At 43.9% G+C, this 72,089-nt stretch overlaps 1 protein-coding gene across 1 annotated transcript; it reads right to left on the bottom strand.

The window, feature by feature from the left end:
* Positions 1-15,813: 15,813 nt before the first annotated feature.
* On the bottom strand, positions 15,814-52,809 carry SLC7A7 (solute carrier family 7 member 7). The gene is given in 11 exon segments (XM_088469960.1): positions 15,814-17,680; positions 17,764-17,947; positions 18,244-18,341; positions 18,344-18,389; positions 26,081-26,177; positions 26,737-26,840; positions 28,151-28,274; positions 28,738-28,882; positions 32,857-32,982; positions 35,380-35,923; positions 52,713-52,809. Coding segments are annotated over 10 exon segments (1,524 nt in total). The 5' UTR covers positions 35,885-35,923; positions 52,713-52,809; the 3' UTR covers positions 15,814-17,585.
* Between the last annotated feature and the right edge of the window lie 19,280 nt (positions 52,810-72,089).

A 72,089-nucleotide genomic window follows, 5' to 3' on the forward strand; every position in this document is an offset into this window, starting at 1 on the left:
GGAAACCATCCTCTGCAAGAATATACCATCATGTGTGGCATACGTTCTTCCAGTGGTGTCGACCGAGAGGTTATGCCCCTCAGGAGTTCCATCTGTCTAGAGTGTTAGATTTCCTACAGGCGGGACTAGACCATGGGCTTCGCCTTGCTTCTCTGAAGGTGCAGGTGTCTGCCCTGTCAGTCTGGTTCCATCGTAGGATTGCTGCGATCCCTGATGTGCGCACCTTTATGCAAGGTGTTCTTCGCATTCAGCCACCTTTTGTTCCACCGGTGGCGCCTTGGGATTTAGCTGTGGTCCTGAGGGCTCTACAGGGACCGCCGTTTGAACCACTGGGCTTAGTGGACCTTAAATGGCTGACAGTTAAAACAATATTCCTTCTGGCCATTGCTTCGGCCAGACGTGTTTCTGTCTTAGGGGCTCTCTCCTGTAGACCCCCTTTCCTGATTTTTCATAGGAAGAGGGCGGTGCTGCGCACTCATCCTGGATTCCTTCCCAAAGTTGTTTCGAGTTTCCATATCAACGAGGAAATCATTGTGCCGGCTTTTAACTCACCTGATTTTTCAGCGGGTGAGGCCACTTTGGACGTTGTGCGGGCCTTAAGGATTTATGTTGACCGCACTTCTTCGTTTAGGAAGTCGGACCCTTGTTTGTCCTCTATGGCTTCCGTAAAAAGGGTTGGCCTGCTTCAAAGCAAACTTTGGCAGGTTGGATTCGTATGACAATTTCAGAAGCTTATCTTCATGAAGGCCTTCCGGTTCCATCCTCTGTGAGGGCTCATTCCACTAGGTCTGTGGGTCCTTTGTGGGCAGCTCGACGTGGTGCCTCTGCAGTCCAGATCTGCAAGGCTGCCAAGTGGTCCTCTGTACATAGCTTTGACACCTTTGCCTCTCAGGATGCTTCCTTCGGGCGGCGGATTCTCCTTTCAGCACAGCAGTGTCCCCACCCTTAAAGGATACTGCTTTGGGACATCCCCAAGGTATCCTGTGGATATCCTATGGACCCTGATGTAGAAAATATGTGATATGGTAAGAACTTACCTTTGTTATCTCTATTTCTATGAAGTCCATAGGGTTCCACAGGACTCCCGCCCTGTCGCACCTGTGCTGCAGATGGGCTTTACACTGGTCACCGTTTTTTTCCGTCTCCCTCTGGTGAGAATGTGATTCTTGTGTGTGTCCAGATCTTTTTTCTCTCTCTTCCTTCTCCTCCTCCAGCCTATGGCTTGGTACGTAACTGAGATGCCTTGGCTCGGGGGAGGGGTATAGGAGGGGGACCCTAGTGCATCCTGGGAGGCTGAAAACTTAACTCTATGGTGCCCGATGCCTGACGTCATCACCTATACCCCAAGGTATCCTGTGGAACCCTATGGACTTCGTAGAAATAGAGATAACAAAGGTAAGTTCTTACCATATCTCATATTATAAGCAGGGCTGTCTTAACAGCAGTATGGACCCTGGGTAAAGCAATGCACTGGGGCCCCTACTCACCCAAAAAATTTACAATAAATGGTCAATAAAATTAAACCTAGTACTTTCAAAAAAATCAGTTTAAATATTTAAAAAAAATTGTTAAATATGACACAGCCACCATATAGTACACAAGGGAGCCTGCTAGCTGCCCGCATTGGTGCCATCTATTCTTTCTAGCCTGGCATTTGTTGCACTTTTTTTTTTTTTTTAGTGGGAGTGGAGAACAGCCATTCCCAAATCCAAACCTTAATGAAGGACGCAATGCCCATTGCCCAGTCAGACCCTGTCGCGGAAAACAAGGCCAGGGCCATTCCCAAATCCAAACTTAATGAAGGACGCAATGCCCATTGACCAGTCAGACCCTGTCACGTAAAACAGGGCCAGGCTCTTACCTGCTGGGTCACCAGGTCGTCATGCAGTGGCTCGCCTGGCAGAGTAGAGGAGTCTCTTGTCCTGTCTCCTGAGGAGGCTGAGAGAGACCGGGACGACGATGGACCGGATGGATCCTCCAGTGACAAGTCCGGCACCAGACACTGCGCGGCGGGTGGCAGCGGCACACTAGAAAAAGCCAGCAGCAGGCCTGGGTGGAGCTGCTGCGGCTCGTGTATCAAAGCAGACAGCAGTCTCTGTCTGACTGGCGCAGGCGGATATAGCGGACAGAACAACTTAGTAACGGCAGTGGGTTAGTATTTGTCAATTGCGGGGGGGGGACTGGCGGATCTGAACACAGTGGTGCTTTAAAAAGAAAAGAAAAAACTGGCCACGGCTGCAGGGGGACTGGCAGGCCCCTTGATGCTTGGGGCCCTTGGGCAACTGCCCAACAAGCCCAGTGGAAGAGACAGTCCTGATTATAAGGATGTTAGAAGAACTATGTAACTACAAAGGTATTGCGTGAGTACATATTTGGTGTAAAATATGGGCAGATTCTTATTGTGTTTCCTTGGCATTGTATAAACTGTTTGTTCTGTAGAATGCTGACAAGAGGATGGCCACAAGGTGTTGACGAAACACCTCGTGGCCAACAAAATTGTACATTTCTCCTCCCACTAGGGGAGACTGGAGATTTCAGACAGTGGGGGTATAGACTGTGCTAAGTGGGAGCTGGCACTTTAAAAAATTTTAGTGTGACTAGCTCCTCCCCCTCTATACCCCCTACAAGCCCAGTCTTAGTTTGTGCCCATGAGGAGCTGGTGTGTTATTCACATTCTCCTCAGAGTTTTAATGGAGTGTTGCTGCGCTGAAGAAAATAAATTCTACATGATAGGAACAGACAGGCAGCAGTTGCACTGCCTGTCTGCACTGATGGAGCTGCTGGTTGGACCCACTCGCAACAGCATGCAGTTCGCCTGGGGTCCCCGACTACAGAGACAACAGTCTCCATATAGGAGGTCCCACATGCCGCTGCTTGCGGCGCACATAGCGGAGTCCATTAGTCAGCAACACACCAGCAGCAAAGCAGCCACGTGAGTATTACCTGTCTCCCCGTCTAGCAGGGTAGCCAGGTTACCATAAGAGCGGCATTTACAGCAGCAGGCTGCTCCGATTAGCGGGGCAGCCAAAACAAATCACTAGAAACTGTTAGTAAAGCAGACATAAGCAAGCATAGAACTCAATTTAGTAGGCGCCATAGCGGGGGGCGGAGCCTAGCTCCGGAGTCCTGCTCTTTCCTCATAGCAGCCATCAGCGATTCCCCTGAGAGTACTGGCGGCCATTAACACAGAGGGACAGTCTGCTACATAAGAGCCGGTGTCCGGAGAGAGGCTTTACTTTCTGCAACGCTGCTACATGAAACTGATAGCCTAACCTGGTACTGTAAGTAGATAGTGGGGTTTAGGCTGGTCAAGAGAGCATTTAAGGCAATACAACTTAGAGGTTGCTTACTTCTATGCCTAGCGTTCGTTTTCTAACACTGCTGGCTCTCTCCTGCCTCCTCCTGTATGTCAGTTTCTTCTTTTGACCTTGTTTCACTACACTTTACTGTTGTTTGTGTGGGGCCTATATGTATCATGACTGAAAGGGGCACTAAGGTGTCCCAAAAGTTAATTACCTGCAAAAAGTCTGAATTTACAAGGGCAGTCATCTAACTCCCTAATGTGTGACAATCCTGAATAACAATGTCAGGGACGTCAGATCCACCATCTTGAACGGCGCAGGTTACCATGTGTTCCAGTACCCCCGGGTTCAGTCCCTGGCATCTCCATGTTAGCATGGATGGTGTAATGGTTAGCATTACTGCATCATAGCACGTTGGCTAGATACACCAAAGCTAATTGTGTGAAGTTTGTGTATTCTTGCCAAGCTTTAAGCACAGTACCTGGAGTAAATGTAATTTTATGTCCCATCTTTCTGCTGAGCTGGAGGCTTCTCGGAAAGAAAGAGGGGTCTCCAGGTCAGTGGTTCTAAAAAATGCATCATGGGCAGGGTCCTTAGCTGAATCCAAGGATGGGATCTCAAGAGTGTGGATTTCACATACACAACTGGATCCTCTACACAGGTCTCAAAGAGACAGTCCTCCAATTGGAGGGGAATATGCCATGCTCCAAAATTCGCCTAGGGAAATCCAATCCGTCAGATATTGTATTTATACGAAAGTGTTTCTTTCTAAAGAAACAAAGATAAGCTTTTGCAGATTCTCTTCTGATGTCAGCTTGGGAACAGATGTCCCAGCAGTTATTATCTTTTTATCCTTTGCCTACAGATAGTAAAAAATCTGGTGAGGAGCTCGAGTGACTCACCTGATAAGGCGAGTTCACCTGTGACAAGTCTGGGACAGCATTTGTTAGTTTACTCCCCCTACAGTAGACTCTCTAGGAAGACTATGCTACTGGTCTCTGGGGCCACGCCTTTGAAAGAGAATTCTCTCAGGCCCATTTATATGCAGGTCTCTGCATCCTGTGATTGTATATTCTGTTAGCAATATAGATGAAGCTGCAGAAATTGACTGACGGGATGAGAGAGTGACGTTGGCATGTTTTCAGATCTGGCGTTTTCGACACGTCGGGCACTGTGGCTTCAATTATGACAGAATGCAAGAATGCTCTGTAGGCTCTTTCATTCATGGGAAGTGTATTTAATGGGAACTAGATAAATTGTTTTTCTCAAGCTACTGGGGGTAAATAAATTTTTCTTCTGTCTGCGGCTCCTCCCTCTAGATCTTACTCAGGACCTTCATTTCGGTCCTTTCGTGCTTGGGGACGTTCACATGGTCTCTTGCGAGGAGGACCATCAACTTCCCGTGGTTCTAGAGGACATGACAAAGCCGCAATAACATCTGCTTAACCAGAGATTAAGTCCACTACCAAGTTTCGTGCATGACGGGCTTCCCTCTCACCTGGGGGACCCCAGAATGGGAGCGCGTCTTTGGGACTTCAGAGAAGTATGGATACAAGCTTATTTTTCAGCTTCAACCTCCACCTAGGTTTTTTACCAAGTTTACCAGTTTCCAACGACAGGAGTTGTCATTTTACATGAAGCAATAGAGGGCCCCAGGGTGTCACAGGCTTCTATCCACGAGAGTGGTGGTCCACGTTCCCAGAAATCAGACCGTAAAGGGTTTTTACTACAGTCTCTTCATGGTTCCGAAGCCGAACTTGATGGATCTCATTCCGTCCCTAAGGATTTTCAAGTTCAGGATGGAATTCCTTCTGTAGGTGTTTGCGGGCCTAGAGGAAGGCGAATTCATGATATCTCTAGATATCAAGGACACCTACCTTCACATCCCTCTCTGGCCGCCTCATCAAGCGTTTCTGAGATTCGCAGTTTGAAATTCACATCTCCATTTTCAGGCCTTTCCCTTCGGCTTATCCTCAGCCTCCAGGGTATTCACAGTCACGGCTGTGATGAGGAGTCTCCTTTGGTAACAAGGGATCACTATTATCCTTTACCTGGATGATCTCCTCTGAAGACACATTCCAGGGACAAATTATTACACATCACAGTGACTCACAGCACTCTCATTCGTCAAGGATGGATCCTGATCTTTCCCTAGTCCCATCTGTAACCAACGCAGAGGCTATAGTTTCTGGGAATGATCATGGACATTATGTCAGCAGGTGTTCCTCCCTCAGGAAGAGGCAACTTGTACTCAGGAGATAGTGAGAATGGTCCTTCGACATCAGTCAGGTATTGGTGCATGTTTGCATTCGACTTCTGGGGAAGATAGTTGCGGCAATTCCTTACGGAAGGACATTTCAGCTAGTCCTCTTCTCAAATGGACAGGATTCCATCTTTTCCTTCACCAAGTAAGGTTAGGTCCCATAACTCGGATATCCTTTTTCTCTGGTGGTTGTACTCGTTAAACCTAGATGGAGGGAGAGATTCAGAGTGTGCAATTGGAATCTTCTCACCACAGATGCGTGTCTGAGAGGCTGGGGGCTGTTATTCAGGAACGCTATTTCCAAAGCCGCTGGACAGCACAGGAAGCGAGTCTGCCGATGAACATTTTGGAATTAAAGACACAACAGATCACCTGTGGTGGGGCCGAGCAGTCAGGGTCCAGTCGGAACAACACTACAACATACATAAACAAACCACAGGTCAGCCGGCTATGAAAGAAGTAAGCTGGATTCTATTCTGGGCAGAAAAGTTCATGATCGGCAGGATGTGCATCCAGGAGCATGGGTACTACATCCTCAGGTTGTTCACCAGCTTGTCCAATGGTGAGGTCTTTCACAGGTCGACCTCATGGCATCCAGACAAAATCATCCACTGCCTCACTACTGCTCTCGGACGAGAGACCTGGAGGCAGTGGCACATTGTCAGCGCCGTAGCAGTTCCAATCTGTCTATCTGTTCCCTCCGTTCCATCTTCTCCCTCGATTCTACACCTCAAAAGGGAGAAGGCCAAGGTTTTATTGGTGGCTCCGGATTGGCCTCGCAGAGCATGGTATTCAATCATTCAACTTCTACGAATCGATGATCCGTGGCTCCTACGTCTAAGAAAAGATCTCATTACATCTTTAGTCTATTCAGACTTAAAACGGCTAGGTTTGGCAGCATGGCTGTTCAAAGAGCCGTCTTACAACGTAAAGGGATCCCACCCAGGGTAATCCCTACTATGCTCAGAACCCAGTAAGAAGTTACTTTGAAACATTGCCACCGTATTTGGAAGGTTTATGTTTCAGGGGGGGAACGTAGAGAGTCTCCTCCTACTGAATTTAACCCAGCTGGTTTGGGTTCTCTAATAGTTCAGTTTTCAACTCTGATGATTTTCTTCCAAAATAAGATGGTATTCATACCTGAGGTGCAGACTTTTCTGCAGGTTATGATACGGTTACGTCCACCCTGTGTCACGGCTCCAGGGGATTTGGATCTCATCTTTTCCCGCTTATAGTCTTCTCTGTTCGAACCTTTAGAGTCCATAGAGTTAAGATCCTTTTCGTAGATGGTAACACCACTTCTCGCACTGGCCTCAGCCAGGAGGGTGTCGGATCTGGGAGCTCTATCCTGTCATCCTCCATATTTGGTATTTCATGAGGATAGAGCGGACCTCCGTACAGGAATGGATTTTCTTCCTCGGCTGGTTTCAGCTTTCCACATCAACAACCTAGTGTGATATTGTTTTCTTACACAGGATCCACTTTCATCAAGACCCTTGGAGGTTGTTAGGGCTCTTTGTATCTATGTGGAGAGGACTGCAGCCATAAGAAGAACAAACACTCTATTTGTTTGGTAGGATGCTGGTCGTCCTGGTTGGCCAGCTTTCAGGCAGTCGCTTTCCCGCTGTATTCGTCTGACCATCAGACAGGCATATATGGCCTCATTTAGTGAGCATTAGCCTTATCTTACATTGCATTCCACTTGCTCAGTGGGTTCTTCGTGGGCGGATGCTTGTGGGCAGGGTTTTCCATGGAGTGACGTTGCAGGGCGGCTATTTGGTCTGGCCAGCATACATTTATTCATTTTTTTATAGATTACCATTGTGGCGTCTGCAGCACAGTATGGCTGGTCTGTTTTGCAGGGTTCTCAGCACTCTCCCTCTCGTGATGGGAGCTCTGGGATGTCCCCACTGTCTGAAGCCTCCAGTGTCCCCTAGTGGATGAAGGAGAAAACAGGATTTTGGTACTTGCCGATAAGTCCCTTTCTCCGATTCCATAGGGGACACTGGACGCCCACCCTGCGCTGTTCCTTCCTGCCAGGGTTGTGGTCATTTTATGTTATGACTGTTAGAGAACTGTTTGATGTCTCTTCTCTTGTTGTGTTACTGTTATTTCAACCTTCTAAAATGTTCTGTGTACTTGCTTCACCTCCTCCTCTTCCGATTGTCTTTCTTAGTTCCCCTCGGGCACAGTTTCCTAAGACTGGGCTTGTAGGGAGGTATAGTCACACTAAAAAAATTTAAAGTGCCAGCTCCCACTTAGCACCGTCTATACCCCTACTGTCTGAAGCCTCCAGTGTCCCCTATGGAATCAGAGGAAGGGATTTATCGGTAAGTACCAAAATCCTGTTTTTCCCTCCACCCCATAGAGTTGCACAGTAAAATATGCGATTTTAGTCTTCTGTAATTCTTGGGTATGTGCATAGTCTCACATCCTTGGTAATTCTGGGGTCCATGCTGCATGCCCAACATTTGTATTCATTTGTACACTTGAATTAACTTGCAGCTTGGGATTGTTATGGGCCTGATTCAGAGTTTAGAAGCAAATCAAAAAATTAGCAAAACTATGCAGCTTGCTACTGGAACAAATCCTGTTGCATAGCAGGGTGTGCAATTAATTCATGTTTTGTGTGCAGGAAAAATACAGGCTGGTTTTGTATATAGTGAACAAATACATTGCAGTTTTTTTTTCCCCCTGATGTTTACAATTAAGCTAGGACATGCTCAATTCCCAACTTTACATCTCTCTACACATTCAAAACCACATTACCTGCTGTGCTACATGGTTTTGTCAAGGTGCAAATTGCTCCCTGTTTCCTACTCCTAGCTATGAATCAGGCCATTTTTGTGTATTGTTTTTAAATGGTTAACCTGGCAACCATAACTGCAGGCCTCGGCTGGGAAGTTTTCTAATATGTACTTTCAAAAAGGAATATACTGTACAAGGCATATTCTCCCCCTGAAATATGACAAGGTTATAGCCAAGTTATTCAGATTGTTGGCGTGAAAGTCCCCTTTTGAGCTGTGTGTTTCTGCTATGTGACTGCCAGTTGAGCCAATTTAATGCCTATCCTCATAACTGTAAATTACTAGGTTACTAGACCAGTTGTATACCTTGGATGCATTTAAGCCATTTATTTATTTTGTCCATTCAACAAGCCTGACACAGTATAAGCCTAGACATGCCTAATAATAGAACAATAGTCTTTTGTCCACTTCACGCTTATCAGTTGATTTTTGCAGATCATGTATAGCCCTTCCTCTGAAAGGGAATTTATATATGGGAAATTGTATTCCCTACCATAAAAAGTTGTGCATGAGTTCTGTTACTGTATAAAGTGGTTTTATGCAGGTTCTATAGCTTCAAAGAGACTTATAATATCTATAATAAATGAAAGAAGGGGTGTGTGTTATTCCTTATAAAATATACAGTGGTCTAATGAATACATACAATATACTAGTATTTTGGATCATTATTCGTCAGGTCGCTAGGCATTGCAGGTTTTTTTTTTCTCTGCCGCCCCCCCCCCCCCCCTTCCTTCACCTGTCTCTCTTCTCCCCTCACCCCTTCTTTCACCTCTGAGTGTATATTTCCCCATTCCCCCCACTCATCCTTTTGAAGATGTTGCTGAGATTTTGCAGTGACTCCAGAGAATCCTTGTGCACCACCCCTGCGCAGAAGAGTTTATGTGCAAGTTGGCACAACTAGGAAATGTGCGGACACACTGCTTTTCGAGAAAGTGATTGTGGCCACACTACGGTCCCCCTGGATCCGACACTGTTCCCAACCAATACTCCATGCCTGACATGACCACCAAAGCACAGGAGGAGGTTGAACCTTCAATAGTACTGGTAACACATGGAGGCTGCATCTTCAAAATTCAAATGACGTATAAGGCGAAATATAATGTCCTCCTCATCCTACTATGTACAGTACATGTCTGTACATAGTACTGGCTAATAAAGACACATGATCTGATATCCAACATTTGATTGGACGAGCAGAACTTGGATAAGTGTAGTGGTGGAGATACTTTTGTCAATCATTTCGCAGAACTTGCTGCTCCTGTCATAAAAACACCATTTTAGACAATTCTATAGTAGAAAATTAAAATGATTTAAACATTATGAATTTTGTTTACGAAGATTTTCACTAATGCTCTACAGTATATTATGTAATGCCACCCCCTTCCCACCATGGTATTGTAATTAGTGTATCTGCCATACATAATTATGCACTGCTTATCCTACTGGGTCAGAGCAGAGACACAATCCTTAATATAACCAGAAGCTGATCATACAGTATCAGCTACTGACTCTTAGGGGCAAGTATATCCATTATCAAATTTCAGACTCGATAATTGAAATTTCCTACTGTTGCTATTTGTGGCAATAAGAAATTAACATTCACCTGAATGTATAAAAAAAAACATGCAGGGACAGGGGCTCTGAAAGGAAGTGAAGTGGTCGCATTAGCGGTCATTTCTGTTGCTTCTCAGTACTACTGCTTGGGCGCGATCACCTGAAAGCAAAAGGGGCTGCGGCCGAAATGGAGGGACCACAGCAGATACTTGATGAACGATGAATGATCAATAGGTCCCTTAACAACGTGAGCCAGTCAAATGGGGATGTCAGCTAATTGACCAACAGTGTTAACTGTCTCTATGCGGCTAGCCAGAGATCACCAGCATACTAATGTTTCTGTCTAGTGTTTTCTCCCTCTAATTGAAGGAAAATTAATTTTGAATCTTTCTTACACTATTATTTACTTCTGGCTACAGGAATGATACAACAAATCGGAAGGAATATCATTTTGAACACGCATTAAGGTATAGTAAACCAATGACTTCAAAATCATTTCAAAAGTAGTAAAATGAGTGAGTAGGTGTATGTAAGTGAAGTATATATTTTTTGTTGTTGCAAGTGAAGTAGTTTCCTTAAACAGATTATTAATAATAATAATAATATGGGGATAGATGATGCCACAACCTGGCTGCTGCAAGATGCACTTTTTAGGGATCAATTAAGGAATCAGAGAAAAATATGACTGTTTATTTTAGTATTTGGTTTTATTAAAGATCTCATCAATGAACAAGGGAACAGATGGACAGAGGGCTTAACCATATGTACAGTATTCCTTACTAGATACAGATGCTCTTAAATATTTTTCAGTGTCTACAATTGATGAAGCCATAGCGAGTGTGTCTACAAGAACAACTAATTCATTAAATGATGAAGGTCCACTCAAGAATCGTATTGATGTGAAAAATTAAAAGCTGCTTTAAAAAAAGGCATATTCTTCAGGAACATTGATTATGTCCAATAGTACAGCACAGTTGGTGTAATGGTTTGCATTACTACCTCACAACACTAAGGTCTTGGATTAGATTCCCACCACAGCCCTGGCTGTATGACGTTTGTATATTCTACTTGTGCTTGCGTGGGTTTCCTCTAGGTATTCTGGATTCCTCTCACAATCCAAAAATATACTGGTAGGTTAATTGGCTCCTGACAAAAATAAACCTGTGTGTGTACATGTGGTAGAGAATATGGATTGTAATCTCCATTGGGGCAGGGACTGATATGCATGGCCAGATATTGTCTAGGTAAAGTGCTGCAGAATATGTATGCGCTATATAAATAACTGGTAATAAATAATAAAGCTGCCACTGGCTCCTACCCTCTTTGATGAGGGGGGCTGCCGCCGCTAAACACGACAGGGTCAATCACTGACTCCTGCCTCCTCCTGGCCGGATACCGGCGCCTGCACAATCGATCTGTCAGGCGCCGGGACCGGCACATGCACACTGGAGGCAGGGGAGCCGTGAATGCGCATGTCACCGGCTTCCAAAGGGCTGCAGTGTCTGCAGCCTCAAGAAGCCGGTTAGGATTGGCGGAAAGGCAGAGTATCGATTTCCTCCTGGAAGCCGCTCTCTGCTAATAGCAGCTCGGGCTGGCAGTCCTAAGGGGAAGAGACATTTTCTATCCATTTTTCCATTCTATGTAGCAGAAATATACCAATTTTTCCATTGTATGTAGCAGAAATAGACAAGATAGCAGATTATCTCTATCAATATCATGTTCATCCAGGGCAATGGCTCTTACATGAAGAGGGGTTTTATTTTTACCCTGACCCACTTTCTCCAAAATTGCTCTCGCTCTTCTGAGCACATCTGGATGAAAATGTTGCTCTCTTCTTAATTCAAGTGCATTCTGTCATCCACTTTTACTTGCCAAACCATCCTATTCAAGGACCTCATCTCTTCCCAGTCTTCTAATCTTTGCTATCTCTTCGCTACCTTGAATCTCTCCCCTCCCTTCTTCCCTGTGCTTGACTTTGCACCCACTTTACCATATCTTAGCTCCACATCCCTCACCCACTACTGGGACAACTGACCTCGTTCCTTTCTCCTCAGTCTCTGGGTGTCTGAAGATATCCCCCTCCCCCCTAAGGCATGCTCCCACATTACCCACCTGGTCAACTTATCTCTATCATCTGGCACCTTTTGCACATACTTTAAGCAAGCTATTGCCTCCCCATTCTCAGAATAGCTTAATTTGATTCCTCCTCCCTCTCAAACTACCATCCAATCTCTTTTGTGCCTTCAAGTTCCTTCAGAATGTGGTATACTTGCCCTCTACACTTCTCTGGGTGAACTTATCAGTTCATATAGCCTCCAATACCACCTCTATGCTGACAATACACAAAGTTACCTTTCCTCTCTCTGTCCTCTTCCATGTCTCTTATATTTCAGCCATTTCCGTGTGAATGGCTCAATGATTTATGAAATTAATATTTCTAGAACTGTATTTCCTTTCCACCAGCAAAGTCACCCTCCTTTCCCTCCCTGTTGATGTATCCCTCTCCTCTGTTCCCCATGTCAGGTGTATGGGTGTCACTATTGGCTCTGCCTTTCTTTCTCCCCCCACATGTAGTCTCTCCCCATTCCTGCAATTTCCACCTCTGTAATATTTCCAGGCTCTTTCCCCTAAAAATACTGAAACTCTCATACATGCCCTCATCATTTTTCACACAGTTTACTATAATCTACTCCTTCATGGCCTTTAAAATTCCCACCTAACTCGTCTTCTGTCTATTTTTAACTCTGCTGTCTGCCTCATTTTCCTCTCTCAACACTCAGCCAGTCACTCCACTGTTTCACTATACCCCTTCAGTTGTTGGGGATATTCTCTTCAACTATAGATATAATCTATAGGGCAAAATGACAAATGTGAAATCTGCAATGGGTTCTATTTCAAAACATAGCCACTAGTAAAGCTTCTTACACTACTGGATTTGGCTGAAGGATTCCACCAAAAAGTTATTTGGTGGTGGATCCTAGAGTTGGTAAATAGAACAAGTGACCTACCAATTCCTTAACACCTGATTTAAGTACAGCAGGTTGGAGAGGAAGAAAAAGATCAGTCGGCGTTGGCAGTGATTTGCTGTGGTAAATTGTGCCAGGAGTTAGAATTTTAATACTAATTATTTATTACCAATACAAAATGGTCTCACTAGACATTGTAAGGAGCTGCAGGATAAGCTATATATGATGGTTACACATGTGTGACTCAATTAAATTACAAACTACAGCTTTGGGGGCCTAGGCGGTTACAGGGCCAGTGCTTCCATTAGGCAGCTGCCTACGGGCCCCGGGGCTAGCTGAGACTGACTGTACTTGTTGCAGGGGCCCAGTTACGCTGCGGGCGCTGAGAGGAGAACAACAATGGAATCAAAGCGGCGGCTGCGGGAACCCCAAATAAGGAAGTCTACCCGGGGCTGACAGGCGCTGCCTGCGCTGTCTCCTCAGGAAAGACTGCACCTGCTGCCTGCTGCTGGACTGTCGCCTCCACCTGCCCTTCAGAGCCTTTGTGCATCCACTGTACTCTGCTGCTGCGCCAGGCACAAGGGGGAGAGGCTCCCCTGCACTTTGTGGTGCAGGAGGAGCAGGCCCGCTGCCAACTGAGAGACTGCCAGGTATCCGCGTGAGATGGCAGAAGTTGAAGAAGGAGACTTGGAACTTTTAAGACGCCACCTCCACACTTTCACCTGAGGGGCTGGAAAGTGGGTATTGGGGAAAGGAGAGGGGGCAGTAGGCAGAAGTTTTGCATAGGGTGCCGAGAAACCTTGCACCGGCCCTGGGCAGCCACCATGCCCCCAGCCGTTCACTTAATATTTCCTATCCACAACAGTGTGTGTAGGCACATGGTATTCACCCCTGTTATAGTGATCTTTCGCCTTGCTCTTACATCGCCTTAATATTGTTTCCAATGTGTATGAGTACTAATAGAAGTATTCCAGCAGAATATTAAAGAAAATGTTTCAAGGGGCACCATTTTTCTGCATTTACCCTTGGCGCCATCAACTGTAGTTATGCCTCTTCCCAGTGGCATTACACCTACCTACGATGAAAGGGGGTGGGGCAAAAAACATAAGTGTACCAGGCCCCGAGATTTCTGTTGCCAGCCATGAACACTGGCAGGGGTAGAACTATGGGAGACAATGGAGGTGCCTGCCAATTGCCAATGGGCTCTAGCACTGAAGGGGCACCTCCCTTAATTGCCCACAATATATTTGCCCCACTTAGGGCTGTAACTATGTACCCGGAGTGTACCGTCACGGCCGCCCAATACATGGCACCTCTTCCTGGCACCTAAGATGCCACCATACACTAGTGGAGAGCTCCGTATCAGACCATCAGCTGCTGTTTCTGTCTATCTATAGCCTGTCCCTACTGATTGGTGTCACTGTTCCTCAGCCACTCGGACCCGTGCAGCAGTTCTGGCGCATCACCTCATCAACAACTCCCCATCCCACTGTGGTTTTCCTCTCCATCAGGAGGACTCTGAGCCTAATGCTAATTGCACCATACAGGTCACTATGTTATCTGTGACTAAAGAAGCATACAGATGTGTTCACATACATCTATCCTCCATGCGACACATTACTCGTGAGCGCAGAGTGACTCAGTAGCGCCGAGCATCTTGTCATGCAAATTTTTCCCTTCAAATTAGTCTTATTCGCACAGCAATGCGAATCGGATGCAAAAGCAATCTGATTAAAATGATCTGCGGCATGCCTATATTCTGTGTGCAACTGTGGGTGCATCTGCATGCAAGATACTACATTACAGTATCAGCGGCTGTGAGGGGGCGGGGTGCCAAATTATAACTTGCCTCCGGGTGTCTGCGATGAACTTACGCCACTGGACACTGATACATCCTTTTGTTTCAACTGTGCCCTTTCACACTAAATAGCAGATTGTCATGAGCAGGGCCCTCCTTACCATTTGTTTTCACACTTGACCTTATTTAATCTATAGTGTAGGTCTCTGCATTATGGGCCTGATTCAAAGATGGACAGTATTGTACAGCCACTAGAAAGCGGATGTGCAATACCGGCGAACTCAAATGCAAATGCAGCAGAATGTGTCATACCTCTTTGCTGCATCTGCGATCCAAGTGCAGCGTCTGTAGATGCTGCCTCGGATCAGCGATGGTTGCTGCTTTGGCCAGGCTACGTAAGCTGAGACTCACTCAGCCTGGCTAGTTCCTGGCAGCTTGTGAGACCCTGGCCTTGTCCCTCCTGGAAAACGGGGACGGCAACCCCCCTCCCCCACCCCCCCCGTATCCGGAAACGGTGGCCAGTCATGCAGCTGCTCCGCACGCCACACAAGTGCAGACCCCAAAATATCTGAGATTTGCATACATCTGTCAATCAGACCCCATAAACGCTTTGATTTTCTCGTTGCATCGCACTGCAAAAACATGTGGCACCTTTCAAAGCAATAACAGTTGGAATAATATAATAAAAACTATTAGGCAGAAAAGTACAGTACTAAAAGATGGCATTTTAACTTTAAAAATATTGAGTTGTGAGTATAGCTATGTACAGGATATAATTGTTGTATAATAAAGAAAACCCACGCTTCAGTTGCGGGTGCAGCTAAAGGTTATCAAGGTGGTTCCCAATTAAATACACCTTCATAGACAAACACAACAAAACAAGATGTTACTTGGGGCAACCCTCAGGGCACACTTCAGTCCACTTTTCATATAAAATACGTATCTTTCCACCTGTCGGTGCTCAATCCAAAAAGCTTTCAGTTGATGATAAAGATATGTCTGAGTAAAAACCACACAATAACTTCACCCGGTTTTTCTGGTCTCCTCAGACTCCCAACAGGTCAGAATGACTCCATATATAGAAGGGGGAGAAACAAGGAATCGTAATAATGAAATACCGCTTTATTATATGAAGATGGGTAAATATATAAAATCAACTTAATTGCACAGAACGTAATTACCCGATCACTGCCACAACTGTATGGAGAAGGAGAGCTAAAGAAGAAAATATCTCAATAGCTCAAATACTGCAACACTATTATTACAATATAAATTAAAATTCACTTGCAAATATAAGCTTAAAAAGGGACTTTTAATTAAAGTTCCTTGATGTGTGTTACTTAAAGTTTCCCAAGGCATACATAGAGGGCTTGATTCTGAGTCAGGTGCAGCTCTATATAAGTCCGTAAATAGTGAATGTTAGCATGCTGCACATGTGCAGAACTAATTGTCCACATTTTTGGTTATGTCTGACCAATTTTGGCGGATCTCCTGAACCCAGCATAGGCCAGGTGTAAGTGCCGGTACTAATGTTGAGGTTGCGCTGTGGACAGAAAAGCAGTGGGCGGACCAGCTTCCTGCTTGAAGCCATACGGATCCTTGTATGTATTAGCATAAGATAGTGGATCTGGCTTCTGCGGTTGCTCGCAGTTACAGCCACTTTGCATCCAACGAAGAATCATGTGCAGAGTTCACCAGCTGGAGGACACTGCTGAAAGAATTTGCCCAATTATGCCCTTTCTTATTGTATAGAAGTATTTGGTTATGTATTGTAAGAAAAGTATTGCAGCACTTGATCTATCATTTAGTGCTCCTCTTCCTTTATTCAATCAATTGTTTTAGCTAGTGGACTACTTGAGATAGAACAGTCCATACAAACTAAACACCTCATTTTTCTCTAGAAGTTCTAGATTTAGTGATTCCATAATCACACATGGGATTAGTTCAACCACTATGCAAAGAAATTAGTTGGGTTATCTGGATGATTACACTGATCTGGTGGCTCAGGTACCAAAGTAAACAACCAGATTGCAATGCAAACCAAGTCTATCTGCTCCATTCGCATTTCAGGGAGTATTAATAACTCCTATACATTTGACAGCGGGCCATTCATTAACCATGTCCAATTCTCCATTTGGGTTCAGTGCAGTCAACCCACGCACAAATGCTGGCCAGTCTGAATAAACCAAAAAAAATCTTAGCAACACATTGACCCATCTAAACATAGCAGAGAGGATTTTTATTGGGGATCACAGATTCTAGGCTCATACATGCTCCAATATCAGACTAATTGTGATATTATAGTGTATACAAGTTCATTTAGAGGTACTTAAAAACTTGAATCAAACCATCAGTTAAAGATCCAGGAAACACACCCAGTTAGTGGAAGCAGGTCATAGATATCCCCAATTTTCAAAACAACAGTGTTGAGAGATCATTTCTGTTTTAGTTTTTTTTATTACAGTATTTGTTATTATTATACCAATGCTAGGGCCTAGTATAACTTTCTGACCAGTGCGTAATGTTCAAATAACATTCTCAATCATGTAAGGCACTCTAAGGTTATGGTCTCTGGTCTCCTAGTTGGTACATACAGTAATGCAGCAGGCTCACACATATAACTTCTTCAACTTCTACTGGCATGGGCCAGCACTCCGGGATCTGTACGGTTAACATCCTAATTCAGGGAAAGTTTTTTGGTGTGAATAATGATGAACACTTCCCCTGCCAGGGAGAAATTATTCAGCCAACTTCATGCCAGAGCACCGCCCTGCAGCCACCCTGCATTGAAGACTTTAATAACAAAAATTATGTCCATCCAGTGTAAGAAATAAATTATGTGACGGAAGAGGTTCATAAGGTTCCAGCAGCTTCAAGGTAGTGATCCCATCTCTATCAGTCAGATTTTGTTGTAAGTTTGTCTTCCTCCTGTAAGTCCATCTCAGTGATGACAGAGTAGCATAAGATCTGAGTATAGCGAGTAATAGCAGCTGCAAGAAAAGACATTTACTAAGAAATCATCATTATTCAAGCAACTTTCTGTTGCATTTCATTTCAAACATATTTGTCATACCTGCTACACGGCGTAGGCACTGCGGTTTCTTTTCCTCTGGAACACGTACAATAAGGAAATATACAGGAACCCCAGAGAGTGCTATAGCCACTCCAATCAGAGAGTTTATCAAGTCACTGTACAGCGGTACGGCCACTAGGAACACAGTGCAGATACAGAATGTCACCGGGAACACCAGGTTGAGCTGTAAGTGACAAGAAAGCAGAGGGAGGACTAATAACCAGATGAGGACACTATGCAAACAGCCCATGACTCAGTTGCAGGAAAATAGAAAGATACATCCAGGGGGTAGGCCCTCAAATTATACTAAGGGGGGGAATAATAGAACAGTGCAAATAAAACCTGACACTGGTGGTGTAAAGAAAAAAAGTTGCTGTGTAATCTAGACGACCCCAGAAGAGAATATTGTATGACAAATGAGGCCCTGACCACATAGAGGTCAGAAAACAAGCAGAAAAGTTAACAAAATATAACACTAACCTTCAGAGGTCGTGGTCTGTCTGGCTCCTTCCAACGCAAATAAAGTTGACCAGCAATAGACAGGCCTACAAACAGCCAATAGCTGAAGCTGTAATAATGAGCTGGAAGATATCTTCAACGCAGAGATACACTAGAGCCATTGCACCCTACAGGCAGACAAAAGACAGAATGGACAGTCAGTATATACCACACAAGGAAGGTTGGTTATTTTTCAAAGTGGACTCACAACACAATAAATACGCAACACCTGTCATGAATAACCATTTGCGAGCTGTTCCATAATGAGCCTGTCCCTTGTTTATAAGTGGGAAAGGTTGGGAGTCTATTGTAACTGGAAACTATGAGGAACGTGAACCTAAAGAATCTCAGATTTACCAGATTGTGGTATGTAAATGGGATGTAATCGGCATCCCGGCATGCGGGATGCCGACGGTCTAAATAGCGGTGCCAAAATCCGGACAGGTCAGGATCCCGGCACCAGTATCCCGACCATCGGCTCCCTGAAGGTATCGGGATGTTAGGGAGAGGTTAGGTTTAGGCACCAGGAAAGGGGTGTTAGGATTATGGTGTGGGGAGGGGAAGGTTAGGCTTAGGCACCGGGGAGAGAGGGTTAGGGTAGGGTTAGGGTAGGGTAAATCACTTACCGTTAGTTGCTATGGGTGTTGAGATTCTTGCTGTCGAGATGCCCCTGTCGGTATTCTGACCAGCGGCATCCCGACAGCCGGGTTTTCATACCCATCCCATGTAAATGATCATGAAATAGTGGACATTTCTGATTTGTGGAGGGCTGCAAAAAGGCCGCAATAAGGCACAATGGGCTGAACATAGATGCTGAAGTATTTTACAAAAGAAAGTTACTCCATTATAGTTTAAAGTTAGTATTATATTTAAAATTATAGGCCTAATGTCACCTCACTATAAGATGTTAACTGATACATGAATGAAGACAAAACAATATGTATTGTGGGGAAAACACTTAAATTAATGGGCAAATGTGCCTATATTTTTGTGAACACTGATGACATTTTCAGTTGAGGTAGACAGGCAACCGTCATTGAGCTCGGAGGGCTTAAGCTGCATTGGAAACAACTGTGCCCTAAATCACAGGCATAAACTATATAAGCCAAAAAAGCTGCAATCATTGCAAGATGGGTGCAAGCCTGCACTGGCATCATGTGCGCCAGGTTTACCTGTGGCACACATCACATACACTTACACCAATTTGTTTTGCTTATGAAGTCAATATTCATTATTAGGCCTCAATGAAACACTACAACTCCATCGCGTGTATGGAAAAAAAATGATAAACACATGCACAAAAACATAATGCATGCACAAGCAAATAAGCACCCATCCACTTCTGCAGTGCAATCACAATATCATTGTTACAGGTGTATATACGTCTGTATTGTGATTACGCAAACACATCCTAGCTGTACTCAGCCAATGTAACCGCCAGAGCCATAACTAGACTTTTTAGTGCCCTGTGCCAGAAAGAGCATTGGCCCCCACACATTTTTCAAATATGGTCATAATGCACCCAAAAAAAAGGGGAATGGCCTCATGGGGAAGGGCCAAGGAAGAGATAGGGAAAGCCAGGAGATCCTGGGGATAAAATAAGAGGAAGCTACAAGTGAGAATGATAATAAACAGAAAATTGACAGGCCCGAATAGCGCCCCCTGGCCTGCGGTGCCCTGTGCCATGGGACTGGCCACATTACCCTAGTTACGGCCCTGGTAACCAACCGCCTTCCCTCCCCTGTCTCTCCTCTCCAGTTGCAGCTACCGTGTCAGAAATACCAAACTTGCACATATGTATGCAGAGAGTTTTTTGGCCATACGCAAAGCCAATTTATGTATTTTCTGCTAGCAAACTAGCATACTGTAAGCCTCACTCTACATCAGCCTCCATATGTGCAGGAGGGACATGTGTAATGTGAGTGTAAGCATGAGCATCCACAAACTAGTACAAATAAATAAGCCCAACAGATATTAGGGTCACTCTAAAAGGGATTTAAAACAGACAAGAACTGTACATGATATCAGCTTCCTAGTAATCTAATAGGCATGAGGGAACCTTATTGTCATGGGGCCAAAGCCAATGCAAAACATGTTTTTCTTTACTGAGTATATAGCTAGGAGTGAGACACATCCTCCACAAAAATGCAATATTGGTGAGGTCTGAGGACAGGATTGAGAATTTCTACATTGATGTACATTAATGCAGGTTACAGCTACTTGTAGAACCTGCAAAACCTAAAGTGCATGTTTTTTATGTAAAATAAGCTCCTAATAACAATAGACATGTAGCTTTCCTTGACACTTGAGATGTCTGAGTATTTACATTTTCTGTACAGATGTAGGTTTAATGTTCTCTGTCAACCACATTCTGGGTTGCTATAAGTAGAAAATCTGCCGAGTAATAGAAAATATTTTGGCCCAGGATCAACCTTATCTCAAATAATAAACTCTTCTGAGAAGTAACTACGTTTATAAATGTATTGATTACAACATATAAATTTGTAAATATTTATAGTTATTTCTGCATATATTTGTGAATCTTTTTTTGAAATCACGTATTTTTATTGAACATTTATTGTGAATCTTTAGTTGTTTTTTTATATAAGTGTAACCCCCCTTTAACCTCTAAAGGGGATACTAGCTGCAATGTAAGCTATTGTACACTCCATTACACTACTGCTAAGTGGTGTACCTCCTATTATTCTTCCAGTGCCTCCACCCAAGCTGAACAGATAGGGGAAGCTATATTCCCTAGAGGCTTGCTTGGGTAAGCCTCTTAGGGCTCGATCCAATTAGGTGCGAATTGCAAGTAGCGAGTTTGTTTCTTGAAACTCGCACGCTCCCGAGAATTCTCCAATCCAATTAAAAATGCCTATTCGCACTACTCGCAGCGGAGGTGCGCGAATTGACTGCCAAATGAGATTTGCGAGAAATGCATGAAAATGTGGGGAGACCATCCTGGACCCCCCAAAATGGATAATTTCGTTAGCAGGACTGTATAGACGGCTGTTTGTGGGCATTAGGAAGTTACTGTAGGTTTTTAAATGGTGTCAAATGGCTGGTTTGTGCTTTTTTTTTTTTTTTAAATGCAAGAAAATTATATAAAACAAACTTTTTCCATTTAATCTCAAAGGAATGAAACGAAGAATGCAAAAAAAACTAGGAAACAGGGTGATTTTGGGGTACTTTAAAAACAATTATTTTTCAACTAAAAATTATTGTAATTAAATTCGGGTTGCCTAAACTAACGAAAAAGTTGATTTTGGCGTAATTTGAGGAATTTTGTTTTTTTACCCCAAAAATGACAGCTAATTGGAAACTTCACATTGCCTAATTGGTCACTAGGGGGGGGTGTCCAAGGGGTTCAGCACAGTGTCCCCACATTTTAACCTTCAAATAAAGATTTTCCTTTCCATCTCTCACCCTTAGGGAGGTGCGAGTGGAAAGTTGCGAATTCAGTCTGACTGATTCAGTGTGAGTTGCTAATTGGATTGCAAAATGAATTCGCTATGCGAATTCGAAGTGAAAATTGCAACTCGGACCTCGCATCTCGCACCTAATAGGATTGACCCCTTACACCTTAAGGTGAATTCCACTGTAATTTTAAAATGTAGGGAGTGATTGAATAATCTTAATAAAGATGGAGTAGTTCTAATAATATACCTGTTCTTTATCCTTTGCTAATTCCACCACCTTTGGATACCTTACATTTCTCCCCAGGTAAGTAATACAACTTCACATTCCATTTAACCTTTCTATTTATCTGAATCAATATGCAAAGGTGTATACAGTTTCAACTCACTATATTTAAACACTTACATCCAGGTTACAATGGATAAATTCAAGTTTAACTAAACAAAATGATACTATAACTCATACAAGACATTACTATATATAGACATATATGTATCTGTTAGTACATAGTATACTATACACCCTATTCTGCAGAATTAGGGTTAGCGCAAAATCCGTAGCCAAAGGAAATGGAAAGTTCAGTCAGGAATCCAGGCGACCCTAATGCAGATCCTCCTCCAGGACTCAGCTTTTAGCAGACTGTAATATGTGCTTTATATAGAATCAATAAAGTTCATGAAAACTTATAGTGGGTATAGATCTGAATACTTCTTTCTATATAATCTTATGTGATAGTAACTTCAGTCTTATTGAGTTAGATGAAAACCACAGTAATTGAGGTCTACTTGCATAACAGATGGTAGTAAATGGCTGCCTGATTAGTGGAAAGGCAGATTTGATGCCAGGGTGGAGGGATGCCCTTTTCTTATTCACACTCCTTCTCCATTGGATTTGCTATGAGTGAACAAACTATCTGTTTACTTTAATCAAGGTGTCAGTGTAATATAAGACTTCTGTATACTTCAATTTAAGCTGTAGTTAGAAATAATATCCTTATCTATTAGCGATGAAGAGTAATGTCTCTCAGCATAAATACAGTCGCTTACTTAATTCTCCCCCAACTCTTCTCTGCGGCTATGGACTGAGGGGAATGTACATAAGAGCTGATGTTCATGGGTATTAGAAGACCATCCAGTCCTTCACCAGGGTCAGCTGCAATATAAAGCTCCTAGGTTCCCTATCTTCCCTGCACATCTCTATCTTACTGCTAACTGCTGCCAGGTGCAGTGTGTATACAGTACTCACTGCAGCGTATGGGCTCCTTCCTACTGCAGTGTAATCAGGCCCACCTGGCTACTGCTGGCCCTTCAATCAGTTGGCTGTGGGCTGGCTTTACCTCACGGGAGACCTCCTCCCCCCACTGCCTCATATTCTGTGCTAGCAGACCCGCGGACCGCTCGCCGGGAACACCCTCCGTATACAGCCCTCACTGGCACCACGCCATCTGACTCCCAGCCGCTGCTACTGTTCCCACTCCTCCTTATCTCCAAACCGGACCCTCTTTTCCCTCACAGGAACCAAACCACTCCCAACTATATTACTCCGCCCCTTCTTCTACAATGTATGTGCATCCGCTACACTGAGGCACATCCTTACCAAAAAAAGAAGTACCCTATAAATTATGTAAATACATGAAACATATATACTTTTTCACATACATGTAGAATATCCACAGCAGTTTCTACACATTTACCATATTATAAAATACAGTTATGAATATCATGAACTACAAAACACTTTTCAGTTCGGAAATTTCAATGCACTTATTCCTATATTACCATACCTCCCAACTTTAGTGTACAATGAATAGGGACAGTTTGCGTGTGCATCCGGAAAGGGGGTGGGGCCTCATGAAAATGGGGCGGAGCCTCACGGAAACCCCTGTCATTGACACTATAGGGGGCGTGCCCAGCACTCTCTCCGAGATGCTGGGTAACCCCCAGGCTCTCCCTACACTGGTGAACAGATGCCGTGCGCTGTTCACCTTCTGCACACCCGCTGATCTGTTCTGCTATGCAGAGCAGCGGTTTGTGCTCTCCCCAACTTCCCCCCCACCGCGGGACACTGCGGTCCGCGGGTGGGACAGCGGGACACTCCCAGAAAAACGGGACTGTCCCACTGAATGCAGGACAGTTGGGAGGTATGTATTACTATATAACTTAATTCATGCTAAATTTAATATTTACATTAAATTATCGTTTTCGCTGCTCAGGGAAACCTAACTATACCAATTACATTATATATCTACCTTTGCCTCACCACATTTCAATGTATTCTAAATAAGCAAAGGTGTTTCATATTTATTTAAGGGTACACCCTCACTGTTTTTTTTTAATCATGCATTTTACATTTGTTTTTAATACAAGTAAAACATGTAAATGGATATGGTAACTTTATGCCAAGTAACTTCCTACGCATTTGTGTTTTTACTTGTGTTGGAAAGCTGCTTATTCCATTTCTGTATCTTTGTCGCATTACATCATTTAAAAGCATGCAATGGTTTCTAGTAGAAATACATATCAAGCATGTATTGAACATGTATGCACGTTGATATGTGCTTTTATCAGTGTTTTTACTAGGGAAAAAATTGCTAGTGGTTATGTAGCCTAGCCCTTTGCTATTGTAGTGCAGAATGTGTCAATAATTTCTCTCATATACATTTTTTCCCACTTTTCCAATGAATCCCTATACTTTGTTTTATTACTATCCCATTCTCTGTTACTCATGCAGTAATTTGTGTTAATCCTAAACAAAAGTTTACCCTAAAGGTACCTACACACTTACCTATCCGCACACAATCCAACATCGTGTACGATTTCCCTTGAGACTCCTCCCCGCCAGCTCTGCAGATGATTTAGTCCATCTTCAAACGATTCATCATGCATCCGGGACTTTTTTCCAGTGCATTGTGTCCCAGACGGCAGATCTGACGATGCGATGTGCGACCAGCGGGGACACAATCTGTCGTTCCAATGCGTCGGAATCGTCCAGATCGTGTAAAATATCGGTAAGTGTGTAGGCACCTTTAATCTCTTATTTAAAAGACTTCCTGTTGGTCTGGCTATAAAATGTACACTCTCTTTTCTCTCATTTTCTTTGACGTTCTGATAATATTGTCCATTAAGGCTTATGCAATGTCTAAACATAGTGTCATACTCTCAGCAGGCTCAGTCTACATTCAGCGCCAGTTTATTAAAGGAATTCTGGGAATGTAGTCTAAAATGCAAATGGCTATCAATTTCGAAATCTATATGTAATGCTGGTATTATTGATTGGAATAGAGAATTTAATAGTGATTGACAGTTTATATTTATATATATATCCATAACTAAAATCCCTGCATGTGTTATTGTTTTAAAAGCAGGTTTTAAAGGATAAATGAACTGCATGTATGCGGTGTCATTTGTTCACATTTGTACTCATCTTACTTACTTGCACCAACCGCTGGTTATAAATTGATTATGTATCTTGCTCTTTGTGACATTTGGTATAATTCTGGACCACTTTTTAAAAACTCTCCTTTTACAATATACCTCCCTAGTCATTGAGGAGATCATTTACATTTGATTCTATTCTCTTTTTTTCAGTTTCATTAGACACATGTATCTTCTTTCTTCATAACAAAAATCTGCCAACTATCGTACTCCACCAACTTTCCCATAATGGGGCTGATTCAGACATGGCAGCATAGACGTTATGCCAATATGCGTGTCCGTCTGTCTATGCAAGTACCTGTGCGTCCACATGTGTCTGAGTCACACAGCTTTTCCATCCGCAGACGTTATCATTAGTATCAGCACTTGCCCACACTCCAGGCTTGATGCAAAAGATCCGTCTGAAACAGTCGTCTCAGCTGCATCTGCACGCCTCAATCATACAAGGAAGTCGGGCTACACACCCAATACACTACCAAAGCACTCCCATGAGACGCAGATGTTCCAGACAGTCACTGCCCAGAATATGCTCCGTATACTGGAGACATTATGCAGTACATGCGCAGAACGCATTTGCCATTTCTGATAGGTGTACAGTCAGCACAATATCATGAGATCTAGCCCCAATATGTACTTATATGGCCATACAAGATGTCTCCCAAGTCACATTCACTTCTGTTTAGGATCAAAAATGTTAATAGTGAGTTCTTCCTTTAAAATTTGCAACACTTATAGCTGCACTTCTCTTTCTGTCATGTCCAGATGTATCACTACTTCCCGTTCTTACTTAGCCCTGTGAGGTCTGACAACATCTTTCAAAATATCTTTAATTAATCAGCATAATAATTCATTCTTTCAAATCACCTAGTGACCTTACTGCATTTCAGCATTGTGACAAATCTTTACAATAAAGAGTGCCATACATGTGTGTAAACTGACTTACACATTGTACATTAGCACACACTTACATTAAACAGCAGAGCTGGAATAGGGGTGAATCTCTCTACATGGATCATACTGAGAGAATCAGGAAGGTGCCCCTCTCGAGACCCAACAAAGAAAAGCCTAAAATTAAACACAAACATTTTTTTGTTTTTCAGGAAGTACCTTCAGTACACACAGGTAATACATATTTTACATTGGTTTTAGAAGTGAATTGTTCTCTTCCAAACCTCACTGGATAGAGTCTTAGGGACTAATGCAGAGTTGAACATACGCCCGTCGGCAGATTGTAATTTGTTGTTTATCTGCTCTGCGCATGCACCAAAACTGAGAGTACGCAAGTACAGGCAATTCATATTCTCACGCATTTAGATTGCCCATAATGGGGCTGATTCAGATAATGACCATAGAGACATGACTAGGCTGTAATAGGGTGTCCTCACATAGGCAAAGATGTCCGGAAACAGGAGCTGTTTGGATGGTACTTTATCTTTGTTCACTTTATCTCCAATCAAGGCTTAGTATATAGACCGTAACTGCTTTTCACAAATACTGCGTCCTGGTAGTTGTGATTTTCAGGTCATTTTCAGGAGATCATTGCTAAATGACATAAGCTATAAGACTAAACATCCCTGCTTAGGGTGTAGTAAGTGGACTTAACATCAGGGTTTGGTGTTATTACCTGGATGCAGCGAGGATTGAAGCATTTAGTCCGCCAAAGCACGACAGAGCGACAGCCAATGGGATCGTCCAGTTAAATATTCCAAATATCTGATCAGCAAAAGTCTGTGGGGAAGAAGGACCCAGAACTAGATAGGTCAAATGCGTAAAGACACAGAGGGCCTGATTGTGAGGTGGGAGTACAGCAAAAAAAGGACAAGTAGCAAAACCATGCTGCACTGCAGGTGGGGCAGATGTAAAATGTGCAGAGAGATTTAGATCTGGGAGACGGATGTGTCCAAACTCAAATGTAAATTGTTTTGTAAAAATAAAGCTGTCCAATATTTGTAGGCTACATACAGTACAGTAGCTGCCAGTATTTACCCTGCATGCAAAAATAAATGTATTTGCATCCCTTGCATTGCAACATGGTTTATCCAGGTGCACAGTTATTTGCTCTTTTTTGCTTTACCTCAGAATCAGGCCCAGAATCTCTGTCACTGAAAACCGTGTCTATAATAAGCTCAGGTCTTTTCCCCTTAATTATATATGTTTACAGAATAGTATTTGGATTTACAAATCAAAGTTTTTACATTGACAACATTACACATCCTTATAGGAACATCATGTGAATTGTAGGTTGTGAAGAGAGAAATATTTTTTTCAATTAAGTTATGTTACATCTAGAGAGACTTCAAGCAGACTTGAAAAAAAATAATGTCATTTGCATATTAGCAAGGTGGGAGGGGCCAAAAAACTATTAATTTGATTAACCTTACGTGATCCAAAACAGACAAGTGAAAAGAGAAACAACGGTACTCCTATTCAGTGGAGGCTTCGGAGGTGGGGCTGCAGCACAGTCTAAAATTCAAATAGGGAAGCCACTGGCACCCCAAACGCTGCCGAACAGCACCAGCTGGGACTCACTGGCAGTTGGTGTGGCTCCCCTATTTGAATTTCAGCCCCACCTCCTGAGCCGCCACTGATCCTATTGGAGGGGCGCACCTCTATTTATACAATAAAACACAATTCTTTATTGGTCAGATTAAAATTGGGGGAATAGAAACCACATTCTTACAAAAATATATTACACCATTTGTTATGAATAGATATGCATAACAGTTAATAACATATTGATGCAAATTTTATATTACTAAAAAAAATAGAGGTGAAGGTACCCAATAGGAGTACCTTTGTTTCTCCTTTCCCTTGTCTGCTTTCCCTATGGGAATGACTGCAGGGAGCCTCCTCTATGGTGGTATTTACACACCAGTATTTATTTTAGGGATATGTTCTAATTGTATATATACCACAAGCCCCTCACTCTCATTACATTCTTTTGTGTTCCAAAACAGAAAAACAATATACATGTGGGGTTTTCCATACTTGACCATACTATAGAATTTTCAGTATTCACAACATTAATGTCTATTTACCACTGCAACAGCATTGCTCCCCAGGATGGCACGCATGTCCAGCACTGCGTAATAGGCTACATTGGTGAGTAAGTAAATCACAGTCACAATTGGCATGGAGATTCCAATGGCCAGGGGCAGGTTTCTGCAGAGAAAAAAGAATAAGGAATGAAAGGTTAATTGTCAACCAGGAAACATGAGACCAATTTTGTCTCCTCTCCAAAACGCCTCCAGATTATGCTCTAAATCACCTGACATAATCTTCATTAGTTATGCTGTAACATGGTAAATTGATGTTATGTTGTATTTGTATCAGTATGATTAACTATATGCTATTATGAATTGTGTCTGCGAACAAAGCCTGAAAGAAAACACAAGTACCTACATTGTTGCCAATACACTTGGAAGTATATGGCATTTACTGAGAATGGGCATATGGTATGGGTACCATTAACAGGTACAAATCCATTATATGTTCTGTTGATCAAACCAGTTAGTTGTATCTATGTATCTTCCCTGACACCCCCCATATATAACCCGTGGAAGTGTACAAGGTGACCCTTTCCCCCCGATGCTTTCCACATCTCTTCGGTATTTTGGATTATTACCTTTCTGGGTTTTTTATTTCTTCTGTGACAAAGTTGAGCGTATCCCATCCTGAGTAAGAGAAGAGAGCCGAATACAAAGCAAGAGCGATGTGTCCAACATCATTCGAGGAACCAGCAAAGGCATCTTCAAAATTCTCTGTCTGACCTGATATGAAGAGAACGTGAGGTTGAAGAACAATTAAACTGAGTAAGAAGTAAGAAAAGTAGAAAGAGGATAAGATATTTAGTAGCAACAGTGGTGGTAGGGGGTTAGTTGCTGTAAAATAAGTTAAAGTAGGTTTGGCAATGGGTAGAAACCTTTGGAGCACACATAATAAAATATGGGTCTAATAACCGTACAGAATGATTATAGAATTCATACAAAGGATTTGAATACTCCTGGATCATTTGTTTAACACAATTGGCCAGGATCGATTGAACTAAGTAGCATTCCCTGCCTAAGAGGGGCCTTTTCCACATCCATCTACACCTGCTGGAATCCTTAATAAATGCTGCAGTGAGATTAATCTTTATTATTTCAAATCAACTGCATTACTCTGCAAATCCCTACACTGGTCCCCATCACCTACAGAATCCAATATAAGATACTGTACTCACCATTAAAGCCTTCACTAACAGCTCCTCCTCATACACCTAAGACCTCACCCACAGAAACTCTCCCACCCACCCTCTTACATCTGCCTCTGACCTGTGTCTTACCGCATATCTGACTACTGTCACTTCCACCTCCAAGACTTCTCCTATATTACTCCCCACTTATGGGACTTCCTACCCAATTCTCAAGCTCTAAACATTAATCTTTAATTTGCTTTCTTCACTCCAGCAAATTCTACCCACAGCTTATGCTACATCCCCTGGGCAAGAGCAGCTGCCGTCCTGTCCTTCTAGTTGCCATTGTCTTAAAATATCCTAAAGATTGTAAGTTCTCACAGGACCCACTCCGCCAGCTAATGTCTATACCTATACATTTCTCTGCAATATAGCATGATCGATGAGAATTGCAATTTCTGCGACGGGTCAGAGCTGCTGTAATTGTACGTGATGGGTTGTTGTGCTTCTATGTTACCAATGTATACGCAGGACTGCGAGGCATTACAGATATGAGAAAGCAGTAGTGGGCGCCTCTAGGGTGGCTGAGCTGTAGCAAGCATTAGCATCAATTTTGCAGCAGCCTGAATCAGTCCCTAAGCACCTGAATACAAAGGGTCTGATTCACAGTCATGAGCAAATGGAATAAAGTAGCAAAGAAAAAGAGCAATCTGCACCTTGGTAAAACCATGCAGCACTGTAGGTGGGGCAGATTTCAAATGTGCAGAGAGATTTGTAGATGGAAGGTGTGTGTCCTAGCTTAGTTCTACCTTTCAATGTAAAAACAAAGCTGTGATTCTTCTCCTGCATCCCACCCTCCACTTGAGCTTTACAAAAACTGACACTGCGAGCATGTTGGGAGGTGTCTTTCAAATATACAAAAAAAGTCCTCCATGTTAACAATGATTATTACCGCCACAGCAAGGATTATTAATCGCAAGACTGCTGCGATTATTGATACATAAACCCCAGAGTGAGAAACTGTAAATGCTTAGTAACATCACAAAATAATATCCACAATCCTCATACTCAAATAAAATGCAGCAGCTGAGAGTCTCAATGGACATGGCCTGTGAATGTCAACACTAGAATGTTGACAGTCAGAATGTCAACATCGATCTTATGTGGACATGACCATTATGCCAACATTGTTCATGTCGACAGGCTAAATGTTGGGATATAACTTTAGTGCTAGCTTTAGGGTTTGGCTAAAATAGTGGAAAATACTATGTTAAAATTTTCTGTCGACATGCACATTCTGGTGTTGGCATTCTGAATGTCTGCATATTATACCACCACCTAGCCTCCACTCAGAAATTGTGGAACTGTGGGCCTGATTCAGACCCGGTCGCAAGGCTGCGTTCGCACGTAGCTGTCCGCATCCAAAATATGCAAATCCCACAATCGTTAGTAAGACATTAGCACGCCCAATATGTTCTGCCGTGCGATCACGGTATGTATTTAGACGCCCACCAGCCAGCCTGACACAAGACGCCCACTTTCCCTTAGTAACATATGTCATCTCCAGGAAGTGTATTAAACAATCGGTAACATCGAGTAACATCGGACCCATACGCACCACTTGTGGTTGACCATGCCCTCCCGCAAGCACTGCGAGTGCTGCTGTGTTTAATTCAGCCATGTGACGTGTATGCTGACCATGCATCTTAATTATGCATGCCCTTGAAATGGCGTTTAGATGCACAGACACGCCTGCGTTCACACCACCACACCTAATTAATCATCGACCACCCCCTGTCACCACCCACAAATGGCACCTCCTGTCACTCATGCTTGCGGAGCGTCTGTGTACTGGGTGCGAACGCTTCCCTATCGCATGGACTGATTCGCGCATGCGCATTGCGTCTTGTATGCATGTGCAGATTGCAAACATCGGCAGGCTGCGTGTGAACGCAGCCTTGCAACCGGGTCTGAATCAGGCCGTGTTTAAAGTTGTCTTTCCTCATGTTTTATCTTTCAGTCATATTTACTTAAAATAGTAAAGTATTCACCGAGATTCTATGGCGAATGCTGCCTAGAAGGTTTGTGGAGATACTTATACCACTGCAATCCTCTTACCCTATCATCAGCTCTTTATAGATCTCTCTTATCTCTAATTTCCGAGCTTCTGGAATAATAACACCCTATGCTGTGAACTAAAATAAAAGGAAAACCAGGATTTGAAATTTTGTTAGACAAATCCTAAAGAAAATCCAATTTGCTAGATTGTTGATGTATCAAAGAAATATGGTGGGATAACCAGGCATGTATACTGTTTCCCTAAAAACTGTTCATTGGGGCACGGCCAGAGGAGGAGTTGGGGTGGAGAGAGGGCATGCATTCATAGTAATTATATCCATCAATGCCATGCAGCCTTTTGCTCTAAACATTTTAGTGCTTTAGTACATAGTGTTCAGTCCAAAACTGAATCCTGGATTAAGTACATTGGGCAGCACAGATGGTGTAAAGGTTAGCATTATTACATCACAGCACTGAGGTCATGGGTTCGATTCTCACTACGGCCCTAACGGTGTGGATTTTGTATATTCTCCCTATGCTTGCGTGGGTTTCCTCCGGATGCTCCGGTTTCCTCCCACACTCCAAAAATATACTGGTAGGTTAATTGGCTCCCAACAAAAATTAACTCTAGTGTGTATGCGTGTGTGTACATATTGTACGGAATATAGATTGTAAGCTCCACTGGGGCAAGGACTGATGTGAATGACCAAATATTCTCTGTAAAGTGCTGCGGAATATGTGTGCGCTATATAAATAACTGGTAATAGATACATTCTTAACTGGAATACAAAGGCAAGTAGCTATTCTTATATGTGGTGAGCATGTATGTGATTGTCCTAAGTGATTACTTTAGTTGTCATTGGCAGATCTATAATGGCTGCAGGGTATACAGTGTACACGGGCCCCTGAGACCAGGGGGCCTGCACCACACAACCTGCACCCAGGATTTAGTGCCGCAGAAATCAGGGAAAATGGCACACCGGCCATCTTCCCAAAGAGCAGTAGAGAAACCACTGGGAACAAGGCACATTATACATAAGTTAGCAGAATGACAATTGTATTTCCTAGTATGGAATGATGACTAAAGTAATGTTGTGTCCCAATGGGCTTGTAAATGTTGTTATTAATGATGATGTATTTTTTATTCAGAGATGTTATAAAGTATTATACATATATACAGTTTTAAATGTTTCATTTGATTATGTTTAATTCAGTCAGATATTTGTGTGCAAATTGTATAATGCCTCAAGTATATTTTTGTATATTGCCCTACTGTTCCCCGTTTAGTGTATTAACTGTAATCCTCAGCATATGTATATTTGCAGATGAGTGGGTAAATAAATACTTTATGCTTTTGAATGGTAACAATAAAGAAAGGAGATGAAACACTCACACACAGCGTAATAACAAGAAAAACACGGCTCTGACAACATGCTGCAATCTAAGGACAGTTTGCCACTATAGCTGCGCAAAACCTCCCACCCACTCCTGCCAGCTCCCCCAATTCCTCACCCTGGCAGATTTTCACAATTCCAGCGATGATGACAGCAATCAGAGCCAGGACTTTGGCATAAGTGAAGATATCCTGGACCCTTGTCCCCCACTTTACATATGCACAATTCACAAAGGTGAGGAGTCCTAATCAGAGAGATGAAAACATGGGGTAAGTTAGAGGATCATTACTGTGACATAACTGCATAAAAGGCACTAATTACAAAAGTAGGATGGCAATAAGATAGATGTCATGAGAATTAGGAAACAAACATACCGCACATGCCACACGTGTTATACTCTGGTTATTAGTAGTACTAAACATTACAGGTATCTAAATCTAACATTGTACTGAATTTAGATTTTGTCTCATAATACAAAAATAATATCTACGCATCAATGTCATGATTTGAGTGCTATTATTTTTGAGAACAATAGCAACATCATTTAAAGCTGTGTAATAAAATGAGATCACAGTGCCTCACTTTGTAAATCCCCATCAGCTGCAATCCCTCCTATACATGAATTAGTCATGCTCTGTGTACAAATGGTGTGCTGCCTAGACTTCTCTATTTGTGGACAGCAATTTGGCAAATACAGTGACATCACTGAGGGATGTACTGGACAAATTGATCACGGGACTGTCCTGCTGCTGTCAGCAGAAGATTTTCAGCAGCACTTTCCACCCACATCCTGTCAGAAACAGACTGGTGGGACTTCAAAAGATAATAAGGGAAGGAGGACAGACAGGAAAATACAAAGGAGGGCAAAAATGTAAAAAGACAGAAAAAGAACATGTACGTATAGCAGTGACAAACACAAGCACATCTGCAGTTTCACTTCCATATGAGTCGAGCACATGATCCATGACCACTGGTGAACATGACAAATTCAATTGACAAGCACAGTTTTCAAAGACAGACAGGTATATCTGCACTCGGGGGGTTGGGGAGGGTCTATCAAACCTCAGAGAGAGAGAAGTCAAAGAGAGATTAGGGTGTATTGATGAAAGATTGGAGAGAGATAAAATTGTGAGGTAAACATACTTGCCAGCATTGCCGCTGCAGCAAGGTCAGCACAATGGGGGGGAGTGGCACAGTATAAGGGGGGGCCCAGTGGAAACTTGATGCAGCATTGAGGGTGGAGTGGGGTGCGTGACCAAGCAACCGCTACACAATGGTGAGATTACTGGCATTGTGAAGCCCGGGTTGGGCCACGATGACGCAATTTAGCGTGAATCCTGTCAGAGGGTAGGCAGTATGGAGATATGTGCTTCTAATGGTGCATACACACGATCAGATATTCTGGTCGATATAAATGATAATGATATCGTTTATCATTCGATCGTTTATATCGACCAGAATATAGCCCCTTTCAGCGGCCAATCGATGGTCGATGCGTGGGCACAGATGGTCGATATCGACCATCGCCCGTGCATGCAGGCCAACCTGGTTGATATCGACCAGGTTAGCCTGTTTACTATAGCGGCCCGCGACCATTGATCGCGGAATTGTTAAGTAGTTTGGGGGATTCTGCATGTGCTGGATGTTCAATAACGATCATCCAACACATGCTGGTCAATCAGACATCGATATCTGATCGTTGTCTGATCGACCCATGTGTATGGGCCATAACTGTCACTTTGCAGACTGTATTTGAAAAATGACAGTTTGGTTGGTACTCTCACAAATGTATCACAAAGCTTTCATGATTACCCACTAAGTACCAACCAATCAGCTTCTAACTGATATTTTTCAAATACAGCCTGTAAGGAGCTTATTTGTTGGTACTTTATCTCTCTCCACTTTATCTTTCTCCAAGATTTGATACATTTTCTCCAGGGTGGGCTCCAAGCTGTGTGTGTGAGTAACACAGACGTACATATTAATATTGAACAATGTGACTTGTTAGCTGCTGTCTGTCCTCCAAATAATATGACTTCTTCTCTAAGCATAGCATACAAGAAGAGACTAGTCTAAAAGTAGTTATTTATGTTTTCTATAGCTTTTTGTAAAGTACAGGTCATTTTTATCTCTGACAAATGCTTTAAAGTGAGCCAATATACACAAAGTGGAGTCTGCTATTTAAGGACCAAAGCTGTATTCATGTGACTGAAACTTATCAACTCACCAAGGATAAGTTACCCCTACCTATCAGGAGGTTTTGGTGACATCATAGGGTGGTGCCACTAGGTCCAAGAGAATTACAATCATGAGTATTGTTTCAGCACACAAAATAGCTGCCTTCACTGTGTGCATGTGATCGGTAACTTGTCATGCCAGGTAAATCTTCCACTATTTTTCATTTACTCACCACAAAATCAATGGGAATACTAAGGTGTAATGTATAGAACCATACACTTACCTTTTATCAGACATCTGTAGCATAAATAATTTCCAAGCAGAATATATTTTATGTTATTAAACAATCATTTAAAAAAAATGCTTGTTGAATCCAGGAATCAGACTGTTTTTATGAGATATCTGATCACCATCCTCACCCATTATACCCAATTCATCTAATGTTCCCTCCCAGTATCCTTACCAATGCAGGCCGCGGCAAGGAGTCTATTAGCAGAGTAGGGAGACTCGCAGGTTGGGAAGATAGGTTGCATCATGTAGTTGGAGAAGGTGATGGCAATGACAGCTTGGCTAGTTGGCTCAATAATGAGTAGAGATGTCCATAGTCTGATAAAGGCTATAAAGCCACCAAAGGCCTCCAGGATGTAGGCATAGCTGGCTCCTGACTTGGTAATGGTTGTGCCCAATTCTGCATAACATAAGGCACCAAATATGGAAAACACTCCTCCAATTGCCCAAATCACCAGTGAAAGTCCATAAGAGGCACTATATATCAGGACCCCCTTGGGTGACACAAAGATTCCAGAGCCAATCATGTTGCCGACAATCAGACACACCCCATTCAGCAATGAGATTTCCTTCTTAAGTTTCATGGATTCTTGGGAGCTGGAGTCAGTGGCAGAACCATTCTTCCCATTGGGAGATGGCTCCTCCGTTGAGGCTGGTGTGTATTTATTGGAGATACCCATGGTGGAATGAAATAGTCAGCAGCACAGCAGCATGTCCAGCTAGGAGACAGCAAGAGATAAGAGGGTGATTGAAGCAGCCATGCATATCAAATTGTAACAGCAGAGGAATTTCACCTCTACAGTGCTGACTACACATACTAACTAGCTGTGTATATTCAGGTATCTGGAACTGTGTTTACATTACAACCATAACACTGAAGAGTACAATGTCTGTTTCTAGGCTTAGATTTGTAGTCCCACATATTTAGAGAATCACAAATGCAGGTAAAGAAGACCAGCATAATGTTATGCTAAAAACTTAGCTGTACAATTAACAGATATGTTATAGCAGATATCTTCCTCCAGATGTGTATGCTATTATCATGATGCCCACTGATGACACTATACCAGAGGTACCCAAACTCGCTCCTCAAGGCACCCTAATAATCTAGATTTTAGAATATGCTTGACCACAGTTGACTTGATTAGTAACTCAATTTGATTTAACCACCTATGCTCAACCATGGATATCTCTAAAATCTGAACTGTTGGGAAGCCTTGAGGACCGCGTTTGGGAACCTCTGCACTATACAATTTAAAACAGTGTTTCCCAAACTTGGCTCTCTCACCGTCCTAACAGGCCATGGGGTCTATTTAATAAGCTGTGTTAGGAGATAAAGTGAACGGAGGTAAGGTACCAGCCAATCAGCTTCTAACTGATATCTCACAGGTTGTGTTTGAAAAATGGCAGTTAGGAGCTGATTGGTTGGTACCTTATCTCCATTCACTTTATCTCCTAACACAGCTTAGTAAATAGACCCCCATGTTTTAAAAATATCCATGGTTGAGCACAGATGGTTTAATCAAAATGACTAAAGCAGTTGTCTCCAACCTATAGTTCGCGAGCTACTGGTAGCTTGCGGTCTTACTTTTGGTAGCTCGCCTAGCTGCACGACTAGGAGGAAGTGACCTCTGACGTGTGCTATCCTGTGGTGTCAATGCCATTGGTGGAGCCACAAGGAAGCACGTCAGGTGATTGCTGCAGCTGTGCTTCCCTGAGGTTCCACCAACGACATCTATGTTATGGCAGAGCGAGTGATTCCTGCCCAGCCCTGACGGAAAATCACACAGCAGCCCTCCCTATATCTTTTGCTCCTCTACTGCACATATCTCCCTGGAGCCGGTAATTAACAGTGAAATGTGCCTGTGCTTAAATTTACAAACTACAACAATATCACTGTAATAATTAAATGTGTGGTGTTCTATGAAACATTTTTTTTAAAATTTTCCTTAAATGACCGTCGATTGTTCGGTTATTAGCCAGATTTTTTTTACTACAATTTTAGTAGCTCTTCAGGAGGTTTTATTTTACTAAAGTAGCTCACACCTCAATTAAGGTTGGCGACCACTGGACTAAAATATTAATTAAGTCACTTGATTACAAGCATACATAACCTTAAAACTTTGACTGTTAGGGGAACATGAAGACTGTGCTTGGAAATCACTCATCTAAAACATAATAAAATGAAAAACTGTCAAATTGCAATATGTAATAGATGTTAGTAAATATTATCAAGTAACATACCCGTAACATACTGATTTAATATTCAAATGGTTTAATATTGAACATCAATGCTGCTAGCATTATACTGTACATTATCTACATCCATCAGCCATAACATTAAAACCACTGACAGGTGAAGTAAATAACATTGATTATCTCATACAATTGCACCTGTCAAGGGGTGGGATATATGAGGCAGCAAGTGAAAAGAAAGAAGGCAGAACACACTGTGCATTGCAGTTTGCTATGCATGGGGCTGAGTATCTACATACCGGTCAAAGTGCCCATGCTGACCCCTTTCCACCTCAAAAAGCACCTACAATGGGCAGGAGTGTCAGAACTGGACCATGGAGCAATGGTAGCTTGGTCTGATGAATCATGTTTTCTTTAAATCAGGTGGACAGCCGGGTGCGTGTGCGTCACTTACCTGAGGAAGAGATGGCACCAGGATGCACTATGTGAAGAAGGTAAGTCGGCAGAGGCAGTGTGATTGTCTGAGCAATGTTCTGTTGGGAAACATTGGTTCCTGCCATTCATGTGAATGTTAATTTGACACATACCACCTACCTAAACATTGTGCAGACCAAGTACACCCCTTCATGGCAATGGTTTTCCCTGATGGTAGTGGCCTCTTTTAGCAGGATAATGCGCCCTGCCACATTGCAAAAAATGTTTAGGAATGGTTTGTTTGGGAATGTTTTGAGGAACATGACATAAAGTTAAAGGTGTTGACTTGGCCTCCAAATCCCTTATATCTCATTCCAATCAAGAATGAGATGTGAGATGTGCTGAAAAAACAAGTTTGAGCCATGTAGGCCCCACCTTACAGGACTAGTCCCTGGTGAAGTATGGACCTGCCACTCCTGGTGTAATCTCCCCATCCTGCCCCTTTACTAGGAAGTGGGCAGGAGATGGCAGATCCACCTACTCTTCCGGTTGTGCGGGGACTACCAGAAAAATAAGAGGTCTTGTGGAGTCCATGCCTCAAAGAGCTTTTTGGCGGCACAAAGGGGACCTACACAATATTAAGCAGGTGGTCATAATGTTATGGCTGATGGGCATATATGCTCTCTATTGCAGAATCTTTCATGCTCTGGTTATAAATATTACTAATACCCCTTACTGTACTTTGATCTGCAGGTATTGCATAATCTTTTCCAGTTAATTCATTATGAATCTGCATCGCTTGGTATTGTCTGAACAACCATAATACAAAATACTGCATTCAGCAGCATGGCATCATTAACGATATCCCCAGATTGAGCTGCATGTCGTTATCAACCCGCGACAGCCAGAATCCCCTATGCCGGGATATTGAACGTATCCCTCGGTAAAATGGCATATGCTCACAAAAGAGCAAAGGCTCTAGCACAGTGCCGGAGTCTTTGCTTTCACTGCGCCGCATCATCTTCCCAAAGGTGTCACTGGGAAGATGGCGCTGTGACGGAGGAGGAGGGAGCCGCTTGCCAGCATGGGTGTATGGTGTGCACCCATTATAAATATGCCTGCTGTTTACAACAGGTAAGATGTTTTAAAGTATTTCTAATAAGTGTCTTTTAGTTACAACAACTATATTGACACTGCATTCTGCTCTGCATATAACAATGCTTAATGCTTGTCACTCAAACAGCGATACCGGCAAAATGGCTCAACATTACTGCATATGTGACCAGACAACAAGCTGGCTGACATCATTCAAAATTGCTTGGATACCTTCCAGTCATAAATGTGGCTGGTTTATGTCTGGTATATGTCTGTCAGCTTGTGTGTCATCTGCCGACCACACTAACAGGCTCCTAAGTGATCTGCTCAAAATCAAACCACAGTGGGCCTGATTCAGAGCCGGACGCTCTGACAGAGCGCTCGCTCTGAATCAGGGCTGGCCTTCTGTTTTTTTTGAACGGCCTCCTGGCCGCTCGCATAGCTGTGGGTGACCACCCACAGCTATAGCGAGCGGCCATGATTATGGTCGCAATGGTCAAGACCATCGCGACCATCAGGCTTGCGACGAGACCCTTGTGGTAGGGTCTCGTTGCCGCAAGCCCCTGAGATCTTTCGGCTCTAACAGAGTCGAAAGCTCTCTCACTGACATCACTTGTTATGTCAGTGGGGCCGGCCCCAGATGGTGGGCGTTCCCATGGGAACGCCTCCGTCTGGGCAGCCACGCCCCCGGCCCGCCCACCAAAGGGCGTGCTGTCACTCAACATCGACAGCACGCCCCCTTTGGTACGAGCCTCGGAGCGATGGTTTGCCCGTCGCTATCCGGGTCTCGCACATGCGCACGACGGAGCCGGCTCCATTGTGCGCATGCGCACTGGGCCACCTTCGACCCGCTTGCGAGCGCATAGCGTTCGCGAACGGGTCTGAATCAGGCCCAGAGACCGCAGCTCAATGACTGTATCAGGTCAATCTGGCGATTGACCTGTGTGGCAAAATGGAGATGGATCCTGATGCACAAGAAACAGGATAGGGCCATGTGTAACATTCTTCATTCATCTGATGGAAAGTATACCATAGGCTTGCATCCATATACATCTTAATTTAATGCGACTTAACCCAATTTAGTTTTAAATATTTGCAACAATTTTTTCGGCAGTTAACATAAATTAAAAATATATGAAAAAATGCCTGTGTCTCTGAAGGGATGGGTACAGGATGCCGGCGCATGGATTCCTGGCGGTCAGAATCCCTACGCGGTCATCCCAACAGGCATCCCTACCTGTCGGTAGGTATCCTAACCCTACCTCTCTCCCTACCCTAACCCTCCCTCCACGGTGCCTAAACCTAACCTCCCCCTTCTCGCACCTTAAACCTAACCCTTCCCCCTTAGTGCCTAATCCTCCCCCTAGTGCCTAGCCGCTAGTCCTCCCCCAAACCCCGCTACTTACCTTCGGGATTCCAGCAGTCAAGATGACGGAGCTGGGATTCTGACAGGTGTGGGGATTCCAGCATCGCCATTCTGCCCGCCAGAATCCCCGCGTTCGGGATTTTGACGGCATCCTTTCAAAGGCTTAAAGCACCGTGGGGCGATGCATTATGTAGAGTAACATGTGCGGCATACTTCTAACATTACAGATGTTGCCAAATAACTTAGAAGTACATGGGATTCCTCACATAGCAATCAGTGAATTAGCACATTTTAATGCATGTTCTTCAAGAGCCAGAAATACATTGGCAGCTTGGGTATAAAACAGTCATTCTATAAAAGTTGGACTTAAATATAGTAGACACAAAAATACTACTAAACTAAATCTGAAATGCAAGTTGATTTATGGAAGAACCTTTGTAACATTGATACTTATATTTTATTATTTATTTCTTATGCTGGGCATACTCTATTAAAATATTGGCCTGATCAGCTGATAATCATCTGATCAGGCCAATAATTGAACAGTATATTGCCGTAAACGATCAGTAATAATGGGGTCTATTCATGAAGCAGTGAAGTGTCCTGTTTAGCTGAAAACAGGGCACTTCCCTGCTTCGAGCTATTCATAGAGGAGGGTACTGCTGGAGAAGCTTATTACTTCTCCAGCAGTGCACCTGTGTGTATCACATCACCATACATTTGTATGGTGAGTGAGATTCATAAAGGAACGGAAAGCTGAGCTTTCCGTTCCTCTAGCACTGCATTCGCCATTTCAGGACGGTGTTAGCAGTGCTGTTAGGGGAGAAGATCAGCGAAAACAGCTGTCTTCCTGCCTTCTTCCTGTTGTCTCCTACCCCTTTTCTGCCAGCAGCCAATCAGAGGTGCCCTAGGTATATGCATATGTATATCCCGGGTCACCTCCTGCAGTGCTGACTGCTGGCTGGCAGCTCCCCCACTGACCCAGTGCCCCCGGTCCACTTTCTACCCCTGTCGCCGCTAATTTAAAGTGCATATGCCGGGTCACCTTCATCCAGGCTACCCGCTGCCCCAGCGACCCCCCCCCCCCTGTTCCTTCCCTTGCCGCCGCTACTGTACAGTGACCTAGCATATGCCGGGTCACTTCCATCCAGGATGCCCCGCACCCCCCGTTCCTTTCCCTGCTTTCGGTATTGTAAGGTGACCCTCCACCTCCATCCAAGCTACCCCCAGCCCCCCTCCCCTCACCGCTGCTGCTGCCGCCGATGGGACCGTGCACATGCGCAGAACCACAGAGCAGGAGAAAAACGTCCCAAAGACAGAGAGAAGAACAGAGAAGACTGGACCATCGACTGTGGAACTACCAATCCGCTTCGCAAGAAATGTAAGTGTACATGAATTGCTACTTAGCAAAACTATACATCGCATCAAAATGATGTGATCTATAGTGATAAGTAACAATTCTTTACCGCAAATCTCAATAAACAGACCCCTTAGTGTTCATGCTAGACTACGGACAGGGCAGGGCACTGAGGGTGCAGACAGGGAGTCTCCGTGCGCACTGAAGGGGGGACATGACTGACCGGGTTGCACGCCCCCAATTTATCACACTTAGGGGCATGTTCAGTACTTACGCAGGTGCTGGGCTTTCCCCAAGCTCTCCCGTCACGGTGAATAGATAACGTGCGGATGTGCATGCACACGGCTTCTATTCACCTGGCGGAAATCGTCCACCTTGACTTTTCCCACCCGCGGGACACTACGGCCCGTGGGTGGGGAAGGCACAGGGCAGGCTGTTTTATAAGGGCGCCACTAAAAGATCAGGGAGCAATTTGTCCCTTTAAAATCGGAAAGGGCGCGGTACCCCACTAAAACAGCCTAGCGGGAACACTAGTAATTATCGGTTTGTCCAACATGCAAACTTGTTCAGCATGTCCGATAGATCCGATAGTTGGTCATTGGCATCTGGCAGCATATGCACTTAAGTCCAACATTTGCCCTGTTCCTACCCTGTGAATGAACAGGGGAAATGTTGGGTGGTCGGACTGTCTCCTCTTCGGTGATGTAACATAGATATTGCGCCCATACGCTGACCACGATATCTGAGTTCCATGCTGTCAGATAAAATGTCTGTCGGTCTGACAAAAATTTTTATCTCACAGTGTGGCAGATGTACTAAGCTTTGGCGAGTGATAAACTACCAACCAATCAGCTCCTAACTGTCATTTTTCAAACACCGCCTATAACATGACAATTAGGAGCTGAGTGGCTGGTAGTTTATCACTCTCCAATTTATCACTTTCCAGAGCTTAGTACATCTCCCCCAGTGTGTGCCCAGCATAGGCATCTACCTCAGCACTATACAGAGGTAATATGTACTGTACATAGAGGACATTATAATAATGTCAATATTTACACAAAAGTGGAGACATAATAATAAGAACCCTGCTCAAAAGAACTTACATTCTAAAGAAGAAGGCAGGAAAGGATGCGGTCATAATACGAAAGTGGGGATTCTAGGGCTCAGAATGGCGGCTCTGGAATCCCGACACCTCAGAATCCCAGCGCCGGCTTCCCAAAGGTAAGTAGCGGGCTTAGGGTGAGGGTTAGGCACTAGGGGGAGGGTTAGACAGTAAGTGGGGAGGCTTAGGTTTGGGGTGCGTGGTGGGGGAGGTTAGGTTTAGGCACTAGGGTGGGAAGTTCAGGAGTAATTCCATGGACTGGAAAAGAGCAAATGTAATCCCAATGCACAAAAGCAAGGAAAAGGCAAGTAACTACCGACCACTGAGCCTTACATCAGTAGTAGGGAAAGTAATGGAATCACTATTAACAGAAAGACTTGTGGAACATCTCAAATCCAACAATTTACAGGATCCCAAACAGCATGGGTTTATTAGGGGGAGATCATGCCAAACAAATCTTATTGATTTTTTTGACTGGGTGACTAAAGTAATAGATCAAGGGGGGCCGTAGATGTAGCTTATCTAGACTTTAGTAAGGCTTTTGACACGGTCCCGCATCACAGACTGATAAATAAACTTGAAAACTTGGGACTGGATTCTAAGATGGTTAAATGGATAAAAACTTGGTTGCAGTATAGGAAACAATTGTAGTAAATGGTGTGCAGTCTCAGGAAGGAATTGTGACAAGTGGTGTACCCCAAGGTTCTGTACTTGGACCACTGCTTTTTTATATATTTGTTGGTGACATTGCAAATGGTATTAAAGGGAAAGTATGCCTATTTGCAGATGACACAAAAATATGCAACAGGGTAGACACACCTGGAGGGGTAAGACAAATGATGGAGGGTCTATCTAGACTAGAGGAATGGTCAAGAACGTGGAAACTACAGTTTAATGCAAAATTATGCACTTGGGTCTCAAGAACCCAAAAGCTAAATATAGTATTGAGGGTACTCTAATGGAAATTACAGAGGAGGAAAGGGATCTAGGAGTCACTATTTCAGGTGATTTAAAGGCAGGTGAGCATTGTAACAAAGCAATGAGAAAGGCAAGTCAGATGCTTTGTTGCATAGGGAGAGGAATCAGTAGTAGGAAGAAAGAAGTGATAATACCACTGTATAGGTCATCTAGAATACTGTGTTCAGTTCTGGAGGCCACATCTCCAGAAAGATATAAACAGTGCTTAAAGTGGTCCTAGAGAAGTGGGTGAACTCACCCTCCCCCTTCTAAAAAAATCAGTGTGCGCCGTAGGCGTGCGACAAAAAAGGGGAGTGGTCTCATAAGAAAGGGCCGTGGTTACAAAATAAATGGGTGTGGTCACACAGTAGTATTCCCAATTCAAATTACACCACACAGTAGCACAATCTTGATTCACCCGATTCATATTACACCACATAGTAGTGTCCCTTATTCATGTATGACACACAGCAGTGCCCTTTTTACACTATACCCACGTTTGTGCCCCTTATACAATTCCCCCAGCAGTTGTGCCCTTATGCAAATGCAATGCCCATTGTAGTGGTGCCCCTGATGCAGTACCCACAGCAGTGGTGCCCATTATGCAGTGCCCACAGTAGTGGCGTCCCTTATGCAGTGCCCACAGTAGTGGTAGTTCCCCTTATGCAGTGCCCTTAGTAGTAGTTCCCCTTATGCAGTGCCTCTAGTAGTGGTAGTGCCCCTTATGTAGTGCCCACAGTGATAGTGCCCCTTATTCAGTGCCTCTAGTAGTGGTGTACTGTATGCAGAGCCCACAGTAGTTGTAGTGCCCCTTATTCAGTGCCCCCAGGAGTGGTGCCCCTTATGCAGTACCCCCAGGAGTGGTGCCTCTTGTAGTAATGCCCCCATAGTAATGCCCCCAGTAGTAATAGTGTCCCCTATGTAAAGCCCCAGTAAGAGTGCCCCCCAGTAGTAGTGCCCCCTGTGTAATTTCCCCAGTAGTAATGCCCCCTGTGTAATGCCCCCGGTACTAGTAGTGTCCCCTGTGTAATGCGCCCAGTAGTAATGCCCCGTGTAATGCCCTTAGTAGTAGTTCCCCCTGTGTAATGCCCCCAGTAGTAATGCCCCCAGTACTAGTGCCCCCTGTGTAATGCCCCTTGTGTAGTGCCCCCAGTAGTAATGTCCCCTGTGTAATGCCCCCTGTAGTAATTCTCCCTGTGTAATGCCCCCAGTAGGAGTGCCCCCTGTGTAATGCCCCCTGTGTAATGCCCCCTGTGTAATGCCCCCAGTAGTAGTGCCCCCTGTGTAATACTCCCAGTAGTAGTGCCCCCTATGTAATGCCCCCAGTAGTAGTGCCCCCAGTAGTAATGCCCCCGATGTATTACCCCTGATGTATTGCCCCCAGTAGTAATGCCCCCTGTGTAATGCCCCCAGTAGTAGTGCCCCCTGTGTAATACTCCCAGTAGTAGTGCCCCCTATGTAATGCCCCCAGTAGTTATGCCCCTTGTGTAATGCCCCCAGTAGTAATGTCCCCAGTTGTAGTGCCCCGTGTAATGCCTCCAGTAGTAATGCCCCCTGTGTAATGCCCCCTGTTTAATGCCCCCAGTAGTATTGCCCCCTGTGTAATGCTCCCAGTAGTAATGCCCCCTGTGTAATTTCCCCAATAGTAGTGCCCCCTGTGTAATACTCCCAGTAGTAGTGCCCCCTATGTAATGCCCCCAGTAGTAATGCCCCTTGTGTAATGCCCCCAGTAGTAATGTCCCCAGTAGTAGTGCCCCGTGTGTAATGCTCCCAGTAGTAATGCCCCACGTGTATTGCCCCCCAGTAGTAGTGCCCCCTGTGTAATGCCCCCTGTGTAATACTCCCAGTAGTAGTGCCCCCTATGTAATGCCCCCAGTAGTAATGCCCCCAGTAGTAATGTGCCCCGTGTAATGCTCCCTGTGTAATGCCCCCTGTTTAATGCCCCCAGTAGTAATGCCCCCTGTGTAATGCTCCCAGTAGTAATGCCCCCTGTGTAATGGCCCCAATAGTAGTGCCCCCTGTGTAATACTCCCAGTAGTAGTGCCCCCTATGTAATGCCCCCTATGTAATGCCCCTTGTATAATGCACCCAGTAGTAGTGCCCCGTGTAATGCCATTAGTAATGCCCCCTGTGTAATGCCCCCCGTGTATTGCCTCCAGTAGTAATGCCCCCAGTATTAATGCCCCCTATGTAATGCCCCCAGTAGTAATGCCCCTTGTGTAATGCCCCCAGTAGTAATGTCCCCTGTAGTAGTGCCCCGTGTAATGCCCCCAGTAGTAATGCCCCCAGTAGTAATGCCCCCAGTAGTAATGCTCCCAGTAGTAATGCCCCCTGTGTAATGGCCCCAATAGTAGTGCCCCCTCCGCTTATACACACACAAAAAAAAAACACTTACCTTAAGCCCCGCTTCTGCGTGGCTCCGGTCCATCTGGTTGCTCCTAGTCCTCTGAAGTTACTATGGGAGAGACGTCATGAGTGCGCCTTTTTCTGCTCTTGCACTGTGTTTACACAACAGGGACACTAACTGACATCGCTTTAAACAGCAGAAGCTGGCATACTTTTCTATTATCAAATCCATGCCTGGTAGGTTACTCTCTCATTGGTCCATTCACTGCCTTTGCACATGGAGCAAAAGTACAAGTAACACATCTTACACGCAATAGGATTTCTCTATTTCTCCTCTCATATATATCACTTATACAGCCCTAACTGTGTGGAGTTTGTATATTCTCCTCATGTTTGTGTAGGTTTCCTCCAGGTGCTCCGATTTCCTCCCACACTCCAAAAATATACTGCTAGGTTAATTGGCTCCTGGCAAAAACAAAACATCAACCTAGTGTGTATGTGCCGGTGTGTGTACATGTGGAAGGGAATATACTGTAGATAGTAAGCTTCACTGGGGCAGGGACTGATGTGAATGACCAAATGTTCTCTGTAAAGTGCTGCAGAATATGTGTGTGCTATATAAATAACTGGTAATAAATAAATAAATAAAAATGTGACTGACACAGACATTAATGCAGTGGGAATCTGTCGGTTGAGCCATCTATATGATGTTATTTCGGGCTACGTTTGCCCTGCTTGCTTGCTTTCAAGGGGATATTTGTCTATGCGGTCACAATATAGTAAACTGTACGACTTATTCATTATTTATCATTTAATGAGCAGTGTGATCAATGTTATTTTACCTTGCATGCAGGGGTTAAAGTGGACAGGAACAGGTTGGAGCTGAGTTCCATCACCTCTAATGGTAGGTGGAACTAGTTCCACCTCAGAGCTGGCCCTAGCCAAATTAGTGCCCTAGTCAAGATTTTGGGTGGTGCCCCACTCCCCGTGGGATCCTGAAAAGAGGTGTGGCCAGCACAGCACGTTATCAGCACCCACCCTCAACCACCACCACTATCCCAGCAGAGCAACCCTCTTCCAGCTGTGAGCACCACAGCGCCCCGGGCCCTCTCCCAGTTAAAAACTTACTTTACTTGAGCGCAGCCTGCAGAGCCACAGCTGTGTGTGATGATTGCTGGAGGCAGGACCCAGAGCCGTGAGGTGTGACTCCCTACTCCGAGCTCCGCAAATGCCCATGGTGCAGCAGCCCTCCCGTGACCATTTACTTATAGTTATGAATGAGTCTCTGTCCATGCGCAGAAGCTCATTCTTATTGTGTGATGCCTCAGAGCCGGCCTGGCACTAACCACTAGCCGTCGTCTAGGTGCTCCGCCCCCGCAAACTGTTGCCAGCTGTTTCGCAGCTGCCCACTCACTGTTTGCTGCTGCCAGGCCCGATCGGAGCTGTCAGCTGAGCTCCTATCGTGGACACTATGCAGCAGCAGTAGCAGCTGCCAGAGTCTCTGCCCAGCCGGCAGCAGGTGCCAGGCCACGCCTGCACCAAACCTCTACCGGCCCTAGGCAGGCTTGGATGCCCCTAGGCATTCCAAATGCCCTAGACATTTGCTTAGTTTGTCTATAACTAGGGCCGGCTCAGTTCCACCTCCACCAAGTCCCTGCACAGAAGTCCCACAGAGAGCCACTCACTGTCTGCCTAGGGAGGCTCAATTTTCTTCAGAGGTCCCTTATTTCAGAGAAACCAACATATAGGTAATAAAGCGAGAGCCATACATAGGGGTTGCAAAAAAATATTATGCATCCAAGTGACATAGACTACTAAGAGGGGACCTTATAAAAAAACTCACAGGCACGGCAGCAAAATAACACTGATGATATAGTGCCTAGGCGGCCCCCAGCCATTCACTTACTGTTTCCTCTACACAACAGTGTGTGTGTGTGTGTGAGGGAACTGTCGGGCTTACAGGGCTGGATGCGTGACGCGGCCAAAGGGGGCGGGGCTCGGCACATGACGTGGTGTTGGGGGCGGAGCATGGGGGCATGACAACGCGATCGCGTCATCGTGGCTCCGCCCCCTCTTCACAATGCCGTGATTAATGGCATTGTGCAGCCGGGGGCGGAGCCACGGTGACGTGATTCAGAGCGAATCGCATCACCAGCCTCCCTGCTGCCGGGGTTTTTACTTAAAAGCGCGGGGGGGTGCGGACACATCGCTGGGGCCGGGAGGATTGCCTGCCTTCCCGGGAGGTCGGGAGCGGCACCCGATTTTCGGGAGGCTCCCGACCAAATCGGGAGGGTAGGCAAGTATGGTGGAGAGTAGGCGCCGGGAGAGATGAGTTCCACCACCTCTCCAGGACCACTTTAAGCCCTGCTTGCATGTATTTGTTTGTAGCAGCAACATCAGCGTGTGTAATGTATGATTTATCATTTATTGTTCTTTCTGCTTGGAGTATCCCTATGAAATAATTACTTTTATACCACAACTGGAACACATTTGTATATGATTTTTGTTAAATACTAGATTTGGCCATGTCCACTAAAAGTTAGAGAACACCTTATATTTTGTGACTTTTATAGTCGGTTCATTATTGGAATATATTTATACTGTGCTATTGGTCAACAAAATAAACTACCACAATATCATATATAGGATACAAACTGCTATGTATAAACAAGTTCCAATTGCATTAAGATTGGAACTGACCATGTATCTCAAAATATCAGGTTAAATGATCATTATTCAATATGGAAGTTTAGGCAACAAAGCAAAGCACTGTGATCTCGGAGATCAGCTGGTTGAAGTACTGTACATACTCTTCTGTACAATTTGGCCAAACTGATCTAGCTGCCCCTTGGTGGCCAAGTTGACAATTATTTGTAATAATAATAATAATAATAAAAATAATAATACTAATAATAATAAATTATATACAGCCGTTTCTCCAAAAGAATTCAAAGAGCTGTACATTTGGAGGAAAGAAACCATATTATATAGACGGCAGCACTTGGGTACACTACAATTATAGGTGAATACAAAATATTAAATAAAAAGATACCCATAGATTCATCAGATCAATAGATTGTTTTCATCCCACTCACAACTGTCCCAGACAGGCAGCCATCTTGGGCGCGCTTGCATAGGTTACAATGGGTGGGATAAGCAATGCACGGATATTGTGAGTAAACTTTGTGGAGATATAAATCACAAAAATACAATATACAAATAACAAGATCCTCACAGAATCATCAGTGACAGATTATTAATCTTGCGAAAAACAATACCTGGAGATGTCATACACCAAGGGTAGACCACCTATGGCAGCGGTGGCCAACCTGTGGCTCTTGAGCTACATGCGGCTCTTCCATTGTCCTGATGCGACTCCCCTGACTGACACTGACTGCTGTTATGACACTTGGGGCTCTATTTATTAACATTATTTTGACTAAAATAAAGTGAAAAAGGGTGTTTTCACACCCTTTTCACATTATTTTAGTATCACCTATAGTTATATTACAGGGCAATTGGAGTAGAATTCGTAAAATTCTACTCCAACCCCTAACTATCACTTATTTTTAGTAATCAGATCGCATTTCCCATAACTGTAATGGGAAATGTGATCTGACCAGAGTTACGAAAAATAAAATGTGAAAAATTATCGGGGGAAGCCCTGTGATAATAACGCCACCTGGAGGTGGTGTTATCTAGGGTCTCCCCCGGTTACCGGCCTCCTGCCCTGCTCTAACGGGGAGAGCAGAGCCGGGAGTCGGTCCCAGTAATCAGCTGTGTGGTCTAAACAGACCGCAAGCTGATTACTGTAAAAAAAAAGAAATAAAAATAGTAAAAAAAAATTTACTTACCTTACTACAGGGACCGGTGATCGGGCCTCCGGTGATGTCTTCCCTCCGGTCAGCTGGTCTCCCATAGTGCACTGCTGGCCGGTCATCAGGTGATCGGGTCCCAGTGCAGTATGGGAGATCACCTGACCGGAGGGGGGTGGGGCTTAGCGCCGGGGGCGGGGCTTAGCACCGGAGGGGGGTTAGCAGCAGCGACCGGTCGGTGCATGCGCGAGCACTTAATCACGGTATTTTTTGCAAAAATACCGTGATAAGGCTCCGGATGGGATTCGCAGGGACTGAGCTTTATCGCGAGCTTTGTAGTAATGCGAATTCAGTCGTTAATATCACACTACAATCTGCAGATTGTAGTAAATAGAGCCCTTGGAGAGACTGCTGTTGTGACACATGGGGGGGGCTGGAATGTATTATGCAAATCTGATTTATTTATTTATTTTCAATGTATTTTTTTATTGATGAGGCTTTTTTAGTGTATTTTATGTGGATGTGGCTTTTTCAGTGTATTTTATGTTGATGTGGCTTTTTCAATGTATTTGTGGATGTGGCTTTTTCAGTGTATTTTTTGTGGATCTGGCTTGTTTCAGTGTATTTTATGTGGATATGTTTTTTTTCAATATCTTTTTTTATTGTTCTGGCTTTTTCTTTCCCTTTAATAGTTACCTCCACGGTGATTGTGCGCATGTGCTTTTACATGCTCCTCCAAAAAAAATCATACCAAGGGCGTGGAGTAGCTGGCACAAGGCCACACCCCTTTTTGCATGGTCTCGGCTCTTTAACATACCTACAGCTATTATTGGGCGCTTTGACTGACTGGTTGGCCACCCCTGACCTATGGCATTCCAGCTGCTGTGGAACTACACATCCCAGCATGTCCTTCAACAGTTTTCGCGTACCCTAATGGCCCGTACACATGGGTCGATCAGACAGCGATCAGATATCATTGTCTGATCGTCCTGCATGTGCTGGATGTTCGATATTGAACATAAAGCAACATGCACCAACCCCCTAACGACTTAACAATCCCGCGATCAACGATCGCGGGTCCCTAGAACACACAGGCTTACCTGGTCGATATCGACCAGGTTGGCCTGCATGCACGGGCGATGGGCGATATCGACCATCCGTGCCCGCGCATCGACCATCGTTTGGTCGTTAGAGGGGATGAAAAGAACGATCAAACGATAACAATATCGTTTATATCGTTCTTTTATGTTGGAACGTAACAGCAAAACTATAGCAGTGCATGCTTGGATGTGCAGTCCCACAGCAGCTCGAGTGCCACAAATTGTCACCCTGTGATATATACTGGACACAACAAAAAGTGAGATACTAAATAACTAAACACTTACAGATTTTTCTTCCTACCCACAAGCGTAGCAGGTGAGGCAGCCATCTTAAGTGCACTACGTAGGTTACAATAGATAAGATAAGCAATACATGGAGATGTAATAAATAATGGGGAAATAAAAATGAAGAAGTGACATATGACATACAAAAAACCCACAGAATCATCACTTTCACATATTTCCACTCTCCTACCCATAAACAATATGTTGGAAGAGGCAATTTATACAAATGTGATATAAGAGAAAAAATACAAAACATAAATACATGGAAGCAGTGAGGGAAGTTGCAAAGGGAGAAGGCTGGGCAGTCCAAGTTGCAGTAGGGCAGATTGAAGTCGGTAATTCTAGGCAATCACAAAGCAACTGAGGCACAGTGGTATAACGCCTGTCCAAGATAGGCCAAAGCCTCACTTTTAGTTACGAGAAGGCCATGATTCAGGAGTTCAGAAGGTGCGGAGGCTGTGCTGGTGTAGTGACCTATATGTATTTGTGTAGTAGGTGAGTAAGCGTGGATAGTAAGGCCAGTGGCCCAAACTCATGTGGCAAATGTAGGCTGCAAATGTAGTGTCAAGTCCTACTTCCCATACATGAGGTACATACACAGTCTGGAGTGTCATAAATTAAATTGTCCCTAATAAAATTATATAACATAAACATCTAAAGTGTTTACTGCTATTCTGATAAAAGACTCCTGATCCAGCAGCCTCACATACGTAAATGATAAGCAAACAGTATTCTGGGGAGTTAGTCATTAATGAGTATGATTGGAGATTAATGTCCTGATAAGCGTTCCTAGAGTTATAAACAACAAATCTACCTTAGCAATACACTTTGAGCAACTATCTGTGACCCTGGCACTGACCTCGTTACTGATCCAATTGCTTAGTGCAACTTGGACTAATTACTAAGCACACTGTGATTCTATTTGATATACAAACACTTCCTACCTTGTCCCAGAGCCAATAGCTCTGTATCCTGTACCAATAACAAGCGTTTCATCCTGAATAAATTCCTGAGCACAATTAATTCCTATCAATAATTAGATCATTGATAGTACTTAATAAGTATACATTCCATTCCACATGGAATCATAAGCAGTTTACAGTGTGTGCCTAATCCTCACTCCACAAGCAGGAACACTCCATTTTATCCGTTTCCAGAACAACTATTTCATCTATACTTAGCATTGCATAAAACCCAGTGAGTAGTTACCCTAGTACTGTACAGACATACTGTATAACTAAATACACTCTTAAAGCATAAATAAATACAGAATACAATAAATGCACTCTTGGCTAATTGAAAAAAAAAAGCATATAACTAACATAATTAAAAAGTCTACGTAAGCCTGACATAGTAATGAAGCTAATGTCCATGTAATGAGAGAGGACACATGAATAAGTGCAGGTGTTTGGGGGTACCCTGTCTATCATCCTGTCTGCTCATATAAATAGTCATGGGAATAAGATCACACTCACAGGTCCCTGAGCCCTTCTGCTGCCCCCAGCTGTTCCTGAGACTGAAGAGGGTTAGTAGAGGAGAAAATCACATATAATAGGGAGTTTACAGCTGAGGAGGGAGGGTGCAAGGTACAGAAACAACAGGATTTCGAAAGAAGAGAAGATCACTCAGCGAATTCTGAAAGTTGTGGAGAAAGCATTTCTTATCAGCGGGGGGAGGTGGACGGGATGGGGCAGAGAGCACAGGAGGAGAGGGGAGGGAGACAGGGGAATAAGGTGCGAGGCTGAGAGGTGCTGGCTGACGGAGACCCCCTTAAGCCCAGCAGCAGATGTAGTGTAGGCATTTCACTTCACACACTGATACACAGGCAGCCCTGCTGTATCCGGACTGTACACTGCGCTGTGTGCCTGCGGAAATACACAAGCCCTGGAAAAGCCTCTTTTACCATAAGAATACTATATTACCAAATCATCTGCTGGATTATGTGACCCTACAACCTTAAATGTACGCCTGCGTAATGTGTATGTATTATGTATGCATATGTGTGTAAATTAAGTATTTAAATATACGTACATACAGGACCTTGCAATTAGACTCTCCATTCAAAAGTACAACTTCTGTATGTAACAATGTTGCATTTATTTTAGAGCCTTACAGTACATGGACTGAGAGGTGTGAAATACATCCTATGAGTTCTGTCATTATTTATAGATATTGATTTTAATGAGGATAAAATACACACAAGAAAGTACTTACCATCAAACTTTACTTCAGGATACTGTAGATGTTGTCAGTCTTCTTGGCGCTGTCCTTTTAACTGTCAGCAGTAGACAATGCTGTGCTGTATAGTCTGAGAACAAGAAGCCTCCCTGACAGTGGCAATGTTATGTTGTCAGGTGAGATTTATAAAAAACAAAAACCCAGCAGGATTTGTAAACAAGTAAATAGTCAGCAGTGTTTCAGTTTGACGGCCTACAGCCATTAGTAACAGAGACAAGTGCAATTTACCACCTTTTAATATAATTTTATATATATATATATATATTTATTTACCTTTATTATTACAAACAGTTATTTATAAAGCGCTTACATATTACTCAGCGCTTTACAGAGTATTTAATCATTCACGTCAGTTAGCTTTAATTTGTCTACAGCGAGGGACAGCCTATATACTTTGCATTAAAATTATCTTCTTTACATAGCTTTAAACATTTTTTTGGTAGTGTTTATATTAGGGGTGTGCACCGGCCACTTTTCGTGTTTTGTGTTTTGGTTTTGGATCTGGATCTTTCTTCGTGTTTTGGATCTGGATTGGTTTTGCCAAAACCCCCCTTCCGTGTTTTGGGTTCTGGGTTTTGTGTTTTGGATCTGTATTTTTTTGAAAAAAAGCATAAAAACAGCTAAAATCACAGAATTTGTAGGTTTTTCTGCTCCTATGCTATTATTAACCTCAATAACCTTAATTTCCACTCATTTCCAGTCTATTCTGAACACCTCACACCTCACAATAGTGTTTTTATGTCCAAAAGGTTGCACCGAGGTAGCTGGATGACTATGCTAAGCGACACGAGTGGGCGGCACAAACACGTGACCCATCTAGGCGTGAAACTGCAGTGGCAGACAGGATGGCAGTTTGAAAAACTAGGCCCCAAACTGTACATAATGCAAAGAAAAAAAAGAGGTGCAAGATGGAATTGTCCTTGGGCCCTCCCACCCACCCTTATGTTGTATAAACAGGACATGCACACTTTAACAAACCAATCATTTCAGCGCCAGGGTCTGCCACACAACTGTGGCTGAAATGATTGGTTCGTTTGGGCCCCCACAAAACAAGCTGGCAATTAATCTGTCCCTGCACAAACTGGCTCTACGGAGGCAAGATGTCATCCTCATCCACCGATTCCTCACCCTCTTCAGTGTGTACATCCTCATCCTCACAGAGTATTAATTCGTCCCTGCTGGAACCACAGGTCCCTCTGTACATTCTGGAGGCTGGTCTCCCTGGAAGAGTTGATAATTCAATTTATGAACATCATCTTCTCCACATTTTGTGGAAGCAACCTCCTACGCCTTTCGCTGACAAGGTTCCCGGCTGCACTAAACACTCTTTCGGAGTACACACTGGAGGGGGGGCAACTCAGGTAAAATAGAGCCAGTTTGTACAGGGACCTCCAAATTGCTTCTTTTTCCTGCCAGTACAGGTACGGACTGTCTGACATGCCTACTTGGATGCTGTCACCGATGTAATCCTTTAACAGACAGACGCACGCTTGTCGCTGCTGCTTTGAGGATGCAAGTGCGGCTGCAGCCCACACAATTCACAAAGACAGAAAAAAAAAAATAATATTTTTATTGTTTGTGGAGCGCACTTTGAGGGTTACACCACCCTTTAACAGACAGACGCACGCTTGTTGCTGCTGCTTTGAGGATGCAAGTGCGGCTACAGCCCACACAATTCACAAAGACAGAAAAAAGAAGAAGAATATTTTTATTGTTTGTGTAGCACACTTTGAGGGTGTCACCACCCTTTAACAGACAGACGCACGCTTGTCGCTGCTGCTTTAAGGATGCAGGTGCGGCTACAGCCCACACAATTCACAAAGACAGAAAAAAGAAGAAGAATATTTTTATTGTTTGTGTAGCACACTTTGAGGGTGTCACTACCCTTTAACAGACAGACGCACGCTTGTCGCTGCTGCTTTGAGGATGCAAGTGCGGCTACATCGCACACAAGTCACAAACACATTAAAAAAATGTTTTTATTTTTTGGAGCACTTTGAGAGTTACAACACCCTTTAACAGACAGACGCACGCTTGTCGCTGCTGCTTTGAGGATGCAAGTGCGGCTACAGCCCACACAATTCACAAAGACAGAAAAAAAAGAACAATATTTTAATTGTTTGTGTAGCACACTTTGAGGGTGTCACCACCCTTTAACAGACAGACGCACGCTTGTCGCTGCTGCTTTAAGGATGCAGGTGCGGCTACAGCCCACACATTTCACAAAGACAGAAAAAAAAAGAACAATATTTTAATTGTTTGTGTAGCACACTTTGAGGGTGTCACCACCCTTTAACAGACAGACGCATGCTTGTCGCTGCTGCTTTGAGGATGCAGGTGGAATCTAGACGGGATTTGGAACCGAGGACACACTACCTCCATCAATTGTCTAAATCCCACTGCACTAATGGCGGATACCAGACGCACGTCTAACACCAACATAGCAGTCAAGGCCTCAGTTATACGTTTTGCTTCAGGATGACTGCTGTCGTACTTCATCCTCATCGCTAGGGACTGTTGGAGGGTCAATTGTTTAGTAAAAGTAGTGATGTTCCTACTTCCTCTCTGGGATGATGAACAACTCCCAGCAGCAGCAACAGCACTAGGAGGAAGTGGTTCTTGATCTTTCCCTATTTTATTTTTATCGGAGAAAGTTTGGTCCTCCATTTATGTTATATTGATATATACGTGCGGCTAAAGCGCACACAAACACAGAAAATAATTTTTTTTGGGGTTTGGACTGGAGTGTACTTTTCGGGGGTTACAGCACCCTTTAACGGTCAAGCCAGCCGGCCCTTTACTTATGACACAGGCGCACGCTTGGCACTACTTTGTTGATGCACATGCAGCTACTGCGCACACAATTCACAAACACAGAAAATAATTTTTTTTTTGGTTTGGACTGGAGTGTACTTTGGGGGTTACAGCACCCTTTAATGGTCAAGCCAGCCGGCCCTTTACTTATGACACAGGCACACGCTTGGCACTACTTTGTTGATGCACGTGCGGCTACTGCGCACACAATTCACAAACACAGAAAATAATTTTTTTTTTGGTTTGGACTGGAGTGTACTTTCGGGGGTTACAGCACCCTTTAATGGTCAAGCCAGCCGGCCCTTTACTTATGACACAGGCGCACGCTTGGCACTACTTTGTTGATGCACGTGCGGCTACTGCGCACACAATTCACAAACACAGAAAATAATTTTTTTTTTGGTTTGGACTGGAGTGTACTTTCGGGGGTTACAGCACCCTTTAACGGTCAAGCCAGCCGGCCCTTTACTTATGACACAGGCGCACGCTTGGCACTACTTTGTTGATGCACGTGCGGCTACTGCGCACACAATTCACAAACACAGAAAATAATTTTTTTTTTGGTTTGGACTGGAGTGTACTTTCGGGGGTTACAGCACCCTTAACGGTCAAGCCAGCCGGCCCTTTACTTATGACACAGGCGCACGCTTGGCACTACTTTGTTGATGCACATGCGGCTACTGCGCACACAATTCACAAACACAGAAAATTATTTTTTTTTGGTTTGGACTGGAGTGTACTTTCGGGGGTTACAGCACCCTTTAACGGTCAAGCCAGCCGGCCCTTTACTTATGACACAGGCGCACGCTTGGCACTACTTTGTTGATGCACGTGCGGCTACTGCGCACACAATTCACAAACACAGAAAATATATTATTTTTTTAGCACTTGGGGGGAGCACCCCTGATGGACAGAGCACCCCCTGGACAACACTACAGCACTCCTTTAGGACTGGGACACTGCACAGGACTTTGGAGTGGACACAGCCCCTATGGAGAACTGACTGCACAACACAGTCCAGCCAGCCCCTATGGACTTTGAAGTAGTGGACACAGCCCCTATTAACAACAGCAGCACAGCACAACACAGCCAGCCCCTATGGACTTTGAAGTAGTGGACAACAGCAGCACTACACTACACTACACTACACAGCCCTAACTCCCACCCTCCCTCTTCACTGTCCACAGCCGAGTGAGAAAATGGCGCCGACGCGGGTACCTTATATAGGATCCAAAACCCGCGAGACTCGGAAGGCGGGATGATGACGTTTTGCCTCGATTTCAGATCCGAGTCAGGCGGGAAAAGTCGAGCCTGATTCGGATCGGACTCGGATCGGGGGAGTTCGGGGGGGTTCGGATTTCAGAAATCCGAACCCGCTCACCCCTAGTTTATATAGTGTCGCACCTCATTCACCTATATTGGAGTGGTTGATCTGAAGGGTAATTACAAATCCCCAAATTTGCAACTCTCCGTTTGAATAATAATTTATTAGCAGTAAATATAATCTACCATATAAAAAGGGATGATCAGTCCCACATGGAAACCATAAAACAATAATATTGCATATATGTATAAATATTCATGAATTTCACATGTAATGATTTCATATAGAATACCACATTTAGCCTAATATATATCTTGTGCACATAAAGGGGCCCATTTATCAAAGTGTATTTGAGGTAAAATCCCCGAAAACACCCGTTTTCGGGGGTTTACCTCAAATACTAAGTATACCCCATACGTATGAAGGAGGGACCGCAGCAGGTATCTCCAATACCTGCTGTGATCCGTCCTTTGCCGCTGGCAGCCACCACCCCCATAAGTTTTTAGGGATGTGATGCTGCCAAATGTACCAATATCCGTAATGCAGATATTGGCCCCTGCAGCTAGCGCCATTTGAAGATGACGTTAGCCGCTGTAGCCTATGGGCTACACCGCGCACTATTAGCCTGCGGAGGGATCCGTCAGAACCCTCCCCGGCTATGGCGGATGTACATGTGTACCACCCCCTGTACTGGCCAACAGCCCTCTGGAGACATCGCAGAGACGGGCTCCTTTCGGAGCCTGTGTCCCTGCATGTCCAGGATGATACCTCCAGCCTTTAGGATAGCTTTGTGCAATGTGATCAGGGGCGTTGCTGGCCTGCCCTGATCGCATTGCAAAAGCGATCATTAATAAATGGGCATCTATATCTGATAGTCACTTTTCTCCTTTCAATGCATTAAAAGGCTTTAGCAACAGTTTTTCTTTAAACAGATCCCTGTAGATCTCACAATCAATAATAAGGATATATCCAATGTTAGCATATATATATATGTATATGTCTCCACACTGCCTTGAGATGATTAAAAGTATAGGACTAGATGGAGATGTATAGCTTATAATATGGATATACTGCAGGTTGTTTGTAGTGATCCCAAAAGTTGTAAATTTCATAATGCAGCTATGAATCACTGTGTCCAGTCCATATATACAAATTATTTCACATACAGGGCTGTTGATGTTTCTCACCCAGTGCAAGTACACACTATTCCTCCACTTCAGCAGCACAATGTTCAGCACCACTCACCGTGATGTTCCATGGAGCTCTGCACAGTTTAGAGATCACTGCTCCTTTCTTGGGGTTGAATGGAAAGGATAGTTCTCCATAGAATGGTGGTCAGGTGCTTGGCTGATAACGAGGGGTGTGCTGGTTTGAATTATAAATGCATAAAGGGTGAAAAGACGTGCACCCCACAAGTCCTTAACGCGTTTCTGATTTATGTGCACAAGAGATACATTTGGCTAAATGTGGTATTCTATATGAAATTATTACATGTCTAAATCCGGACTATTTATACATTTTCCATGTGGGACTGATCATCTCTTTGTATATGGTAGATTATATTATTATTTTTGTTTTGGTGAAGCAGGACAAGTAGGGCGTTGTGGCCATGCATCACAGAAGCATAGTCCCACATCGCAGGGGCGTAATCAGTGCCTTCAACGCACTGACCCCCTTCCCACCCATTACCATCTTCTTACATTGTAATTACTCTTAAAGCCATATTTTTCAGTGAGTGGAGCACTCTGCATGTTGTCTCCCTCTTTTTTTACATTAAGGGTCTGCTGCTGGCATGACCTCTGACCCCAGCCTGAATGTTGAACTGAGCATGTGCAGCTTCTCTGCGCCTCCTTTCCCATACTCCTCCATAGTGGGAGGAGTGTATCTCGAGCGTCTACTCCATAATGGCATTGGCAAAACTGGGGGGGGGGTCTGAGGGTGCACCAGACCACCCATTAGCCCTGCTCGCCAATCTAGGAGGCAGCTAAACAGATTTGAGCCAGGCCACCTGCTGCAGCCAGGCATGATGAAACAGCACAGGTGGCATTTCAAAAATGTTGCAGTTGCGAGCCAATCACAGTCTTGCGGAACAGCAGCCAATCAGGAGAAGCCGCAGCAGCAGGGACAGGTCAGAGAGGGGGAGCTACGGAGTACATCCCCTTAAGAGCACCCCACAGGTGAAACTCGCATCTCGGCTCGGGGAGCCGCCATTGTGCACATGGTGTGCTGTGCTCCCCAAGCTGATTGATCAGTGTGACCGGCTCCCTCTTTCAGGTATTTCCTCTTATCAGAGTGTACTCCTTAGCTCCTCCTCCTAGATCTGTTCCTACACTGTCACACATTCAGTACATCGGGGGGATCTGAAAGTGACGTGTCACAGAGTACACACCACTGCACTTTGAGTGCGCTCACTTGCTGGTCATTGTGGCAACACACACAGCAAGAAGCAGCTGCTGGAGCACACTATCCCCTCACTGTTATTTGCACAAAATTTGGGGCATTTTAATTGATAACATAAATGTTACGTTTTAACATATACCTGTATTCGGTCTGAGTGCCCCTTCTCCCCTTCTACTGAGAGTCTCTTTCCTTGCACTTGTATAACTACACATTACTCTCCTGGGGCACCACCACTTACAGTATAATTTATATATCCCAACGAGATTATCATTTATGTGGACATTTCTACCTACATATCTACACTGTATCGTAACCAGTGCTCAGGCCCCCCCCCCCTCCTTCCTCCCTTGCCCTTGGGTTGGGTTACCAGGGAATATACAGTCAGGTCCATAAATATTGGGACATTGACAGAATTTTTAGATTTTGGCCTCTATTCACCACCACAATGGTTTTGAAATGAAACAAACAAGATGTGCTTTAACTGCAGACTTTCAGATTTAATTTGAGGGTAATTACATCCAAATCGGGTGAACGGTGTAGGAATTACAACAGTTTCAATATGTGCCTCCCACTTTTTAAGGGGCCAAAAGTAATGGGACTACCAACTAAAAAGCTATTTCATGGACAGGTGTGGGCTATTCCCTCGTTATTTCATTATCTAATAAGCAGGTAAAAGGTCTGGAGTTGATTCTAGGTGTGACATTTGCATTTGGAATCAGTTGCTGTCGACTCTCAATATGAGATCCAAAGAGCTGTCACTATCAGTGAAGCAAGCCATCATTAGGCTGAAAAATCAAAACAAACCCATCAGAGAGATAGCAAAAACATTAGGTATGGCCAAATCAACTGTTTGGAACATTCTTAAAAAGAAAGAATGCACCGGAGAGCTCAGCAACACCAAAAGACCCGGAAGACCATGGAAAACAATTGTGGTGGATGACAAAAGAATTATTTCTCTGGTGAAGAAAAACCCCTTCACGATAGTTGACCAAACCAAGAACACTCTCCAGGAGGTAGATGTATATGTGTCAAAGTCAACAATGAAGAGAAGAGTTCACAAGAGTGAATATAGAGGGTTCACCACAAGATGCAAACCATTGGTGAGCCACAAAAACAGGAAGACCAGATTAGAGTTTGCCAAACAACATCTAAAAAAGCCATTACAGTTCTGGAACAACATCCTATGGACAGATGAGACAAATATCAACTAGTACCAGAGTGATGAGAAGAGAAGAGAAGGAAAGGAACTGCTCATGATCCAAAACATACCACCTCATCAGTGAAGCATGGTGGTGGTAGTGTCATGGCGTGGGCATGTATGGCTGCCAATGGAACTGGTTCCCTTGTATTTATTGATGATGTGACTGCTGACAAAAGCAGCAGAATGAATTCTGAAGTGTTTCGGGCAATATTATATGCTCATATTCAGTCAAATGCTTCAGAACTCATTGGACGGCGCTTCACAGTGCAGATGGATAATGTCCCAAAGCATACTGCAAAAGCAACCAAAGAGTTTTTTAAGGCTAAAAAGTGGAATGTTATGCAATGGCCAAGTCAATCCCCTGACCTGAATCCGATTGAGCATGCATTTCACTTGATGAAGACAAAACTGAAGGGAAAATGCCCCAAGAACAAGCAGGAACTGAAGACATTTGCAGTAGAGGCCTGGCAGAGCATCACCAGGGATGAAACCCAGCGTCTGGTGATGTCTATGCGTTCCAGACTTCAGGCTGTAATTGCCTGCGAAGGATTTTCAACAAAGTATTAAAAAGTGAATGTTAGATTTAGGATTGTTTAGTTTGTCCCATTACTTTTGGCCCCTTAAAAAGTGGGAGGCACATATAGAAACCGTTGTAATTCCTACACCGTTCACCTGATTTGGATGTAATTACCTTCAAATTAAATCTGAAAGTCTGCAGTGAAATCACATCTTGTTTGTTTCATTTCAAAGCCATTGTGGTGGTGAATAGAGGCCAAAATATGAAAATTCTGTCAATGTCCCAATATTTATGGACCTGACTGTAGATGGCAACCTCCGCTGGGACAGGGAATAATGTGAATGGACAAATATTTTCTGCAAATCGCTGCGGAATATGAAAAGGGGGCCGTATCTCAAAACCACGCTCCCTGTTTGAGTGGTCACGCCCTTTTTTTTTAACGGCGTGCTCAAAGTTCCCTTTTTCCTATTAGACGCCCTGCCCCCTAAAATTCTAGAATATATATACATAATACGTGATAGAACTTTTTTTTTTCCAAGAAACAGTATCACAATATCTGACAAGGTGCTAAAACTGGGACCATCCATTACCAGATCTCTAGTTCCACCTATGCATAATAAATATAGCCACATAGATCTAAGACTCTGCTAATACATCTATATGACTGTACCACGGACACCACTGTGTATGATACTGCACAAGTTAACCCTGTATATGTCTGGTGCTGAGTTACCGTGCATATATAGGGCCGGATTCAATTAGCTGCAATAAGCTGTGGTTTTACACTTGTGCGAACTTTTCGCCAAAAATGTGTATTGCGAAAACCTATTAGCCGCAGTTTTCGCACATGCGAATTCTCCATAGACAAAATATGGCAAAAAATGTTCTCCATCTCAGAGCAGGTGAAAAATTGTGTAAAACCCCTATTTTTGGATTCAAATTTCAGGACTTAGGCCCTCATTTAGAGCCGCACGCAAACAGCAGTACGCTCGTTGCGTTCCGATGTTGACTAACCGCGCATGCGTCGGTGTAACACTGCGCATGTGCATACGGCAGATTGCAAGCTTTTTTGGTCTCGTTCGTCAAATAGCGTACAGGAAGTGACATGTCAAATGTGATTGACAGAACAGGGCGTTTTTGGGTGTTGACAGGGGGGGAGATGGAAAAACGCAGGTGTGGCGAGGCGTTTTTTGGGCGTACATACATTAGCAGATGCGAGCGTAAAATGTGTACGGACCGACTCATACGTCACTGGATGATCCTCTTTCCCTTCAAAATGCTCGCACAGCTTAGGGTCTGGATTACTCGACCACATTGGCGATGGCCTTCTCCTCCATCCCGGCACTCCACGATGTTGCTGCGATTAATCGCGGGTGGTCAGAACAGCAATTAGTGTTGGATTGAAAACCGGCTTGGAATGTGTTTTGAAAGCAGTTTTTTGTGTTAGCACAAAAGCGTACGCAGGTGGAAATCATAGCTGCTAATGTGATTACACAATCAATTTACGTACATTTGTGGTTGTTTCTTTTGGCTCAATTTGTTGGTTAGGGCCTATTGTAACAATAATGTCATCATGTTTTTTTTGTTTTTACCTTTTTCTTTTGGCCTGTTGAATTTGCATCGTTATGTTAAATTTGAAACGTTCCTTAAAGAGCCCTTTTTTTGGGGGGCATGTAAAATGTGTTTTTTGCCAGTTTGTGCCTTTAGGGCCAGGATTAAATGTAATCCATTTTGACAATAATGTGAGAATACAATGTCAGTTTTTTATTTTTTTTTTATTGCTCAAACAAAAAATAAAAAAAAACACAATTTGTGGCAAAGTTTTTTTGCAGGGTTCATTCCCAAAGTTACAATAATTGGGCCAACATAAAAGATTTATGAAATGTAGAACACAAAATTAAAAACAATTCACAAGAAAGGAGAGGGAAGTTTTGACCAGAAAGGAATATGAGCCAAGCACAGAAGGAGTGTGGGAAAAGTCGCCATTGCTGTCACCGTTTTTTCACCCGTTTAGCTGGGGGAGGGAGGGCGCCAGACCGGGTCCGGGATGTCATCGGGCTGGCCTGTCCAGAGGCAGATGTTGTGGCCTCTGGACTAGGCACAGGGCTAGGCACATTTGGAGGATTGGCTGATGTTGTGCCAGAGGTGGAGGATCCTGATGTTCCGGCAGGAAGGGAGGTCGGCTCCACCATGTGCTGGCGAACGAGCTGCTCCAGGGCATTGGCGATGCGGATGTTGGCCCTGGTATTTTTCGCCAGGGCCTGACCAATGGTCACGTTGGCCGCAGCATTTTGCTCCAGGGCCTCAGCCACCTGTAGCAGACTGGCGTCCATCCTCTGCAGAATCTCCGTATGGAAATCCGATTTGAAATTGAGTTCTGTGAGGAGGGCCACTGCCTGCGAGGGGGATTGCCCTGGACTGGCTTCTGCAGGGTCCTCAGCCGGATGTACTGGTTCCTCCCCTGCAGAGCCAGCAGAAATTCGGCGGCCAAGGCTCCCCTCTGGAGCAGACTCATCCGCCTGTGTCTCTGTTAGAAAAACTGAGAAAAGACTCACATTAGAATCTACATATTGGCCCAATAACATTTCAGAGTTGGTGACATCACAAGATTTACCTGGGACAACATGAGGAGCCGCAAAGTCTGGCATGTCCGTATCCATGTTGGACACGCCAAACACCTCCACAGGCTGCACACACCCCTGTGCCAGCTCTTCTAAATCCGTCAACTCCAATGACACAGGGGTGGGGGGTGGGACCCCCACCTGTCCCCCTTGCATGCCTAGCCCTGTCCGCGAGTTTTTGCTTTAGGCGATATTTGAAGTCGCCCCATCTGTGGGATAAAATGGGAACCATTATCCTTTTGTTTAAAATGAGGTTTGTTTATAGGGGGGGCAAGTGTTTACTTACCGCCGTTTGATATCCCGGGCTAGACGGACATAATCACCCACCCTATTGACAGCAACGGCTACCTCTTCCCACATTCTCCACTTCTGGCTTGTACTCATATTCCTGTCTGCCTGTGGCAGGATGTCCAAACACTTCTGAATCAAAACCTCCATCTCCTTTCTTGTGAAATGTGGCTGCCTTTTCTTTTTGGCAGCTTTGGCCGGAATACTGGGCCCAGCAGCCTCTTCCATGTCATCCTCCTCACCTATTTGTGTAAATATGCAGATTTCTCAAATTCACAACTTGCCCAATCTTATGTTTCAAATTAATCATTGATACAAAATGCATGAAAGACTTACCGCCTGACTCTTGTCCATTGTTTCCCTGGTCTGTAGCCATGTCTGAGGTCCAAACAAGAAATACACCAGAATTTAAATGTTGTTTCGTGACGTATTTATACATGCGTCCTTATTTTGCGGCCGCATCATTGATTGTGCGTTCCTATGATCCCTCCTTAATTTGTGCGGGAAACGAAACACTATTTATGGCTTGGTGTGTCTCGAGTCGAGGTGGCGTTTTTGGATTGTTGGAGGTTACCTTGGTTGGAGTTTCTTGTTTGCGGATTAAGGAGTTGGCGTTTGGAGTTTATTTTGTTTGCTAGATTTGCGTTTTTATTTTCCGTTCGCTTGTTTTTTGGATTTTTTTTTGCCCTCGTTTCTTGATTTGGTAAGTTTTGTGAAGTCTAACTTTGGTTCAATTGGTGTCTCCTTTTGTTTGTTAATATTCTTAATTTTTTGAACCATAATTTCATCTCTTTTAGGTTTTTTTTTCTTTCGGACCCAAAGACCTTTTGATTGGGAATCTTATATATTTGCTCTTGGTAAGTCCATTTTTTAACTTGTATTTGCGAACTAATTAGCGCATTTTTCTCTGTTTGTATAGTGACTTGTATTGGCGAACTAATTAGCGCATTTTTCTCTGTTTGTTTTTTAACTTGTATTTGCGAACTAATTAGCGCATTTTTCTCTGTTTGTATAGTGACTTGTATTTGCGAACTAATTAGCGCATTTTTCTCTGTTTGTATAGTGACTTGTATTGGCGAACTAATTAGCACATTTTTCTCTGTTTGTATAGTGACTTGTATTGGCGAACTAATTAGCGCATTTTTCTCTGTTTGTTTTTTAACTTGTATTTGCGAACTAATTAGCGCATTTTTCTCTGTTTGTATAGTGACTTGTATTTGCGAACTAATTAGCGCATTTTTCTCTGTTTGTATAGTGACTTGTATTGGCGAACTAATTAGCGCATTTTTCTCTGTTTGTTTTTTAACTTGTATTTGCGAACTAATTAGCGCATTTTTCTCTGTTTGTATAGTGACTTGTATTTGCAAACTAATTAGCGCATTTTTCTCTGTTTGTTTTTAAACTTGTATTTGCAAAATAATTAGCGCATTTTTCTCTGTTTGTATAGTGACTTGTATTGGCGAACTAATTTGCGCATTTTTAAATGCTTATTCATCCTGTAAAATTGTTTGTGGTTGCCCTTTAGCATTTTTGGCTTACATTTGACCCCAATTTGACGTACTGTGTGCAATGTCGTTTTGCTCTTTGCCCAAATGTGTGTTGCGCCTATTTTATGTTTTGTCTTGCACCAAATTTACAAACATAAATGCACAGACTAAACAGATTTTTTTTAATATTGGGAATATTTACAGTTTGGACGTATCATGACAATACCCCGGCATGTAAGCAGCAATGGATGGTATCATCAAGCTAAGTTGTTTTAATTTTCTTTTGGGGTGGGTCCAAAGCCTTACATTCAAATCTTGCCATTTCAGGTTGATCTTGGGCGGATTGTTCTGGCCATGCTCCCGGAAGCCGACCAACTTCAATCTCGTCCCAGGCGTAGGCATCGTAGGCGTGCAAGGCCCCAGATATTTCGAACACGTGTCACCCTTTTTGGAATGCCCGATGATGAGGTTTTAAGACGCTACCGTCTTCCTCCCAAAATCATCATAGACACTCTCTCATTAATAGAGAGTGATCTTGAGCGGCAAATTGACAGTCCAACAGCAATACCACCACTTACGCAATTTATGGCGGTGTTACATTTCTGTGCCTCAGGATCGTTTCAAACAACGGTGGGAATAGTGGCGGGCATCTCACAATCCTCCTTTTCCAGGATCCTGAGGGCAGTGATGGAGGCACTTTTCAAGCACCTCCATCATTTTATTAAAATGCCTTTGGATATGGGTGCCCTTAGTGTGGCCAAGGCCAATTTTTACCAAATAGCTGGCTTCCCACACATCATAGGGGTTGTGGATGGTACTCACATACCACTTCAGCCTCCAGCACGGCTGGAGGCAATATTTCGCAACCGTAAACACTATCACTCCCTGAATGTAATGGTGGTATGTGATGCCTCCCTCCAGTTCCTGTCCCTGAATGCAAAATTACCAGGAAGTGCATATGACTCCTTCGTCATCCGGCAATCAGTGATATGGCACAAATTAAACAACCTACAAGCTGGTGATGCGTGGCTTCTGGGTAAGTGGAGACCTTTAGTACATAACAATGTTAAGCTTGATACACAGTGATCCTGATGTTGTCTATTCTTTTTCACAGGAGACAGTGGATACCCTTGCATGCCCTGGCTGCTCACTCCTTATTTGGCTCCCACACCAGGCCCACAAAGTGAGTTTAATACCGCACTTACAGCCACCAGGCAAGTGGTGGAGCGCTGTATCGGCCTTTTAAAAGGCCCGATTCAGATGCCTCCACTGCTCTGGTGGCGAGCTCATGTATTTGCTGGATATGGTTTCGAAAATTGTGGTCCTGTTTGGGATATTTCACAACATCGCCATAAGGAGTGGTGTCCCAATGCAGCCAGAGGATGCCTTACCTGAGGATGGCCCCCCCCCGAGGTTGGTCGGAGGTCAGTATGTGGGGGGGCCATACGCGATGATGAGGTGGCCCGATATTTTAGGTAATTATTGACCAAACAACAGTGTTTATACCCAATGTGTTACGGTTTTTTGGCGTTCATCTTTTTTTATATTAATTCTTGCACCATCTTCTGTTTGTTTGCATAATCTTTGCCACTCCCACGATGACTACTTCCTGCTACCCTTCAAAAACATTTATGTGGAAACTTCTGGAATATATTATGACACCCATATTGCAACGCCATATTTTTGAAATCATGTGGGCATGGTCCTTCGTCAATCAGTTCTTGATTTGTTGTGTGTTTGTTTCCTGTTTTTGGTATGTGGTGTATTTCTGATTAGCACTGTGTGTTTTGTTTGTGAGTGACCACTTTGTTTTTTGATTTCTGTTGTGAATAAATATTTGGAGAGTGTAATTTGTTTCCTTTTTGGGCACGTTAGAAGCAAGTGTAACCAAACTCCCAAACGTTAAATTTACCTAAGGGGTAACCCAGTAATGAAGCAAGTGGAGCTAAAATGTAATATGTTTTCGGGGTACTAACCAACACACCAAGGAATCCTGTACAATCAGTTGCCTTCGTAAGATTGGCCTAAGCAGATTGCCCACCAAATAGGAACCTGTAAAATGTTGTAAACTATCATGTTGTCCACCCCAAAAAAGGAAAATGACATTGGTACTGGGAGGTGTTTCTTGTGCCTGTTTGCCTTCAAAATACAACACACAATCTGTAGTGAGATTATTTGGCAATCCTTGCTTGAAGAGTCTACTTATGTCAGTGTAAAGAATCTTGGATTTACTAAAAACGCATGAGACAGAGCGTGAATTAAAACTGATTTATTTGTTAACAATTTGTAAAAAAATTAAAAAAAAACCTAATTCCTAAGGAGGACCGCCAGATGGTCAAGGCCCTGCAGAAGCCCGGTGACTTGCTCCCGCATACGTGCCACACACTGACAGATTTCTGCCCGACGCCTCTGTTCCTCTGTGGGTGACAAAAGTTTGGGGATTAATACATCAATAATGAAGCAACATTCAAAAAAAACACAAAACAAGCAAACCAAAACTTAAAAACTTGTGCCAAAAAACAACATTACACGGATAAAACCCAGCACCCCAAAATGTCCTAGGCCAAAAATACAAGGGCCCTAAAAAAATGCACACAGGTGTGATATGTGTATGGTGAAATCAACAGGAACAGGTAAAGACAACCCCCAAAAATACCCTAAGGCGACAGAAAGCCAACAAAAATGGGGAGGACACATGATTACATACAAACAGTTTGTGGTGCCCAAAAAAAAAAAAAAAAAACATACCGTTCGGCAAAACGCCAGAGCGAGAAGCCACTCCCTCGACCACCTCGGAGGTGTCTACATTCCCCAAACCTAGGGGCAGGGTGTTGGAAGAATCCTGGGAGGAGGTATTTGGAGGAGGGGCGGATGAAGGAGAGGGGGAATTGGGCTGGAGGGGAAGTAGACCAGAAATCTCGGCCACAGGGTCTGGGGAGGAGGGGGTAATTGAGGAATTGGGGGTTGGAGAGAGGGGCCGGGACCGGCGTCTTGTCTGGCGATGACGCCGTAGTCTTTGCTGTGCCCCTAAAAGATGTAAAAAATATTGTGGTTAGTTTCAACAGGAATCCAAATACAAAAAAAAAAAAAAAAAGTACAATGACGAAATAGGACAGACATGAAAACATGCACATGCAGATATGAGTACAATGACGAAATAGGACAGACATGAAAACATGCACATGCAGATATGACTACAATGACTAAATAGGACAGACATGAAAACATGCACATGCAGATATGACTACAATGACTAAATAGGACAGACATGAAAACATGCACATGCAGATATGACTACAATGACTAAATAGGACAGACATGAAAACATGCACATGCAGATATGACTACAATGACTAAATAGGACAGACATGAAAACATGCACACGCAGTTAGGGCCCACAAGATAAACTTGAAAACCACAGTCCATAAAACTTACTTTCCTCGATCTGCATGCGAAAGCATGCCAGCAAGCAGGGCGTACGCCGGTGCAGGTCCGACCACCTGCGCTCCAGCTGGCCAATATGTCGGCGTGAGCCGAAGGAGCGCAGGCGGCGACGTACCTCCGCATATGCGGAACGCTTTCTGCTATTTGAGATGGGTGGAGGCTGACTGGTGATCCGCCTGTCCATCACCTCCGTGAGCACCAGCAGTTCGCGCCTGGTGAATGCGGCGGATCTCATGATGGCAATGGTGTATTTTTAGAAAATTATTTTTAATAAAGCACCAAAAAAAAATTTGATTGGCTAATGTATTTGGGAAATTAACAGGACAAATTCTATTGGTTAGTGTATGAGTCATGTGTTCGACAGGGCCACAAATCTCTTGAGAGTTATGATAGGCTTGATGCAGTGACATGCGTAAGCAAATTTAAATAAAGAAATGAACCACAGAAAATTTGTGGGGATACAAACAAATAGAACAATTGATTAATTGGGGCTAACATGTCTTTTGAACAATAAAAGCGAAGGTTTAAGCCGTACGTATTCTGCGAGTAAACACAAACACGGACAAGATTAAAGTTTATTGCATTGTTTTGAAAAAAAACAAACAATTAAGCTAATTGATACATTGATTGGCATGATACGATTGAGGGAGGTAGGCAGAAAAAGCGAGCAGGTAATCGGAATCTGACAGGCCCACTTCTGGTTTGTACTTGTGCGTGCGTTCCCTTCAAGCCATTTCGGGGATGTACGCTCGCTATTTGGCACGCTCGTTAGTTAGAGGAGGGGTCGCCTGAGTTTGGGGTGGATTTTTAGCTGCGTACGAAAATACGAGCGAGTGCTTGAATTTAAATATTTTTTTACGTACGCCGAACGTACGTACGCCCACTTGCGTGTGGGTCTGAATCAGGGCCTTAGTTCAGAACCCCTTGTACACCTCCCTAATGACAAAATATGCAAATAAAATTTTTTCATTAGCTTAATTTGGCCAATAATGACATGTCATTTTTGGGGTGAAAAAAGTAAAAAGTGTTGAAAAATGAGTGTAAAGTATTGGGATAGGTATTTTGGAGAGCTGTATAGATGGGACAGGTGTTTTCAGGATTGCAGGTGCAAGTGACAGGTGTATTTTTATTTTTTAAATGCACTTTTATGACACAAAAAGATACTTACACACCCATTTTAATGTACTTCCAATTAAACTACAGCATTTATTTTTCCCCAAAAATATTGCTTTCTATAATTTTCCCAATGTTAGAAAAAAACACAACAGCCATTTGACACAAATTAAGAAACCCAATCCCTTTGAATATGTCCCCTAACAGACTTCTATACTGTTACCCAGTGTTGATTTGACTTTTTATGGGGCACAGGCTGATTTCTCTATTTTCAGCTGTACTTTTCGCACATTACACAATGAAGAATTAACGGGCGAATCCTGCTTCGCATCTTTTGTAATAGGATTGCGGGGGCGCGCATATGTGCGAAAAGTGACACATTTCAGAAGAAGGGTGCAAAAAGTTTGTACATCTGAAAATTCTACGTTTTCGCGTCTAATTGAATCCGGCCCATAGTATATTGTAATCCGCAGTGGCTCCTACCCTCTTGGATGAGTTGGGCTGCCCGTGCTGCACTGCAGTCTGGAGAGGAGACACTCCCGGGCCGGAGAGGCCCCAGCGCCTGCACAAAGGAACTGCCAGATGCCGTGACCTGCACGAGCAGCGTTGGGACCGTGCATGCACAAAACACTGTCTTCTAGGGAATGCATTAACTGCAGCCCCTAGAAGCCGGGTAGGGCTGCATGAAAGGCAGAGGAGTGGCTTCCTATTGCCATACTTAACTACTTTTGAAAAAGCATTTTAGGGAGATTGTGAAAGCTACACCTATGAGCCCGGTGGTAAAGTGGGCATGTACTGCTACATCTGAGAGGTGGGTCATAAAATTTTTCAAATGTAAACAAGCCCCAAATCAGTTAGTAAGATTTTCTTGTTGATGATACTTTTTAGGACTTGCTTATTTATTGTGTTTTACAAGGGGTTCCATATAAGTGGGCAAGCAAAACCTTATATGAAAATGTATGTAGCCATAGGGATCATTGTGCCTTATAATTAATGCAGAGAAATAGCACTGATTATACCATTTGAATGTTTATATTTCTGATTTATTTTTTTCCCTAAAGCTGTAACAGCTACATAAAGGGGGTAAGGTGTAATCAGGGAGATTGCTAGACTCTTCATGGAGTCAAGATTGCTACTATGTACAGGAGTCTGCCTAACAATCAGGGAGAGTTGGTAAGCATGATTGGAAGTGCTCTCTCTGTTAATTGCAGCCCAGACTGGCAGTTCCAGGACAAGAAAACACCTCCGCCTGGGACTGCCTGTGTGTGATTCCCAATGGAAAGCCACTTCCAATGAAGCCAGTGCATGGACACTGGCTCACTGGGGGTGGCGCATTTTACTGGGAGGGCTGCAGGCAAAGCCGGATTAAGACTTGTGGGAGGCCCACTTAATAAAACAGACAGCC

Source organism: Taudactylus pleione, unplaced genomic scaffold (genome assembly GCF_031769625.1).
Source record: "Taudactylus pleione unplaced genomic scaffold, aTauple2 ptg000095l, whole genome shotgun sequence".
NCBI lineage: Eukaryota > Metazoa > Chordata > Amphibia > Anura > Myobatrachidae > Taudactylus > Taudactylus pleione.